General features: G+C 37.8%; 1 protein-coding gene across 1 annotated transcript; it reads left to right on the plus strand.

Annotated features, from left to right (window-relative positions):
- Window positions 1-22,718: 22,718 nt before the first annotated feature.
- LOC129720197 (uncharacterized) lies at window positions 22,719-29,671 on the plus strand. Its single transcript, XM_055671643.1, has 5 exons — window positions 22,719-22,968; window positions 23,045-23,192; window positions 23,251-23,676; window positions 23,814-24,858; window positions 29,558-29,671. The coding sequence occupies exons 1-5, from the start codon at window positions 22,719-22,721 to the stop codon at window positions 29,669-29,671; spliced, it is 1,983 nt and encodes a 660-aa protein (XP_055527618.1).
- The last annotated feature ends 42,418 nt before the right edge of the window (window positions 29,672-72,089 follow it).

Here is a 72,089-nt window from a genome sequence, read left to right on the forward strand (position 1 = left end):
ATAGACCTTAAAACCTTTCAGATATTACAGACCTTACTTAAAACCTTTCAGATATTTGACAATGAACCAGATTTTTGCCTGATTTCGTCCGCGTTTTCTCGCTGAAGGGTTATCTTTTTATCATCCAATTTTGTTACAAAAAAACCTAAATTAATCCACCTAGCGGTCAGACCCAGCCTTTCTCATTCAAACTTATTATTTGAAAAAATAGATTTACATGAACGCTTCAATCCAATAAATGTGTATTCACTTTTTGGGTTCTAAAAAATGATGTTGTAATAGAAGTATAAAATATGAAATTTGACGTAATGTAAATGCTCAAGAAATAGTGAAATAGCGAACAATTCAATCACGAGCGATACCGGGAACATTCAAATGGTACGATACCACATTTAATTTATATTGTGGCCACATATATTGATCAAAGCAGGTATAGTTTTAAATAGCCTTTGAATTTCTTTTCTTTCCATAACTTTTGAACCACATATCAAATTGTTATGAAGTTCGTTATGTTCAAATAACAAACTTTTCATTTGACACTAAGATTGTTGAATTTAGTCCAGCCGTTTTTGGGAAAACGAGTGAATTTGAAAAGTCACCGGAACATGTTTCTTTACACAATTTTTGAACCACGTGTTTTATCACTATAAAATTCATCAATTAAACTTTAACTAGCCCGTTCATTTGATACTAATATTGTTCAAATCGGTTGTGTACTTTCTGAGATAGTGAAGTTCCGTGATTTTCATATTTTGATACATTACAGACAAAGTAAGAGACCGATTACATTGAAATTCAATAGGGTGTTATGAGGCAGCTAGACCTTTCATTTGACACTAATTTCGTGGAAATCGGGTCAGCCATCTCTGAGAAAAGTGAGTGAGTCCAAGTAGTCTTCGGAATATGTTTCTTTTCAAAGCTGGATTTCACATTTTTAAACACAACAGGCAAAGTAATAGTCCGATTGCAAAATAAATCAATATGGTCTTATGGGGTGATTAGACCTTCCAAATGGCACTGACTTAGTGGGAATCGGTTTAGCCATCTCTGAGAAACATGAGAGAGATTAAACACTCTCCAGAACACGTTTCTTTAAACAACTTCTGAACCACACGATCAATCTTCATGAAAGTTAAGGGTTTTTTAAGTAGCTCATTCATTTGAAACCAACTTTGTTAAAATCGTTTGAGTAGTTTCTGAGATAATGATGTTTCGTAATTTTCACATTTTTAAACATAACCTCTAAACTAAAAATTCGATTGCAATGAAATTCAATAGGGTCTTATGGGGCAACTGACCTCTCATATGCAATTAATTTCATGAAGATCGGTCCAGCCATCTCTGAGAAAATCGAGTGAGATTCGGAGAGCGTTGCACACACATACACACACACATACAGAAACTGCTCAGCTCGTCAAACTAAGTCGATTGATATACGAGATTCGACCCTTTGGAGCACTTTTATACCTTTGGTTTTTCCAGTGATTGCTATACCTTTCTAGGAGAAAGGCAACATGTTGCATTCCTTAAGAATTAAATCTGAAATCTTTTGTCAAATTATTATCAGATAGGGTATCGGCTCTATTATCGTCAGGTTTTACCTATTATCGTCCGGGGGGTAAATGATGTCCAAGATCGTTAATTTCTTGCATGATGGTTCTTTATAATGCAGAGCATCTCTTTGCAAAATATAAGTTATCTATGACATCATTAACCCCCCGGACGATAATAGGTAAAACCTGATGATACCCTATTTTATTTATTATTTTATGAAGGAAATTTATTTGAGTATTGTAGAACAGTAATTGGACATCAAATGATCCGATTCAAAGTAAACGTATAACGTCAAAGTAAACTAAAATACTCTAGCGATTTGTGAGTAAGTTTGATTTGATATGAGAAAATATTACATTTTAGTGCCGTTTTTTTTAATTTTAATTATATTTTAAGGTAAAATTGTAACTTGATTTTTTAATTAACATTTGCCTTTTTCATTTATATAATTTAATTGTCTTAGTTGGAACGATGGTTACAGTTTCTGGTACACGTTCGCGGCCTAAAACAGCGGTTCTCAACCTGGGGTACGCGTACCCCTAGGGGTACGCAAAAACCTTCGGGGGTACGCGAAAGAAAAATTTGTAATGGCGGACAAAGTAATTTTTCTTTATAATTCTTCATTTGTTGTTGAGACTTGCTCTCAGAACATGACTGTAGCAATCAAACAAATCGTAGTAGAATTTGGAACCTAAACTAGACTACCACAGCATGATCTACCTCTCCCACTCTGCGAGAATATTCTAAGCCAGGCGGTACAATTGATTTGGAAAATTTCGCCAAGCGGTACGCGGACAAAAAAGGTTGAGAATCGCTGGCCTAAAAGATCATATATTTGAACCCATTTGAAGCATTGCGTTCCACAACTTCTGTCTGGACCTGAAACTAGCTCGCTTTTAGAGGCGACATAATAGTTACCGCAGCGTAATCGGTACATAATACCAATATCGCATTGAAAGGATTACGTTAAATCTCATCAACCCCTTCTCAGTGATAAAAAGTGAAGCTCAATCGTATGCAGCAACACAGATTCATTGCAGGTCAGACACCATTTAATCATTTGGTTTGTTACTGTAATTTTTCCACTAACACTAATTCACCCTATTTTCGCGTACAAATATGCGCAGCGATGTTGTTTGATTTCGAAATCACCATACCCCAAGCGAACAAATTGGAACCACGCGGTCAACGCTTCAGTGCACATCTCACACCAGGCGGTCGCTATTGCGAGCCAAACCAAAACCCGGTTGCATTAGTCGTTTATGTGACATGGAAACCGGAAGGAAGGAAATTCGTCCACGTGGCCTTAAGTGACGATTACTGCATAAATTATGCCCATAGACCACATCAATTGCTGCCTGTCGGGAATTTCCAATTGAAAACGGACCGCTTCCACACCCTCTGTTTCTATCTCTGATGCGTTTGGACGACGAAGTTAATTTGTCTCCATGAATAAATAGAATATATCGGTCTCTTCCGTGGCGAACACACGTGCTTTCGTGGCTTGGGTGTTTATGGACGTGGCATGCAAACGAAGATGATGCGATGTGGTCCGCTATTCAATTGCTATCAATTTGGTTGATGCTGCTGCTATGATCGCATTATTGCACAATGAAAGACACCGTTAGTCTCACTAGACAGGTTTAGTCGTCGAAGAAAGTAAATAGTTTTTTTTTTGTATTTCATCAGCGGGATGATTGCTAAAATTCAAGTACATAGATGCTATTATTATCTAGAATCAAGTAGTTTGCACTTTTTGATTAACAGGCATTAATTTATGTATTTTAAAGAATACTTCAGAATTGGATTTTAAAGTTACAGGAACTAAATGTGAATAAATTGAATCAACTGAATTTATTTATTTATTAAATGTGTTCGATAAATCATGAATTACATTATTTTACTTCTGGGGTCATTGAAATCGCACAAAAAATGGATTTTTAACCAAAAACATTGCACACGAATTGCCGACATTGGGAAGCTCTGAAGACATTGAAACAGCAGTCAAGCAATAATGTTCGGAACGTGTCTATCTCTCGATTGTGTACTAGCTTACTGCCTTGTGCCTGCGACGGAAGACGGATGTTGATCATTGAAAATTTATGTCAGAATAATAGATTTCCGGTAATTACCGATGCCGTTGTCTAGGCGACGACGTCGATAGCAACGGCGTATGGTACGTAGGGACGTTTCAGTTGCAATGAAGCTCGTTGCTGATATAAACTATTCATGGCTGTAGCATGGAATTTGAAACTATATTAATAACTTGGGTGCATTTTAAGGATGAATTCAATTGTGAGGATCGCAAGCGACTTGCAGATGGACTATTTCTGCCGATCCGGAAGCCACCTAGACATCAATTAGGGAATATGCAGTGAATTATTCAATGGTCCACAAGCTACAGTTACAGAAAACTAGCCATATTAGTTATTGATTTGATCGAGGTGCAACTGAACCGAATCAAGCGCCAAAAATATTAGTTTGAGTAATTGATATTCATTATTTAAGCATACAGTGTACTTTCTGCAACCTGGTAAAGAAAATTTTTGTTTCAACACTGTTCTAACTATGCTGCTTTGTTATAACTGTTAATATGCTTTCGCTTCTGCATGAAATAAAGTTTATAAATTTCCGCATCGATCGATGCTAATATTTAAATTTAAAAGAATGGTGCTTCGTTAGGTTTTGTTGCATCTCGGCCATATGTGTTTAGTATACCTCTAAGAAGTAAGACGATAATGAAAATCTATGCAAAGTAATTGACACGATCGCAAGGTTAACGTAGAATTACGACAGCCTGTCAGGTGTCAATGTTTTTCTTGCAATTGGTTTGGGAAAACAATCGATATGTTCATATAGGTATACTGCCGGTAACCGCAAGTCAGTCCCATATGTAAAAATGTGAAAACGAGAAAACAGCTTCGAAAGATATTTCATTCACGCATAGTTATCACTTATTTAAGATGAATTATTTTGACAATATTCATGCTGAAATATAGTTTGCATAGCCTGCACTAATTACGTTGTAAAAACCATTGATATAATTGATTTTATGATAAAAACCTTGAGTGTGACTGACTTGCCGTTACATTCTACACCGAAGAGAAAAGTAACCGCAAGTCAGTCACATTGCCATGTTGAAACTATAGTGCGTGTTGACGTGTTGTTATCCGTTGCCGTGGAAAACTGTCAATTCTTCGCTTCGCGCTTAGGAAGTGTATGTCCATGAGAACCTTTTTAGAAATGTCGACGTTGGAAAATCTCATGATGTACGGAACCGATGGAAGCTTATCCGGTGAGGACTCGGATAAAGAAACTGAAGCCGGGACTGCAGTTGGTTCATCCGACAACAAATGTCAAGATGATCCAAATCCATTTGAGGTTCGAGCATCACCTTTGGAGATTTCTTGGAACGATTCCCAGGATTATGATGGAAGTTTTTTCGATACTCAAGATTTTGCGGATAGATCCACGAAGAAGCGAACCAAGAAAAAAAATTGACTTGAATTCGTATTAACAGAAAATTGCTCCACATAAATTCATCACCAATTCAAACTAAAAAATAATCCCAATCTACTATATAAAAATGGAATTCCGTAACGCTTGGTCTTATTGATATTATTCCCTCAGTCTCTGAGGTGTACAGTAATCATTATAATTTTGAATCGTTCTGAGCCAAAAATAATAAGCGGTGACATGTAGGTTTTTAACATGAAAATGTTCGCTGATGTTCAGGAAAGACATTTGAGAAAAATAATAGGTATCTATTTACTAAAACTTGAGATATTATTCACAAAACTACGTAAAACATGCAAAATTTTGACTTTCTGTGCTAAATTTGCCTCTAAATCAAAATTCAAAGCGATGACATATGATTCTTTTCTCACTAAAATGTTTGGTAATGTTCAGGAAAGACATTTGAGGAAAAATAATTAGTATCTGATCACTAAAACTTGAAATATTATTCACAAAACTACGTAAAACATGCAAAATTATGACTTTTTATACTTAATTCGTCTCCAAATCAAAATTCAAAGCGATGACATGTGATTCTTTTTTCATTAAAATGATCGTTGATGTTCAAGAAATACATTTGAGATAAAATAATAGGTATTTTATTACTAAAACTTGAGATTTAAAAACTACGTATGTTTGAAGATGATTTTCTGGATACTGGAAAACACATTAAAATACTCTTTTTGAAATTTACATATATTATACATATAATACCTGCAAAATTTTGACTTTTTGAGCATGAGCTCAATTCGCCTGTAAATTAATTTTTTTCCGTTGTTCCTTAAACATCTGCAAATATTTTCTTGCAGAAGAATTTATGTTTTAATTTGGTGCGAGTCGAGCAGATAAAAATTACATTTCTGATGTTTTCGTAGTTTTGTCAATAGTAACACATTACGGGATTCGAAATACTTTTTTACTTTTACCAAAACTAGATCTTGGGACATTTGGCTGGAGGAAAGGCCGCATTTCATTGGTTTAATCTTTTTTTTTTTAATTTCTTGGTATCCACATAAGTGGATTAAAACGTTAACTTCTTCTCAGACGTGTTCCTTGGACACCAACAAACATTTTTGTTATAAAAATTCACATGTTATCTCTTTAGATATGATTATAGAGGTGAACTAAGCATGAATGGTCCCGCTAAATTCTTCTTACTTTGATTTCTTTCTTCTAAAAGTTACATAACAAGAGATTTTACTGTGAACGATTGACGAATATCCGGTTATCACCCGAGTGTGGTATATTCGGAACTGGGATGACCCCACATAACATTTTTCAAAATAACGACTTCTGGTTTCAGGAAAATAATCTAAAGTGGTATTTGACCAACCATTTCAATACTTCCAAAACTTCCGAACTCCATACGTCATTTTGAAATCCAAAATGGCGACTTCCAGCTTCTGTAAAACATCCCCAAATCACAAAATGCAATCCAATATGGATATTTCCGTTCTGTACGTTCTTAGAATGTTAAGGTGAAACTGGATTGTGGCCTTTTTCTATGCAATTTTGAGGTTAGAGTTCTTTTTACTTCTGTATTTTGACCGTAAAAAATTCGGCTTCCACTAAATAAACAGCACTCAAATTGCTACTTCAAGCATGCAACAGTTGTGAAAACAATTGATCAAAGTTTCATGTACGTAGTCTTCATAAATCAAGAAAAAATTAGATTGCAAAATTCGAGTTGATCGCGACCACGTCCCGTTTCACCTTAAAGTACTTAAAGTGATGATGGACGTATAAAAAGTGAAATATTTTTGAAGTGAGTTGTGCTAATAATGCAATGAGTTATTGAAAATGATTCCTAATTTTTAAACTTTTGATCCCGTGCATCGCCGGGAACGTTCAACTAGTAATTTATAATTATTACTAGATAACTTATTTTCATCTAAACGGTCGTATCGAACTATTTTTTACTCCCCATTTATTTTTCAGTTGTATTATGCATGTTTTTTTGTAAATCGGGACTGACTTTCGATTATTTTTCCTCTGGGACTGACTTGCGGTTACTTTGCCTAATGTGACAATTCGACTTGGTATTGATTTCCACTTTTGTTGAACAAACCACTATTTTTTATCGGTACATCTGAAAATATACTCAAAGCTAGGCCAAAATACGATGCTAACTCAAAATTGACAAAATTACAGATGGGACTGATTTGCGGTTACCGGCAGTATAGACCCTGTTGAAAAAAAAAAGGAATTGTGTTAAAAATTGTGAAATCATTTGGTTTTGAAGTAGTCAAAAAAAATTTTGCACTCGCGCGGATTGTTATATTTTGTTGTCTATTACTAGCTGTAATGTGCAATTTTGTTGCTGAAAAAGTTCTGAACCAAGGTAGCAATAGGACGATAGTCATCCCCAGAGCCGGATTTACGATTGCGTAGGCCCGGGGCCCAGTTTACAGTGGGGGCCCCGAAAAAAAACAACCGTTTTTTATCGTACGATTAAATTGTATTCAAAAGTTACCAAAAATTTGTTAGATTTTTTTTCAAAGAATTTATTAATTAAATAATCAACATTCAACTCTTCCAGAATAACGAACTCTCAACTCAACAATGCTAAGTTCATAGTCGTACGCAACCTATTTTCAATCATCTTCATCTTCGAAAAAGACCTTTCTCCAGTTACGCCTTGTTTAGACTGCGCCGCATATTACCTGATATCGCCAGATGATATCGGATATCACTTCGGGTGTTCACTCTACAGTCAGATGATATGGTTTGACATTTACTTTAGTAATTGAAAAGAGAAGAAAACAAAAACAGATCAAGACAAAAACTAGACAACAAGAGCAATGTAATTACGATAGAGATTTCAGCTAGTTGGCTCGCACCAACGCGAACTCTCATAAGCAATTGTCAAAATGTGCGGGATGACAAGAGTAAAAATGTTTCCTTCTATCTATTTCGCATGCAACGCGAATTTCGAAATTTGTAGGGTTGCGTCAAATGTCTTTTGGCCGTGTTGCCAACTGCGGCAAATCTGGTTTTTATTGGTTTTCGAACATGATATCCGCGATACTAGTTGCCGAGGTGATTTCCAATGACAGCTCGATTGTATGGAATATCAGGTGATATGGATATGACATGGTGCTATGGCCTCGACAGCACGAATGGCCCGATATCAGGTAATATGCAGTGTAGTTTGAACGGGGTATTAGGCTCAAATAAAATGATTTTTGAACGCACTAACGAGTTTATGATTTTTTTCTTCGTGTAATCTTTTTTTTTTTTTTGAGCTTCACTTTGATATACACGCGTGGTTTTGTGGCGATCGCACATTTTGAACAAATGTAATAATAAATGTGGTGCTTGCTTACTGTTTACAGCCAGATCTGAAATCTGAAAATTTTTTCTTGATATCAAAAAAAATTCTACCGCAATTTGAAAAATTGTGATCCACAGGTAAAAATTTGCACACGATTTGAAAAAGACTGCTCAAATATAAGGCGACCCTGGCAATAATCTACAGAAACTAGGAAAAAACTATCTGCGCACGGACAAGTAAACTTATTTTTATTTGGAATCAACAGCAATGCATTAAAAAAACTTCTAGATTATGTTCTTTCTCCGCTTAACCTCCCATGCGCGCTGGCTCGATTCAAACGATGTGTTAATGTGTGTCATTCCAAGAGAATCGAAGGTGAACTCTTATGGATGTAGGGTAGGGAACATATTCTAAGCAGCTTTAGGAACCACCTGTGTATTCAGACGAAATACTCGAAATGTATTGGGTGAAACTCGAACAGTAGTATATCAATCTGTTCTCTATCGTTTTCTCTGTCAGAACTTGTTTTCAGATTGTAAAACTAAGTTAGCAAACTTTAACAATCATCAATCAGAGTTACCAATCCCCCGAACCTATTTTAAGCAGTTTCCATCTGTTTTCCAGGCGTTTTTTTTTTCAGCACACGAAGTGGCTCCTGAATGGCTTCAATATAGGTCGATTTATTTCAATTGCAATTGTTCAGAGATGGCTTTGTGATTAACGGTATTTCTTTTATTCGTAAGACAGCTAGACAATCAAAGTTTTCGTTTCCATCATTGAAATTGTCGATATTGATCAAAATGCAGGAGTTTGAGGCCTGTTTTCTTCGACTGATTAAAATAGGCACTACTGCTTAAGCCGGTCCCTACCCTAATTGTGATATTGGCGCTCGCGAAAAAATAACATTGAAGCAAAGTTTCAGATTGGAATGATCTGTTTAAATTTTCTTGCTGTAAATTGAACTTTTGATTGAATCTCATTTTTGATAGCGAAAAGAACTTTTTCTCGTTTTGTGGGGGCCCCAAAAATGTGGGGCCCGGGCCCCCTGGGCCCCCCCTTAAATCCGGCTCTGGTCATCCCAAACGTCATGCAAATGGCAATCTGCAATGAAGAGAAATTAGTTTCTAGGCGCCCCAAAATCATTTCATTGTGTGTGCAGCAGATAAAATTTGTCTTCCACTCTCTAAGTAGTAGTAAAATTCAATTCTATCCACAGTACTACAGAAAGTGTGGTTCCCGTGGCTCTGTGGTTAGCGATGTCGATCGGCTCGCTCTCCCACACGGTTGTGATATCGATTCGATTCTCTATCAGATCGAGGATCTTTCCGAACTGGAAATTTTCTTGACTCAGCGCTTGGGCACGGTGTACCGTACTTATCCTACACATGCAAAATGTGCCACAAACAATATCGACAACGAAAACACAACACACGCTAGCGTGCGATATTGTTTAGTAGGGGAACTGCTCCATTATTCATCGCAGCCCATATATTCATCTCATACAACATGAAAACACGATTTAAAACAGAAAAAACGCATATTTTCTAACTAAATCGATCTGCTAATCCATGGAATGGATTCTTCTTAGTTCACTTTAGATTCCTCATAAAGTATATTCCTCAAAAACTCACTTAACAGCTATAAATTTGATATAATAGTCAGGCATCTGCACTCGAAAACACATTTAATTCAATTACGTACCTCAGAAAACCAAATCCGCGCATTGTTCTGTACGGCTACAACGGGACTCGTTCAGCAGCCAACCAATATTTTTCTCATCACAACCGACCATTTTTTTTTTCAATCATTAAACAAAATCACTCACTACACTAAGAATACTTTAATCTTTGAAATGTTCACCTCAAATTTCCAAAAACCAACTTGAATTATATATATTATATTATAACAGAAATATATGAGATGAATTTCTACAATTCCTAAATTTCAACTGTATGTATTTTCATCTGTTTTCACTGCATTGAAGAAAATCAAAAGTTGCCAAATCGGTTTCAGTTAATACGAACAAATCATACTGAAAATGTTGAATTATTCCGATATAATAGACATAAATGGACAGCACTTCAGTGGTTACCTAGGTTACCATATTTGCACGTAAACAACTACAGCGGATATCTAGGTAACCTACTACGGCGGGCTGCGGCTACGTTCATTCATGATAATGTGATTCATTCATGATTAACAGAGCACTGTAGTGTGATGAATATGGGGGCGTCGTGAGATGAATAATTGAGCAGTGATTTAAGTTTTGAGATGGATATGGAAGCGTTGTGAAAAATTGTTTGTTTTAGAAAATTTAGGATAAATCTAGCTAAGTTTACTAAATATACAACGCTGAACGATTCCATAAGAGTACGTAAGCGTATTTTGTTTATTTGTTTAATGATTTCGTGAAAATTTGGTGTTTAATTCGTGCATTCTTCGTGAATATCGGCTTATGAGATGAATAATGGAGCAGTTCCCCTATGCCAATTTTATGACAGTTTGTTTGTTATTCGTTTTGCAAAGTTACAGCGAACCAATCACCGGTGCTGTATTATCTTACTAAGATGGTTACAGTTCCTATTAGTAAATAGCACTTCGCTTTTTGATAGTAAACTCATGATTACTGCAGTACTCTGTAGGAAGGTTGTGTTTAGTTTTAGTTTAGTGATATTCGCAATCGCCGCCTGTTCCAGCTATGCTTGCTAATGGTCAACCCAGCTCGCAGTGAATCAATCTCTTGCAACAGTGATCGCTGTCGCTACTGGTGCTACCCACTGCTTCTTAGTTAGGACCGTACTAGTGGCCATCCACTAGTAAACTGATTGGTTTGAGCAAAAGCTGGCTCTTATATAGTCCAAAGAGTGCATTCCCGGTAACTAGGTGTAACATTCTGTCGACCGTGTTAGGGGAAAGTATAAGGCTTGACCATTTTGAAGGTTTGATAATGCGTTCTAGTGTGGTATGGGGGCAGACAACAGAGAATTTTCCAACATTTTATTAAGCTGTTGTTGGACGTTGCATATTGCAGAAGGAAAAGAAAAGTTTATGCTGAGACATGGAGATGAAATCGAATTTACAACTACATGTCTTCTAACATTTTGGATGAAGTGTAATGAATGAACGAGAATATATTGACTCTTTAATTAGGTACCGTTTTGACTCAAACTTCCCAAGTAACACACAAAACATGTTAGAAAATAAGTAACAACGAAAGTAGTCATATAAGTGTACTACAAGCGCAATTGAAAACTTGTGTTATTATATTGTGTTTGAAGTTGTTTTTCATCAGTAATACAACCGCATTTCGAAAACAAGCTCTTTTTTCTGGTTTTGGAGATGTTTTTAATAACATGAGTTCAAGACTGACAATCACTATCACTTGGTCTTTTCGTAAGACATTACACAATCTAATAACAACACTACGTACCTGTAAAATGCATATCCTTAGTACAGTAGTCGTAGCATTTAACACCTAACTTAAAATTACTTGATCAAATTATTATTGAAATTATATGAACGATTTCTATATTTATTCGGAGCGGTTTTGACGCGCCATCAAAAGATAAACAAAACCCTTGCAGTGTAACCAATATCACTTTAGATTTTTGTTATTGTATATCTAACAACGTTTTCTAGTTTTGTTAGATTTTATATTCAGATAACGTTGAAACTATGCGAATACAATTTCAATATTCAAGCGAAAGAAACAACTCTTTTTGAATGGTTGAATATTATTTCTTGTCATCATTTTATAATCAATTAAAACTGCCACTGAAAAAAGAAATTGCCGATCTAGTTGCACTGCGCAGACATAACACATTTGCGCATGCGCTGGTTAACAGTTGTCATAGCAACAGATTTGCGCATTGCCGTATTAGTACTCGAGATGAATTTTGCCACTTAATTATATCAAGTTGGCTTGCTTTCATGCAGTTATCGGTACTTGTTCTACTAGCCTTCATGTTTTGCGCTTTTCTGGTGATATTGATGTCATGGAATAGGTAACGTCAACTATTCAATACCAACGTGTGTTACTGGGGTTCGAACAGTCTCAAACTTCGAACAATTCAGAATAAAAACCACATTATTATAGATTCTTCGGAATGTCCTTCACCCGGTGACGTATAGCTTTTTATTGCAGAACCACTTCCAGGGAACTATATACTATATACAGGGAGCTTTATACTGGGCTGGAATTCACCTCATTGCAGACAGAACCACACAAATTTATACACAACACATTTGCCATCAAACCGTGCGTGCCACTCCCGATTTTTCGTTTGTGTTCTCTTCTCCCCTTTCGCTCTTTTCCTCTTTCTTTCGCACCGAAAAAATGCGACTGAGTACACTTTGTGCATTTGCCAAAATGTGCGACACCACACATTGTGTCTTATTTTCTGTGTTGCTTGGGGCAATGATCGGATTTGACAAACGAACGATTATAGCATTAAATTTTTAATTGGTTTTTGCACTTCATTTGACTCCTACTGAAATAATTAAGAAGCTAATTTTCAGTGCTGCAAAATGCGTTTTGTTTCAAAACTAAAAATAGTTTCTTCCCGGAGGTAGCCGCAATATGTCTCGTACATGAACAGTAGGGTGGCAATAGAAATCGACTTTTCGAATTTCGTTTAGAAATAGGGCTCAATAGTTTCGTCTTCGAAAAAAGTTCCCATACTAAACTTCAGCTTAATCTGACTTCCGAAACATGAAAGCATAATTTTGTGACCAATGGAAAAAATGCACAGGTAGTTCATGAATTTTTGAATATCAAAAAATTTTGATACCAAATGTTTTAAAAATACATGAAAGATCGAGATCTGGTGTTATCAGAAAAAAAAAATCGATCGGTTAAAGTTTCACTTTTCGGTTGAACGAACTTCTAAATGCGACGAAGGACATTTTTTTCCATACCAGTCATTACCACCTCAATGAACGGTATCAGTAGTGAATGCATGTAGTGATTGTATATGAATACCGAGACAGAAACATGTCTGGACGTGCGCATTATGTCCTAAGAAATACGTACACGCCATTAAGAATCGTGTTTAAATGAATTCTCCAAAATGTATATGGTCCTTTCTTGGTTACTTTTCTCTGCTTTTTTTTCTACCCGCAACGCAAGGCAAACTGCTCAAACTGAAGCTCTTTGTTCTCACGCAATGTGTCACAAAAAGCAGCACAAAGTGTTGTTCCGTTCTCTCTTTCTTGAAATATTTCCCACTTGGTGAAATCTTTCATAGTCATTTCGTTTTCGCTCTTTCTCTTTGTGCCTGTTTGTTGTCAAAATGTGTAGGTACCGTTCTCGTTGTGCCTTGACGTAAAATTAACACACTGAGCGCAAAGAGTGTGCGAATGACAGCCCTGCCTATATATGTTGCCGCAAGACGTAATTCTTAGTCAAAAAAAGAATTGCATGATTTCATTGTATTAATGTTTCCGAACCGCTGTATCTCTAGTCAATTAAGCCAATTTTCATGGAGCTGGTCTCAATACCACCGGATAAGTTCAATGAAAAAAAAAAGGTTGAAAATATTAAAATCTGGTTAATTTTTCAGAAATACGTCGAATCACAGTAAAGTCATACAACAACAAAATTTGTGTAAATTTACTTCATTCCACTGCTAATAAATTTAAACGACTCAAATTCACTGTAAACAAAATTAAAATATTTAGTGTGAGAGGTCACATAAATTCTCAAAAAATGCCATAAACCTACGAATGCTTCAAAGAGTATTGCAGGCGACAAGTCATACATTGCATTCAGAATTTATTAAGGAATTTCTAAAAAAACCTATGAATAGGTATGTTCTAAATTTGCAATTTACGTTCAACTTACGTCAAAGTGTCGCATCGTAATTGCTCGCCGGGTTCATCGCTTCACCGTTATGTTTACCTGAAAACTCATTCAAGTCTCTGGTGTCGAAGTTAGAAAACCTGGGATTTTTAGACTCGTGACGAGTTGCTGTTGTTGTAAATATCATCTGCAAAATAAGGGGCAGTGAAAGATCAATTAATTATTCCGGCGGTAGAGGAAATGCTTCGCCAACCCAAGCGTCTGTTCTCCAAGATGGTGCGGCTCAAAACATCGTCTGATCTCCATGTTAGGAGCAGCTGATCAACGTCCTGATGGCAGCGTGGGACTCTGAACAGAGCTGACACGATGGTCCCCCGGCGAGACAAGGGGTTGGGGAAGGCCCAACGAGCCGCCCCGGAAAACAACATGTAACAAACAACGTAGGAGATAATACGGATCGGAACAATCGGCATGGACCTAGGCAACGAAATAAGGACTACGGACTAAGGAAACTTGGGACATGGAACTGCAAATCGCTCTGCTTTCAAGGATGCGACAGGATAATATATGACGAGCTACATCCACGCAACTTCGAAATCGTAGCGCTACAGGATCTTTGTTGGACAGGACAGAAGGTATGGAAAAGCGGGCACCGGGCGGCTACTTTCTACCTGAGTTGTGGTACCACCAGCGACCTGGGAACCGGCTTCATAGTACTGGGTAAGATGCACCAACGCGTGATAGGGTGGCAGCCGATTAACGCGAGGATGTGCAAGTTGAGGATAAAGGGCCGGTTCTTCAACTACAGCATCATCAACGTGTACTGCCCACATGAAGGAAGACCCGACGACGAGGAGGGAACGTTCTACGCGCAGCTGGAGCAGGTCTACGATAGCTGCCCACGACGGGTCGTGAAGATCGTTATTGGGGACTTGAATGCTAAGGTAGGACGGGAGGTAATGTACAGACCGGTAATCGGACCAGATAGCCTGCACTGCCCCTGTTTACATAGTTGACGTAACAACCAACACCATCATTGCGAGAAAAACGCGTTTTTGTTATTTCAACCCAAATAATTATATTGAGATACAATTTCAACAAAATAGTCTGTCAATTTTATGAAGATTGGTGTTTGAATAGAGGCCCCATGGATTATACGAGTCCGCCCATGGTAATGAATACAGAAAAACCGCTACGCCAGTTTATGCGAATAAAGATGCATTTTTCTCACAGATTGTTCGCATAGCTTGGCGTAAAAACTCGACTACTTCCCACTCTGCCTCGCAGTTGAATTAGTTTCATCAATCGTGTTTCGGTCAAACGTCAGTTATTGTCCATCGGCAGTTTCAATTAGACAAATACGCACAAACACACATACAAACCCACACACATACACACACAAACACATGCACAAAAACTTACATTTACGCTAAGGTGGGTAATCGTTACAAGGAAAAATGCAAACTTGACAGCACAGAGCCAGAAAAAAACTTTTTTTTATTCAAATGCTAAACCTGCCGAATATGGATTACTCGTGCCTCTGATTGGTGCATTACATATGCATGTACATGAATTTATATGAAAATTAGTATAGGAAAACTTTTTCGCATGTTTCTTTCTAGAGAGCTATCGATCAATCCACTTCCGGTAGTGTCAGGATTGTTTGGGCCCCACATAGAACCATAAAAAAGTTCTGGCAACTCGATTGAATTTACCCACCGTAATATACACACACGTTTTATTTATTTCATCTAATGCAAATATCCATTAGTAGGGGGAAAGGACACGGTGACTTTAGACCTTTCTGAGGCTGAGTGTTTGTAAAAATATTAATATACAATACAAGAATTCAATCCCCCTTTCCCCTTTTTCCCTTTCCTCGGAATATTTGTCGAACTAAACGACTTAACTTAGACAAACAGACAATAGTTAGACAGTCGAGTAAAACGACGTAACATAGACAATTGCACCTTGTATGGAGTGACGCCAGTTTTTGCAACCAATTGGCAGTTACGCCAAAACGTTTTTCCAATATTTCTCAAAAGTTTCAGAACAAAATAGTTTTCTTTTCATTTGTAGTGTATGTATCTTAGCGAAAGGAAGCCGAATCAACGAAAAAGTGCATTTTGGTCATTTTGGCTCTTACGTCAACCATGTAAATAGGGACAGTGCATGCCGTGTCTAATGATAACGGCCATCGGGGGTCTCCTACGAAAGGCAGAAAATCAAAAGGCAGAATCACGAAAGGCAGAATCACGAAAGGCAGAATCACGAAAAGCAGAATTACGAAAGGCAGAATATTTCATAAGGCAGAATAACGAATGACAGAATCACAGAGAGCACGAATGGCAGAATCAAGAAATGGTCTATTTTCTTTTCAACAACACACACTCGCGGCCTTTGGCCGACTCTATTGTTCAAGTGTATGCTGTCCTTACTCGCTATCGCTCGTTCGGACTTAACTAAGGGAAAGAAAACCTGTTTGAACAATCCTAGAAAACTAGTAGATCAGTTGTTTGTATGCGAGAGGCCACCGCTTCCGACGGCGGGTCGGCGGCCGGCTCGGACCGCGGAAACCACAGCGGCTTTGTGCCTTCGATTATGCGTCGTGCTTTGCTTGCCTTCGATTATGCGTCTTCGCCGCATGAATTGTTTTATGTTCATTATAACCAACAAGCCGTTGAGACTAGTGTAAGTTATACCTAACATCGAAAAATTACTCTCCGCGATGCCGTGAGAGTCTTTAGGACCTGAGCCAAACCAGTTTGCGCGTTTCGGATCTAATTATTAGGCTTGATTTGTACATCCCATCAAAACGGGTGACCAGTTATTATGTCTGGTTACCAAATAATATTAAATAATTAATGTAAAGTAGCATACTTGATACCGTGACCAGGATTCGCACCAATTTGTCATCACGCACTTGGCTATCGTGAGTAAGGTTCTGCTATCAGTGATTCTGCCTTTCGTTCTCTTCGAAATTCTGCCTTTTGAAATATTCTGCCTTGTGTGTACGGTCATAGAGTTCTGCCTTTCATGATTCTGCCTTTCGTGCTTCTGCCTTTCGTGATTCTGCCTTCTGTTGCGAACCCGCCATCGGTGCGTAAACTTTGCGGCCTCCCATGGTATGGTAGTCCGAAGTACCTTCTTCCCGCGCAAAGGTATCCAAAAATCCACCTGGAGATCACCCGACCAACAGACAGAGAACCAAATCGACCACGTTTTAATCGACGGCAGGTTTTTCTCCGACATTCGTTGATTTCGCACCTACCGCAGTGCGAATATAGATTCGGACCACTACCTAGTAGCTGTGTGCATGCGCTCAAAACTATTGACGGTGTATAACACCAGCCGAAGTCGAACGCCGCGACCAAATATTGAGCAACTGCGGGACGACGAGGCTGCACAGGAATACGCGCAGCAGCTGGAGGCAGTGCTACCTACGGAAGAGCAGCTTGACGCAGCTACCCTTGGATATGGCTGGAGAAGCATCCGATCCGCCATAGGTAGCACTGCAGTAGCGCTAATAGGTACAAGGGCCCCGAATCATAGAAATGACTGGTTTGACGGCGAATGCAAACGGTTAGTCGAGGAGAAGAATGCAGCACGGGCGAGAATGCTGCAACACCGCACGAGAGCGAACGTAAAACGATACCGACAAGCACGGAACAGCCAAAACTCAGTCCTCCGAAGGAAGAAGCGCCAGCAAGAGTACCAAGATCGCGTAGCGATGGAAGAGCTGTACCAAGCTAACGACACTCGGAAGTTCTACGAGAAGCTGAACAGCTCCCGCAAAGGCTTTGTGCCGCAAGCCGATAGGTGCAGGAGCTTGGACGGCAACCTCCTTACAGACGAGTGTGAGGTGATCGAAAGGTGGAGGCAGCACTTCGACGAGCATCTAAACGGCGATGCAGTAGAGCGCGAGGATGGTATGGCAACTGATCTTGGTGCACGAGCAGAAGACATCAGAATTCCAGCCCCCGATCTTCTGGAGGTGGAGGAGGAGATTGGTCGGCTGAAAAACAATAAAGCTGCTGGAGTGGACCAACTTCCCAGCGAGCTATTGAAACACGGTGGAGAAACACTGGCTAGAGCCGTGCATTGGGTCATTGTCAAGGTTTGGGAGTAGGAACGAGTACCGGAAGAGTGGATGGAGGGTATTGTGTGTCCCATCTACGAAAAGGGCGACAAACTGGAGTGCTGCAATTACCGGGCAATCACTCTGTTGAAAGCCGCCTACAAGGTACACTCCCAAATACAAATACAAAAATACAAATACATAATTTGTTCATCGATTTTAAATCGGCGTACGACACAATCGATCGGGACAAGCTATGGCAAATTATGCACGACTACGAATTTCCGGACAAACTGACGCGGTTGGTCAAAGCGACGATGGCTCGAGTGATGTGTGTAGATCGAGTTTCGAGGGCACTCTTGAGCCCCTTCGAAACCCGAAGAGGTCTAAGGCAAGGTGATGGTCTCTCGTGCCTATTGTTTAACATTAGTGTTTTATCGTGGTTATCGCCGTATCTATTTGATTGCTTCTTGTGATCGACGGTTTTCGGTGGAGTAAATAAATTAAACTACATTTGCCAGTTTGTCCGTACGTTTCGAGTTACTACTGGCTTTCACTCATCATCAGCGGACTCTAAAATTAATTTTATTTAATATACATTCAGAACAAAAATACAAAATTCAAACATTGTCTCATACATGGACTATGCTTGTGGAGAACCAACGCGCCCTTGCGGTTTTCGAGCGGAAGGTGTTGCGTACCATCTTCGGTGGACTGCAGATGGAAAACGGAGTGTGGAGAAGGCGAATGAACCACGAACTGCAGGAGCTGCTTGGAGAGCCATCTATCGTCCACACCGCTAAGATAGGCAGGTTGCGGTGGGCTGGACATGTTGTAAGGATGTCAGACGACAGCCCGGTAAAGATGGTTCCTGAAACCAATCCGTCAGGGACGAGACGGAGAGGTGCACGGCGGGCAAGGTGGATCGATCAGGTAGAAGACGACCTGCGGACCCTATGCAGACTGCAGAGCTGGCGAACTGCAGCCATGGACCGAGTGTAATGGAGACGACTCTCACGGCCACACCACGGCTTGGGACTGTTTGGTAAGGTAAGTAAAAGATCAAGTATTTTTTACAGTATACTTCTGCAAGCCATGTGAAACATAGACCAAAAATGAGAGAATTTATACTGTTTAGATGCGCGTATAAAGTCATTCAGTCCAAATTGCTACATTATTTTTATAAACAGAAATGTTTTGACGCATTGAATATTTATATTCTTAATACATTTTGCATTCAATTAATTTTAATACATCAATACATTTGCATTCAATGACAAATAAGCAATCGGTAGCATTCCAGAAAATTAATTAGCATTTTTCTGTTAAAAAAAGAGTTGTTTATATTATATTATTTATTTATATAATAATGTTTTTAATCATGAACGGGATTTTTTTTCAGTATCATCATAGCTGCCTACACTTCTACAACAAATATATAATTTTTTAAACAGTTGAGTACCTATTGTATGTTTTGTAGTAAGCATTTGAAAGATAGAGCCATCAGAAGCCAATAACACGTTTCTTTCTAACAATCCAAAAATCTAACAGCGTTTATCAATGTTTAACGACGTTACGGAACAAACCGAATTTAGTCAACAATCTGTGTTGAAACTTACGTTTAACACAGACCTATAAATGAACTTTATGTATATTTATTGACGTTGATATAATTATATGACAAAAATTTTCAAAGTGGATAGAAGAAGTAATTTTCATAAACAATAGAGCAAATCATTATTTACCATCAAGCATCGACTGATCGATCCTATATCCTTCAATTATTCTCAACTGTCCTACCTTGAGGGGTGCATAAATTCTAGCAAATCAAATATTTTCCATATCGGAAATCGGTCGAAGCCATCATCATCGTCGATAGCTAGACGGCCACACTGAACGCGCAGGGTTTGGGTATTCGTGTGCCTTAATAATACGACTAAACAAGAGAGCACGTTATGAAAGGACTGGCAGTCTAGTAAAGGAGAACTTTCCTCCCGATGAAATGGGAGAGAACTCAACCTGGCAGGTAGTGCATAAATTGGACACAAGAAACAGCCGCCTCACTTTCCGCCACTAGAACAAAGAAAAGCAGCACAGGTGGTCCAGATATTGGATGTGGACTGGCGCCGCTGTCGTATCTTTTCGCTGCTGTTGTTGCCATCGTAGGTTGATGCTGTTACCGATACTGCTGCTTGCTGTGTTCCCACCCGCATTCGGCAGCATAGTGAAACAATGGTGTCTGTTTCGTGGTCATTTTACTAGCATTGAATTAATATTAATTCCATTGTTAATTCTCAAAAGCGTAAGTAAGTCACAGAGAACCGCTAAGTACCTATATTCGAAATATGAAAACATGTATATAAACGATGTTTGAAGTATCTGTGCTTCGATTGCAGGAAAAGGCAAACGAGTATAAACGATGTGCAGACTGTGTGCAATGTATTGATGAGAAAGGTAGATGCGCTGATTACTGCGGTGGCAGATTTCGAAATTAAAGCTGAAAATAACGCTAAAAAACAAATCGATGCTTTTGAATTAAACTTTTTCCCACGTATTAAATCGTGTGTTGAGAATGCGATTGCTGCTGAATTGGCAAACCTTACCGAATGTAATGCAACTGATACCACTAATGTTGCGTCTGGTGTTACTTATGCTAGTGTCACAAGTTCTGTGCGCGCGAGTACGACAAGCAGTACGAAGCGGAAAGTGAATGATGTACCCACCGAAGACGAAGGTGGTATGTTAAGATCGGGCAAAAGGCGCAAATTGGTAACCGAAAAAAAATCTAATAACCCAGAAAATTCAAAGACCGCTCGGGTGTCGAGCACGTGTAGCAATCCGTTGAACTCATTCGAACATCTCAAACCTACTAATGACGCACTCAGCAGAATCGTGAAAACTGTACTGATAAAGCCAAAAACTGCACAGCCTATAGAGACAACAGAAAGAGACATTAGCACTTACTTTGACCCGGTTAAATTTGAAGTGAATGGCGTACACTTCCGTAAAAACGGCGACGTAGAAATCGTTTGCGGCTCGACTGCGCTTGCACAAACGCTATTAGATGATTCCAAAAAACTACCTGGAAACTATACAGCTGAAATTCTCAAACCACTTTTGCCTAGAATAAAAATCGTGGTAATTTCCAACGATATTAATAAGGACGAGTTAATCGATAAAATTAAACTGCAGAATACACTACCGGCTACTGTCAATTTAAAATTGCTACGAGAGCAGACTAGTACCAAAAATGGTGTCCAAACTAAGACTGTCATGATAGAGACTGATGCTTTAACCTTTAAGTATTTAATGAAATCGAAACGTATAAACATCGGCTGGGAATGTCATAACATTTACGAAAATATTGACGTCTTGAGGTGTTTCCACTGCTCGCAATTTGGACACAAGGCTGAAAAATGCAACAACCCTATGTGCTGCCCTAAATGTACTGGCGATCATCTAATTGGTCAATGCGAAGGAAACATTGAAAAATGTGTGAATTGCAACAACTTGAATGAGCAGCAGAAACAACCTTCTACCGATCGGCTGGATATCAATCATGCCTCATGGAGTACAAGGTGCCCTTTGTATCAGCAATGAGTGAAAAAATCGAAATCCAAGATTGACTACGCCATATAGCAACCAATAAACAGCACACAATCTTTGTGGGCTTGCTCTGGACCAGATAATTTGGACGCAATTGAAGTAAACGGACCTCTGACGTCATTCGCTATATATGACTATCTGTTCTGTCAGGTAATTATACAATGGGTATATGTCTGCCCGAAGCTACTGTAAATACTACACACACTCAAAGTAATTTTTTCCTGCATGAACCGCATTGGGACTCACTACCTGCCACACACGCAACTGGAGGAGGAGAATCCATCACCGTGACGACGACACCGGTTACTGGTTCTAACCATTGTCCCACCAAGAGCTCATTTACTTTCTACTACCAAAATGTGAGAGGGCTTTGCACGAAGATCGAAGACTTGTTTTTAGTTACCACAAGCGCGGATTACGATATAATCGTGCTTACTGAAACCTGGTTAAACGATGAAATTAACTCCGTTCAACTGTTTGGTGACACCTATGCTGTCTATCGAAATGATCGTGATGCCGTTGCCACAAGGAGAAAGCGAGGTGGTGGCGTGCTAATAGCAGTATCTACGAAACTTTGCTCCTCTAGGTCCTCTTCTCGAGTCGACAATAAAATTGAACATCTCTGGGTGAATGTTTACGGTTCCGATAACACGATTGCTGTTGGAGTGGTGTATATTGCTCCTGACTTTGCAACTGATGCCACACTTATTGAAAAACACATAGAATCTGCTACCAACATTTCGAACTCGTTAAGGCCATGTGATTATCATCTGCTTTTTGGGGATTACAATCAGCCAAACCTAGTGTGAACGAGCTCTCCTTCAGATTTTTTATATGCTGACCCTTCTGAATCGAGATTTTCGGTGTCAGGTTCTGCTCTTGTCGATGGCATGGCTTTGCTGAACATGAAACAGATCAACGATCTCAGAAACATCAGAGGTCGCACATTGGATCTTATTTTTATCAACGCTGAAATCGCCTCGGAGTGTGTCGTGTCAGAGGCAGTCGAGCCCCTGCTCCAGACTGATGCGTTTCATCCAGCTCTTGTTTGCAATTTGAACTGCCCTCACACTATTAACTACAATGATATTACTAATGACATGAAGTTCGACTTCCGCAAAGCTGATTTTGTCTCACTTGGTAGCGCTATTGCAAGCCTTAACTGGTCCCGATTATTAGATAGTGATATCGATATAGCCGTTGAAACCTACACTAGCCAGCTGTCTCAACTTTTCCGCCAATTGTGCCTCTGTCACGCCCTCGGAGGAAACCACCTCGGTCAAATGGTCAACTTCGCGAACTGAAACGCCTACGAGCAGCTCCATTGAGAAGATATACCAACTGTCGCAGTTTTTTCGAGAAGCGTGAGTTCAACATCGCAAGCAGCAATTACCGGACTTTGAATCGTTATCTTTACAACAGATATGTACAAAGGAAAGAAAACGATATGAAGCGCAACCCCAAAAGCTTTTGGAGTTTTATGAATGAAAAACGCAAAACAAATGGACTCCCATCAACTGTTTTCCTTGGTACGAAAGTTGCCGAATCTCATGAGGAAATTTGCAATTTTTTTGCAGCCCACTTTTCCGGTGTGTTCAGTGCTGAGCCCGCTAACGAACAGTTCATCAACCTGGCGTTAGGATCAGTACCTCGCGATGTTATTGACATAACAACCTTCTTGTTCACCGAAGATGAAGTTCGCACAGCAATTCGAAAATTAAAATCGTCTGTTGCAGCTGTGCCCGATGGTATACCATCCATTGTACTGAAGCTCTGTGCTGAATCTATTGCAACTCCGCTGACTATCATTTTCAACGTGTCACTATCACAGGCGAAATTCCCGGAGATGTAGGAACAATCATTTATGTTCCCTATTCAAAAAAAAGGAGACAAGCGTGATGTCGGCAATTACCGAGGGATAACATCATTATGCACTGGGTCTAAGCTTTTTGAAATTTTAGTTGAAGATGTTCTATTTGCTGCAGTCGTTCATATATTTCACCTGCTCAACATGGTTTCTTCAAGGGACGGTCAATTGACACTAACCTCGCAGAATCCTCATCACTTTGCATCGAGGCAATGGAAGACGGAAATCAAATTGATACAATCTACACAGATCTTAAGGCTGCCTTCGATCGTGTTGACCATCAATTGTTGCTAACTAAAATTGAACGTTTAGGTGCCTCTCCGCACTTCGTTAAATGGTTGGGATCCTACTTGATCAACCGTAAGCTGAACATCAAACTTGGATCGACTTTCTCTTACAGCTTCACAAACAGCTCCGGAGTGCCTCAGGGAAGCAACTTGGGGCCTTCACTGTACTCGATTTTCTTCAACGATGTCTTGCTATACCTACCTCCTGGCTGTAAGCTAGCGTATGATGATGATCTTAAAATCTTCGTCATTGTCGAATCAGTAGAAGATTGCATTGAACTACAGCGACTGATTAAAATGTTCGAGAAATGGTGCATGTGGAACCAGCTTATGATCAGCGTACAGAAATGCTGTGTCATATCCTTCACGAGAAAGAAATCTGCAATTGAGTGGGCTTACGAAATCAACGGACGTCCGGTCGTCAGAGTTAGTGTTGTGCGAGACCTTGGAGTTTTATTGGACTCACAGCTTTCGTTCAGAGATCATCACTCGAATATTATTGCTAAAGCAAACAGAAACTTAGGATTCATCATTAGAGCTGCCAAAAATTTCCGTGACCCCTACTGCCTGCGATTACTGTTCTACGCCCTTGTTCGCTCAGTACTGGAAACAGCTTCAATCATTTGGAGCCCCTACATAAACTGTTGGGCCACTAGAATCGAAGCTATACAGTCGCGATTCTTAAAATTTGCACTAAGGTTGCTTCCTTGGAGTAACCCAACGAACTTACCACCCTACGAGGATCGATGCCGTCTCCTTAACATGGAAACTCTGCAGTGTCAGCGGAATTCAGCTACAGCACTGTTTGCTGCCAAGTTGTTGCTTGGTAATATTGACTCTCCCAACCTTCTGGAGCAAATCAACCTAAATGTGCCGGTAGTATCTATAAAATCTAGTTACTGTTTAAGACTTAACTTCAGACGAACTAACTACGGGAAAAATGAACCTGTTTTAGCGATTTGTAAAGAATTTAACGTAGTGTACCATCTATTCGATTTTTGTCAATCCTGTGAAATTTTTAAAAACCGTCTGAAACTATTCAACTGGGCCGCTTAAGTGTATTTGTAATAGTTAATAGTTTAAGTTTTATTCATGTAGACAAATGTAGTCAGATGAATTAATAATAATAATAATAATGTTTTTATCGATGGAAATTCCTGTCAAACAAGAGTAAGCACATATACGGAATATATTAGGGTGGTTTACCGGTAAAACGAAAACCGGTAAAACCGATATTTTTTTCAATACCGAAATACCGGAAAAACTGGTATTTTTGGTATTTTTCTTAAAATGGAAAAAAAAACTTCCCACAATATTCATAAATCTTTGTTAGGCTAATGAATGCTTCTCACTTAGGTAGTCATTACAAATCACATGACGATTTAACAGGGTGTAAGGTAGCTCACTTTTAATCAAATCCTTTAAGGGATAGAGGACCCTATTTGATGAAAAAAATTCTGCGCATATGGTCAAAATTTAACTACTGCAGAGTTATTCTCTTTTTCTAGTTTTCGGTTATGTTTACCTTTAACGAGGTATATCACAAGAAGTATGATAGCTAGCTCAATTCTGTTGGTTTTCTTAAAAAGCTGAGAAAATTTCGTAATCAATGGTGTCTCAAAAATGTCGAATTAGGAAGAACAAGAAGCCTTCAAAAAGGAACAAATATGAAATCAAATGTTTTTGAGAACTTAACAGCAATTTTCTCTCTGAAATGTGAAACATGGAGTTTGTTGTTAACCAAATTAAACATTGGAGTCTACTCTACTAGTTGTTCTCTGACACCAAGCACCTAATTCTTTTAGTTTAGATACTATTTCACTTTAAAAGCAATCAGCCGCGCCTTCGTTTAGTGTGGTAGAATTCACAATTTTCTGCTCGTTTAAGGCAAACATAACCAAAAACTGAAATTAGTGAATAACTCTGCAGTAGTTGACTTTTGATCATATGTGTGGAAGGATTTTTTTCATCAAACATGGTCCTCTATCGCCCCTTGAAGGATTTTAAGTGAGCTCCCTAACACCCTGTATAATAAATACATTTTGACAGAAGCAACATTATATATATTAATTTTCCCTCTCCTATTTACCAATTTTTGTTATCTTTTTGTTTGTTCTGCTCGGATTCAGACAATGTGTTTGTGTGTATCGATAATATGTCAAAAAACTTCATATCAATAAAGCATTTATTTTTTAAGAAGAACAGCTTATCTCTTCACACACTCATACTCACAGAGGCAACGCGTGGGAAGGTTCAAAACCTACCTGTTTAACTACAAATTATGAGGCAGTAATTACAATTATGTCAGCGAAAAAACGCAAGACATTATTAATTTTTTTTTTATTCTCGCTTATTTTCCGTCGGTCTAGTTCCGCCACTGTTGTGGCCAATCACCGACGCCCAGGGAGGCGACTCTACACCCAGGACCCTAACTCACGACCCGTTTATTAACGGACCGGCGCCAACGGCTTTACTTCCTCATGCGATGGAAGGCGTGATCCCAGAGATTTTTCGCCTCAGAAAATCTCCCGGTGTCGGCTAGAATTGAATCTAGACCAGTTGGGTTGGTTGTGAGTGGATCACGCCACCTCACAACCATCGACACCTATGTCGGCGGTGGGATTCGAACCCAGGCGTCGAGCGTGGTTGGCGGAGACGTTACCAACCACACTAGGCCCCCGCTATTATTCATTTTGTGCTATTTATAAGTAAAACTAAAAAAATTATAAATACATATAAATTTGGATTAGGAATTTATTTTTTGTTGAGACAAAGTGTTTACAGGATGAAATAACCAACCAATAAAGATTTCATCCTAAAAATGACTGCTCCTTGAAAAAGTGAACTTTAAATAGCTGTAGCATGGTCAAAGCTTCGTCGCCCGTACCGCAGCGGGCTTTTATTAGCAACTAGCTGAATGTACCCGCCCTCACTCGTGTACAAGTTTCTGCTTTTTCTATAATTTTCTATATTTTTCTATATTTTTTATCAACCTCTCATTTCAAATATTTATTTCTATTTCAGTTACAAACCTGTCCATATGCCACATTTTTCGTTTCTCCATTAGAAGCAAAAGTTAATAAAATAATAATAATAATAATAAATAATTTGGACGAATTGCTTAAAAAGCATCGAACAGAATAAAGAAGTATTTACCTTCGATTCATTCGGATTCGTAAAAAGTAAATTCTGATCTGATCGTGATTTCTTTTTTTTTATTTCATTCATATACTCTTCTCAACAGTTTCAAATATTGTTTTTCTACGAAATTCAATGTTGTTCACTAATTTGAAACTAAGTTTTGCGATGTGAAAGAAAATTTAAATAAAAATCTGCATGTTTTTTCGTTATTACATTAGTTTCGAAACTATGTTCTTCGTAATCATATCACTAGATTCATTCATTGGAGTTTTTCAAACACTGTTATCCAGTGTTGTATCTGGATCGTATATCACAAGAGATCAAAATAATGGTCGCAGAAGCCCTAATCTTAGAAAAAAATCTTGATCGTAATGAAGCAGAGGTACTCATAAATGCAAAAACATAATCATGCAGCGACACGTCCATACATAGATGCAACCTGAGACGCTAAGCAAAAAATAAATTTCAAATCCAAATTTATGTTGGTAACGTTTTCGGCAGTGGCTTACTTGCTTACTATGAATACCGAAATACCGCTTTTTCGAAAAGTCGGTAATACCGACCACCCTAGAATATATCTATTGCGTATAAATTAGGTCCTAAGTGTTTTATAAAAACCTGCTGTTTTTACTCTTACACGAAACAGCAAGTCTGATTTGTTCATCATGTCTGAAAAATTACAAACTCCACTAACTTATATTCAATGTTTCATTATACAGGGGGCTCACTTGAAATTCTTTAAGGGGTGATAGAGGACCCTATTTGATGAAAAAAATCCTTCTACGCATATGGTCAGAATTCAACTACTGCAGAGTTATTCACTTTTTTAGTTTTCGGTTATGTTTGCCTTTAACGAGGTCTATCACAAGGAGTGTGATAGCTAGCTGATATCTGTTGCTTTCGTTGGAAAGCTGAGAAAATTTCGTAATCAATAGTGTCTTAAAAACGTCCAACTAGAGAAAATAAGAAGCACTTAGAAAGGAACAAACGTGAAAACAAATGTTTTTGAGAACTAACTGTAATTTTCTCTCTGAAATATGTGATAAAGATGGATTTTGTTGTCAACTAAACTAAACATTGAAATCCACTCTACAAGTTGTTCTTTGACATCAAGCATCTAGCTCTATTAGTTTAGCTGCTATTTCACTCTAAAGCAATAAGTCGCGCCTTCATTCAGTGTTGTAAAGATCACAACTTTCTGCATCACTGTGTTTACTTAGATGCGTCGTTGCATGAAGGCGCAACTTATTGCTTTTAAAGTGAAATAGCAGCCAAACTAAAAGAGTTAGGTGCTTGGTGTCAAAGAACAACTTGTAGAGTAGACTTCAATGTTTAATTTGGTTAACAACAAAACCCATGTTTATCACACATTTCAATTGACGTTTTTAAGACACTACCGATTACGAAATTTTCTCAGCTTCCCAAAGAAGTCAACAGAATTGAGCTAGCTATCATACTTCTTGTGCTAGATCTCGTTGAAGGCAAACATAACCGAAAACTAGAAAAAGTGAATAACTCTGCAGTATTTGAATTTTTACCATATGCGTAGAAGGAATTTTTTCCTCAAATAGGGTCCTCTATCACCCTTTAAAGGATTTTATTGTTATATTATATTTGAAGATTAAAGTCAACATAAATCTGATTTTAACTGGTTTGTGATACATTTGTACGGCATTGAACCTTTATGCATTGCATTTTTTTTTTTCGAATAATTAAATACCTAACCATTTTTTGCCTTTCTTCTAGTTATTTCAGTTCAATAAATTAAATGTCAAGTCCTGACCATGAAATGTCAGCAACTACGCGTAGGTCTTAAACATATAAACCTTTATTTTACCTATTTTGGTCGAACTTTATATGAATAGAATTCTTGAATACTAACAGTAACATAAATATTAAACGGGACACAAACACTTATGGTTCTTACAATGTAAACAATTTTACCTTTTTTTACCGACCGGTTTCGGGTAAGCTGTTACCCATCTACGGGGCGATGTCCAACTTGGTAAAATTTTTTACATTGTAAGAACCATAAGTGTTTGTGTCCCGTTTAATATTTATTGCACTAAAATTTAAAATTTAAAGTTACTAACAGTAACAGTTTACTCCTATTTACTCCTTTACTTCTTCCTCTATAATAGCATACCAAAACTCATACTTGTCATTCTTTATTGCGACAATAGTACAGCCGAATCTCTCTCTAACGACATTCTCAACGGTCAACCTTCTGTTCTACATATACAAGATTCTTCGTTTTATTGCGACATTTCGCTATAACTACAGTCCCTTGCGATGTCGCTATAAAGGGATTCGACTGTATATCTTTTGATTGTACAATATTCAGAAGTATATTAATCAAACGTCGCGGAGCATGAATGAAAAATCCCTCTTGACACTTTAATAATATACATAAATTTTTCGTTTTATCCCACAGTGCACCGATACTCAGAAGCCGCGTGCGCGTCTGCCGACTAAGAACAGTGGACCACAACGCCCAACTCAATATACCTGCCCACCACATCTGCGTACTTTGGAGAATCAATGCTAGGACAGTTCACCGCTGCCCGCCTCAATCCAAATTGAAATTTATGTAAATCCAGGAAAATTGATCACATTCAAATGACTTTGTGCCGTTCTTCGAAGCGAGGGTCCTCCTGGCTGAAGAAGCACTCAGTCACTACGCTTCTATGTGGGTATGAACCGAATGAACGGAGGTAGTTTGTTACGTGAGCAATGTCGAACATACCATTCTGCTCGTGCACATTCGAGAACAAAGCGGGATAGACAGAGAGAAGAATGACGGAACAGAAAAGTACAACATAATTGATTATTATTATTATTATTATGTATAACATAACAATTTTGTCTTGTTATTCCACACTAAATATTGAGCCTGTGATAGCAGAGCTTTGAGCAGTGAACGACAAAATTGCATAGCTATGAAATTTCTCCAATTATTATTCCTAGGTCATGCTCATGGGTGGGTGGCATATCGGAGCAAGATGCTTCTGAGAACGTTGACGATAGGAGGGACGTCGGTTTTCCAAGACAGTCTATTTTATGGATAGGTTCTCCAAGATAGTGCACTATATAAATGCGAAACAATCAGTTCGATCAATTAGATTTGCTTACATGTTGTGTCAATATTACTAGAGAAAGTTCTCGTCAATTTAACAGCAAATATCAGGTATTTAAACTTACCGATATCCGATTGTTTCTTTTGGTGTATGAGGAAACTTTGAGCTTACGTATTTATTTTAACGAAAAGGATGGAGAGCGATTCCAATAGTTTGTTTAAATTGTCTTTATTGTTCATTAAAGGGAGACTGTGTGTGCAGCTGGGGAAGCGAACTGAAAAATATGATAAAGACCTGAAAAAAAAAACCGCATTCAGGTGGGACTTGAACCTGCAATCTCCCTGTGATTTCTGATTTCGCTGAAACTTCACTTAGATGTTCCTATGAGCTAAAAATGTCATTTTGTGCTATTAGTAATTTCATTGAATTACAACCTCTTTTTGGGAAGGGTTTGTATAAAAATGTTATTGATTAGTTGTTCTCACAAAAACAAAAAAGAATTATTCAGCTTATTCGGTCGAATATTAGAACAATTTTTCGGCCAGCCGAATATTCGGCCAACTTATAATTTGGCCAATATTTGGTAACCCGACTATTCGGTACAGGTTTACCTTCAACTTCCTTCATTGTATGTGGAATAAAGAAGTTAATAGTAACCATGTTTTGTGTATTTCCGGTTGAATAAAAACATTAAAAAAGCATATCTTGGCAGATTTATAGACGATTTTCCGAAATGATTTTTTTTATCTTGTTCCTTTTCTGTTGGATTAAACCTGCAACTTGTTTGTGCCAATTGCCTTCGAAAATCGCTCGGCCTCAGCCTGGATTCAACCTCATTTAATCTGATTGTGAGGAGATCACTTTACCCGACAACCACCAGAACCTAAACCGAAATCTGAACTTTTTATGCTAGTTGCCACTCTAATATTTTAACCTCCATTACATTTTTTTGATTACTATGCGACATTCATAATTTTCAGCATATTTGACATTTTTAACATTTTCTAAAATCCTTGGTAAAGCTAACGAAGTAATTTTTATGCGCTGTGGTATAATTATTGAATAGGTAAATATACCATCATCTTTTAGGATGCAATACTCATGCTTACTGATCTCTATCATACAAACTTTTGGTTTAAAAAAATTGGATTGGCGCCTTAACTTCCGAGTCGGCTCCAGTCTTATCTAACAAATAGCAAACAAATAGTACGCTTCCAAAACAAATTCACAAAACCCCTTTTCATCCTGTATGTAAATGACATGTCCCTTAGGTATACTTAGAAAAAAAAAAAACATATTAATTTACGCAGACGACATGAAACTCTTCATGAAAATCAGCAACTCTAGCGACGCAAACGAACTCCTGAAAGAAGTCAACCTATACCACACTTGGTGCAATAAAAGCCTACTCCAACTCAATGTCAAGAAATGTAACGCGTCAAACATTTAGACGAAAAATTGAAATACCACTTATTGTAACATCTCTAGGAAATCGAACTGTACAAAAATGCAAGATTGTTAGGGACTTAGGAGTAGCCCTGGACATCAAGCTAACCTTCAGAGAACATCATAACTCCATCATAAGTAAAGCAAATAGTATGCTGGGCTTTATTAAGCGGTTCAGACACATTTTTCAAGACCCGTGCACTATCAAACTATTGTATATTGCATATGTTAGACCTTTTGTGGAATATTGTAATTTCATATGGAATCCTTATACTGCCGCACACGAAGAACGTGTAGAATTCGTCCAAAAGGAATTCCTTCTATACGCGCTTCGCAACTTGAATTGGACTGCATCTGCCATCGTATGAGGCACGTTGCATGCTCATTAATCTGCAAACACTCAAACAACGCCGCGAATTTGCAATGCTATTCTTCGTCAATAACAATATTTTAAATCGTTTAGACTCGTCTGCATTACTATCACAACTCAGCTTTTATACACCTTCACGATATCTTAAAACAAGAAAACTTTTTTCAGAAAAACAGTGCAGAACAAATACGGCAAAAAATGGTCCCATAATTCGAATGATGCGTTAGTATAATCTACATTGTGATATCATTGACATAACAATGCCAAAAGAACAAATTAAAAACTGTCTGAAATACACTAGAAATACTAGAAATGATGCTTAGCACGTAAAAAGAACATTTTAAACGCTATAAGTAACAACTGTAATGAAATATTGTATGTTGTCTACATTTGCTTGACTAAATAAATTAATATATATAAATACAGATTTATTTTTAAGGTATTTTTTAAAACAACCTTGTAGTAAAACTTCCATAAAAATCAGGTTGCTAATTGTACGATTAAAGTTTAGTTGATTGATGTTTAGTTGACTGTAAAAGTGGTTCAACTTCTCAGCATGCTTGTGGTCATGGGTGCTTATTTGTCATCGAGCACAGCATTTCGAGCTGTCGGGTCGCATTGTCATCCACATTGATGACAATATTACATGCACTGTGCAGGTAAAGATAGGTATTTTCTAACAGCAGTTGAAACGAAATGAAAGCTCCGGATATTTTTGCAACACAAGGCAATTCCAATTTGTAAAGAAAAGATTATCTTCGGTCCGTGTAGTGCTTAAAACTCAATGTGTCACAACTCATCCGTAAAAGGATTTGTTTCTGTTCGATGCCGATGGCCACCGACCCAAATCGATCACCAGCCGGCAGTAAGCAATCCTGTTTCTGTATATTATGTCGTTAAGTACCAGCAATTATCATTCATTTAATTCAATTACTACGACAAATAGGACTACCTTTAAAACGCTTCAAGGGCTTTATACACGACAAATGCTGCGTGCACGAAAATCCAGAAATCGAAATATTCCGGAATGGGAGTATTTGGAATGCACAGTGAGCAGTGTTATGAAACGAGAGGAAGAAGGTTACATCTTTTGCCAAAAAGTGGATCAGCCTCTGAGAAGAGGTATGTAATGTAAAAAGTTGATACTGCAAGCGGCATTGTAGCAGAGCGAATTTCGGAGAAAAGTCCTCAAATTAACTTCTCAAGTGCTCTCCTATCACACTACAGGCGGCTTTGGCCGGTACGGTAACAAGGGACGCTTGTTCCGGATGAAGAATGCTCTGTATATTAGACGACGAGAGTAACTGGCTTCACTGGCGCAACACGATTGCAGTAAAAGAGAATACGGTCATGGGAAGTTGTTTTTAAATGAGATTCACAATGGTAATGTAAACATTCTACAATGTTTATCACATTATCAGTAAGATTAGGTAGGGTCAAAAATATATTTAAAACATAAAGAATGAACAAAATAGATAAATGAACTCATGATCGTATAGATGAATATACTAATTAACGTATGTACGAATAAACAGTACAACTGATGAACGAAAGTTATATTTTCGTTATTTGATGTATAAAAATACTGAAAATGAATCAATCGGAATCAGAAATACCACCGAGATAACAATGAATGCAATATCTCAATGTTCAATGTTCCAGTTCAATGTAAGTTTAGAATGTATTGAAATAAGTAACTAGTCCGTAACGCTGAAAGACTACTGATTCCAAGCTTTTCTTATGTATAATACACGCAGTAACTATATAATCCAGTTTAGCGTCGCTTGAGATCAAAGAAATAGTAATTCAATGTGGCAAACGCGATTACATAGCATATTGAAAATCTGATTGTGTCTGATAGTAATCACCAATAATACCATTCAGTTACATAGATGCAGTACGCAATTTACGGATGGATTGTAAACTAATTAATAATCTCTGTACAATGCATACGCAACTAAACGCAGTCCTGTTTTGAAACCACAATATGAAAAAAGCATAGAAAACGCACTTTTTGCCTTACCTAATAGCAGATTAATAAGACAATGTTGTGACGATACATTGTAGTAGATTCAGTGCGTTCACTCGGAAATTGGATGAATCAGAATAAGGTTTCCTATTTTTATGAAAGTCTATACAGTTTTTTTAGTATAGGCCGAATCCAGTGTTTTGCGTAAACATAATGTGGAAGAACTTTGGTACCATAGGTGTAAATATTGTTAAGTGAGTAATTAGTATATTTGTTCATACTTTCTTAGTTTAGAGCTCCTCTTATTCTCTATACCAACAATTCATTTCCCGTACAGTTACATAACATTGAGAAACTTTTTGTTTCATGTCCTGCTTCTAACGTCATAACAACTAAACGTTCTAGACTAATTTCCGCTATCTGGTCGTCGAAATATCAAACATGTTTCGGCAAATGAATGACAAAAATAATTACGTAGTTCACTTAGTATAGCTGCTTATACGCGATCATGATGAATGGATCGCAGTTTCCCCAAAACCGTCTACCGCCCTGAACTTCTACAGTTGAATGAGTGTCAGACTCTGACTACCACAGTCGCGAATGCGAAAGCCTTCATTCGTCCGTAGACATTAATGTATGAATTACTAATAAGCTGAGATAAGGCTGAATATATTTTCGCCTTTGAAGATAATCATCGTCTGCGTGTTTAATAGTGTGCCAAATGCTGCCGAGATGAAGTGTTTTGCAGTGATTTTATGTTATGATAAGTAATGTATAGCGCAATATTTCTTTCACTTCATGATACACATCACTGATGGAGTGGACTATTTTATTTGAAACTAAATATAAGCTTATTACGCTTTACATCCTTAATTAGATAAGGCTGTTGATAGAGATTGTAAATTTACTTTATACTCTAGCTTCGTTTCTAAAAGTGTTCTATGAGCATTTGAAATGACGCTATTTTTTATTTTGCACTGGGGTCTTTTTTACGCGGGTTATTTTTATGCGTGTTTTAAACGCGAGTGTCTTACATTAACGCGGATTAATTTTACGCGATTTGGAAAATTATTCGTACGCGGCATCGAATAAGTTTAGTATAAGTATTTGAAACGCGGTACAATCAATCGCGTAAAAAAGGCCCCAGTGTATTGTAACTTGAATTTTTTTGTGATTTTATTATTGATAGTTATATATCCATTTAGTATTCCCTTACTGTAACGCAGGGAACTTTATTTAAGCAGGTAGGCAGCCTCCTGCTTAATGAAACGATTTATTCGAATTATGTAAAATGACATATAAACATAAGAGCATCAGTTGTTTTACTATCTTTCTCTTTTTCACCTCTTGTTTTTAGATGATAAAACTGATTAGGCAACAATAGTCAAGTAAAGTTTCCAATCGAGGGACATTATTTCTATCAGCACGAACCTACTTTACACAGTTTACATCTGTTTTTCAGGTTTTTCGTCAGCCACCGAATGGCGCCTGAATGACTGCAATTTCGGTTGTTTTTTTTTTTTTTCAATTGAACGATTAAATCCGAAGAGTTTCGTCTCATTAATATGTAACACACATTAGAAAATATATCAGAACTAGTTGTTGAAGGCCAGCTGCTAGAATATTTGAATAGTCACTCGTTGCTAATTCCGGAATAATCTGGCTACCGGGAAGGCCACTCGTGTGGAAATGCGTTGTGAACTTAGTACTAGAAAAATGAAAAAATAACTTAGAGAATAGAGACACAATATTTGCTGCTTTTTGGATCTAAAACGCGCTTTTGAGACAATTTCTAGGTCTTTATTGTTGAACATAATTGTGCGCTTTGAAATTTCGAGTACTGCATTCAGATGGTTTGAAAGCTATTTATCTGACAAAACTCAACGGACTGTTTTTATTGATTCTGTATCTAGTTCCGTGGAGAATCATCTTGGAGTTTCACAGGGAAGTGCATTAGGGCCTCTTTTGTTCATTATGTATATAAATAACATGCGATGAGTTTACGTGTTATTCATTGTAGCTAGTTCTTCAACCGCTGTTGTGTTACTACTCTACTGAGAATTAAATTAAAGAGTTTCGCAATAACATCTGAGACTTAAGGCGGATTCATTTTCATAACACTCATTGGAAAATTATCTGAACTGCTCCTTTTGTTCATACTATTCACATCTTTGATTACACTGGTAAACGCAGGTTTTGCTGTAGAGCTCAAGCTAAAAAAACGAAAGATTATTATCCTATGAATGGTGCCCCAACAGAGATAACTTTTTCGGAGAAGGAAAACTCATTTATTTACCGTAAGCAAACGTAGAAGCGACGAACCTGATGAGCATGTACTCTACGGTCTTTCGACGTACTTCTGCATTCACTGGAGGCACCAAGATTCTCAGATTCTCATATTGATTGAACATATTTTTTCGTATTTGTCGACCAGTGTTATATTAGTTATCTTATTCACATGTTCTGGTCGAAGAAAAATGGATTGTTTTATGCGGATGATGTTAGCAAAGCAAAGCCTTGGTGTTACATTCCAATTTGGAACTCGACCTTCTGTTGATTTATACACAGTCTTCGCAGTCAACTGTTTAGTATACAAGACAATTGCTGGGGTAGCGCTACGATCCTATTGACCTGGGATGTTACGGATGTGATTTTTAGACATCCGCAGATGAGGATGCGGATATGTAACTGCGGATGCAGATGTTCCGCATTTACGGATGCGGAAATCCGTAGTATCCCTTGTGTTTTATTTTGCTTATTTCGCATGACCATGTCCCTCCCCAGTGCAAAAGTTATTTAGGCGAGCAGTAAATACACCAATGAAATGTTTTTTACAAAGTGATTTTTTCACTCAACATCCGCATGGTATGATGAGGATGCGGATGCGAGTGTGGATGTCAATTTTCATGCGGATGTTCCGCATTTACGGATGTGGATGCGGATATCTGTAACCTATCTACTTCGGAACCCGAAGAGGTCCTCGAAACCCGAAGAGGTCTAAGGCAAGGTGATGGTCTCTCGTACCTAATGTTTAACATTGCCCTGGAAGGTGTCATTAGAAGAGCGGGGATTAACACGAGTGGCACGATATTCCAAAAGTCGGTTCAACTGTTTGGTTTCGCCGACGATATCGACATTGTGGCTCGGACCTTTGTGAAGATGGCGGACTAAAGGCCGAAGCCAAACGGATTGGACTGGTCATCATTACATCGAAGACGAAGTACATGAAAGGAAGGGGTTCACGAGAAGACAGTGCCAATTTCCCACCTCAAGTTCAAGTTGGTGGTGATGAAATCGAGGTGGTCGATGAGTTCGTGTATCTGGGTTCACTGACGACAACTATACCTGCAGAGAAATTCAACGGCGCATTATGACAGGTAATCGTGCATACTTTGGTCTTCGGAGGACTCGAGTAGAACTCGTCGCCGCACCAAGTTAACCATTTACAATACGTTGATCAGACCGGTAGTCCTCTACGGGCATGAGACATGCTTGTTGAAGACCAACGCGCCCTTGCGGTCTTCGAGCGGAAGGTGTTGCGTACCATCTTCGGTGGACTGCAGATGGAAAACGGAGTGTGGAGAAGGCGAATGAACCACGAACTGCAGGAGCTGCTCGGGGAGCCATTTATCGTTCACACCGCTAAGATAGGCTGGTTGCGGTGGGCTGAGCATGTTGTAAGGATGTCGGACGATAGCCCGGTAAAGATGGTTCTTGAAACCAATCCATCAGGGACGAGACGGAGAGGTGCACGGCGGGCAAGGTGGATCGATCAGTTGGTAGACGACCTACGGACCCTAAGCAGACTGCAGCAATGACGAACAGCAGCCATGGACCGAGTGGAATGGAGACGACTCTAACGCAAAGCAAAGGCCACACCACGGCTTGGGACTGTTTGGTAATTAGTACTCACTTTAGAAAAGAAAAGATTGATATTTCACTATTTTTTGCATTATTCGTTGTTTTATTTCTATTTACAGGGTTGTAACGTGAAAGTGATACACTTTATTCACGTCATAAAATTCAAACCAGTTATATTTTTCTTCGAAATCTACTTCAATAACATCTATAAGTAGTAAAATTACAATGTACTTAGTTGAGTTCAAATCTTTCAACTTTGTGTTTGATAACGGCCCGTAAACACTTTTCTAAGACATTGCAAGCCGCACGCACAACTTCGTGCGGCATTTCGTCTCAAATCTTCATCAAACGTTTTTTGAATGTGTCTAAACTCAAATGCCTAACTTCGTCCAACTTTCCTAGCATGTATCCTCAGATACTGAAGTCTAGCGGGTTCAAATCAAGTGACGATGCAGGCCAACAAGGCAAATTTTACTTACATCGTTTTTGAACGATCAATACCTCATGCGCTGGTGCTAAATATTGTTGAAAGCAAATACTGTCTTTCTCAAAAGCATTTTAGTGCAAGGATGCAAATGGCCTTTGATAACGTGTTGCAAATAGCAATCCTTGTTTATTTTCACGTCCCTGTCGATGAATAGCAATGATAATTTTCCTTTGGTCGATATGCCTCCCGAAATCATCACAGCTGACGCATTTTGATATCGTTCGACTGCACTTTTATTTGCTGGTATATCACGGAAACATGCTCCATAAACACGGTCATTTTGCTTGTTCAAAGTTGCCTTCAGATTAAACAACTTTTTGTTCGAATAAAAAATTCTATGACCTGCGTGCGTCTTCAGAGGCAACCGAGATCTAGAAACGCTGTCAGCAATATTTTTACGAGTTTATCCGTGAATTTTCTGCTTCTTAAAAGCAAAGCATCCAAGGTTCTTTTTGATGACATTCTGCATGTAAGTGTGCCTCATGTACATTTCACACGCCATTTTTTGCCGAACGGGCTGGGTTTCGCCGGAAACGTTCATTCACTGCTTTAGTGGCCGGTGGAGTCCGAACACACTGTTTTTTCACCAGGTTTCTTCTTGGGAACAACCGTACCTGTATTCTTGAGACGCTTGATGGTCCTGTAGAAGAATAATCTGCCTAAATTCAGATGTGACAGCTTCCTTCTGACTTTGATGTTAGTTAATCTTTGCAGGTATAAGATTCTTATTTGTTCTCTTTTTGAATCCATTGCAGTTTTCTTGAGAGCGGAACTGAAAACCGACTGTATTCATTCCGAATAAACAGTAAACACGTCACTCTTTCAAAACATGCTCAGATGTTTGTCATGCTGTGACAGAAAATACAACGAGAGGCACTCGGATGTACTTTAGGCTTGAAACGACTCACTACCCCTATACGACCCATGATCTCATTTAGGTTTCTTCACCTTTTGACAAGATAGGTTGTTTCTAGGTGTGTATAGTAGGTAACAAATATTACTTTTTTCTTAGCGTCATCAGTTTTTTTTAGATACATGTTTTAACAGATTTGTTAGTCAATAATTAGTAGGGTCATTTCTCTTTTTTAAATATTTATGCTTCAGTTCTACCCATTGCCATACATAGTAATTTATCCATGAGAAGTGTTTGAATTTAATGTTTACATTTATATTTTTTGGTGTTATTCGTTGCACCAGTAATCTATTGTAGTTGTTTGAAACAGTAGTTAGTAAATCATTCACATCACCAGTATACTCGAAATCACTTCAAAGAAATTGAAAATAGATCATTTAGTTTCGTTTTATTCAAAATTCTTTTAATCAATATTGAACGTTCTTTTTTTATCACCAATTTCTAGCGAAAAAACAATTAGCAAATGATCACTCAGGGAGGAATCAAAGTAAACGCTAAAAATTTTCATGTTCCCCAAATTATCGTTAATGCGCACAAAGTGGTCCGGAATGTAATTAACGGTTAGCCTTGTTGCAAAAATATTTGAACGAGCACAAGTTGATAATATATTTCATGTCCCGTAGGGAAACTATTGCAATCAAAAGAGGGCGGTTTATACAAACCAACCACATTATATAGAACTTCATTTCTATTGATTTCAACATGTATTAAATGAAAACCGTCAATTGTAATGTTGTGGGATACATTGCTGGTCATTTCAGTTTTGACATATATAGCGGTAACACCTGACGACGTTTCACGACAAGCAAAGACTGAATTATAATCTGATAGTTTTTTAAATCACTGTTATCTGACTTCAGTCACGTTTTCCCTACAACAAATACCTTAATTGACGCTTTCATATTATCTGACACCGAAACGATAGTGTCGAATTTATACAGCTCACTCATTCCTCTTATATTTCATTGGGAAATTCTAAATGACGATCATCGTTTGCACTATAATCCAAGTTACAGTTACCAATACAATTATGATAAATATTCATAAGGCCAACTGTTTTACAAAACAAAACAAACACGAAAAAATATTTAAAGTTTTGTTTTTATATTATTTTCACACTTTATTTTGGGAGATAGAGTTTTAAGACAAAGTCATTATTTACAACTTTGCCGAATACGTCACACCGACCAACCAAACCGTTTAGGCTCTAAAAATATTTGTAATCATCAGTACCTTTCCAGCATAGCATTTTTAAATAGCTTCTCAAAAATGAATTGTGTTTCAAAAAATAAAACCAATAGCACAAAAAGGCATCTCTTGTTCATAGATACGTCTATGCAAAGTTTCAGTCTAATAAAAAATGACAATTAAAAAAAATGTTGAAACTGGGACATTTTTTGTGCAACTGCCCAACATTGGAGTTAATTATAAATAAAATTCTATGATATTTTCATACCAAACACCAAAGAGTTGGACAGGATTTTCTCGGTTTTTTAATTTGCTTTGGATATCATTGCAAGAGTTATTACTATTGATGATTTTGATTTTTGATGTACATATAATGTGTTGGGGATTTTCGGCCCTTCAGTCTACAAGAGTTGGAATCACGAATTGTCTTTTGTTGTTTTTAATGGTTTGCTCAAATATTACTTCCGTTGATGTTTATTATTTTGTGATAAAAGCAAAGCTTGGCGATAGATAATAAATTTTGTTTTTCAACATAGTTCGTTGTTTACTCCTTTCCATTTTTGTACTTGTCCTAGGCATTGATAGCTTAAAAAAATATTACTCAAAATGTTTTATAGGATTCTGAGAGAGCGTTCTTTACAATGCGAGAAGAATATAAAGGCGTGAGTAGAAAACGAATGTGGTTTTCACCATAGTTTCGAGACGTAATTAAATTACGTGCCTCTGGCTCGTAATCTGGATGTCTTACCGGGCCACAACTCATAAAATTTTTCATAAATTTACGCAAAAGATGTTTGAAGAATGAGAGTAAAATGAGATCTTCTTTACGTAATGTGAATCGAAGAAGGATGATTCCATAATTAATATTTTTTGTCGTTATTGGCGATAGTAAAGATCGGTGTGACATTGTTTTCAAATAACCGACGAAAAAACTGTACAAGAAAATACCGTCACTGGCTTCTAGGCGCCAAAAGTCGATTTTTGGCGGTGCATCATTCCTTTATATTACATCTTATCCCAGTCCACCCACCCGCGTGATGTTTTTTGACGTGGCTAATGGACCGTTAGCGGAACGATACTTGACGCTTCACGCTTCATGTAGAGTGTCAATGATCTATATCTTAAAAATATTCAACTAATTGAAGATTCCGCGTATCCTGGAGCAGTTACACTCTGTAGCGTTAAGAGAGGTTGAATGCCAGAGTGTTTATAATGAAAACTCAGATGGATCTGCTGGTGATTTGCAATGGTGAATCACGTACACAGTTCATTGCATTCCGCTCCATAAAAACTCTTCAGCTTGATCCAGTATGTGTCTCCGGGCCGCACTCATCTGTAATGTGTTCATTAGCTTGCACTGTAGAATGGATCAGCCACCAAAATGCTGGTCAAGTATGACAACCCAAAGCTATGTCGTACCGCGAGTTGAAAATTTTCTCTCTTCACCTTTTTAGGATGTAACGACTTATTGGAAAACGTGTTCCGTGAAACTGTTTTCGCTGACATGCACGCTAGCGGTGAAAAACAAGTTCCATTGCAAACAAGTTCATCAATTTATTCGCCCAACGCGGTCAGAGAAATTCTTCCTTTCTTCTGTGAGCTGTACTGTGTACACCGTCAATGTAAGTTCTGATTGTGCGAAGGGACGAATCCAGTAGGTTAACCATGGATATTAAACAGTTTTGTCAATTAGAACTTGGAGCATCCAAAAATCTTGTAAAGTATGTTAACAATCGTTGGACCATGGGCTCGACCCTGTGTATCGATCCTTATCATCGAAGAGCAACGCCGCGTTTGGCACGATGTCACCGCAGTGCATAAAACATTGCTTCAAGTGCAGCTCCAAACACATCATGTGTGAATATATATTTTTTCTGGTTTAATCTGCAGATCTTCATCGGAGATGTGGAGCTTGCAAGCAAACCTTGTTGTGTTGTATTTACACTGAATCAATGATGCACAGTACGGTGATTGCTCATTTCATAATCGGCCATCAGTGTGGGGCCATAAAATGATCAGCGACAACGTGTCCGTTCAGCCCACTGGGCCAAAACAAACCAAACCGAAAACCATGGCGGACAGCTGCCGCCTTCCGTTCCGTCTACTGCGAGTGCGTTAATTTAATTGTGAAGAAGTGAAAAATTTTATTTAATATTTGCTTTGTCACTTTTTTCGGTGTAATTTAATTAAATAAATTTTTATGGCAGCCGACCATACAGCAGGGGATAATTTCTCCATGTTTTTGTGCCCCTGATTGAGACCATGGTGTTATGGTTTTCGCAATTGTTTTTGAAATGGGTAATGTTTATATTATTATTGCCTTTTGATTCCACGAGGTGCTTCCATTTTTAGCGGTTCGCTGTGTATTATAGGTGACACCATGATACTGGTTTTTCAGTCAAACGATTCAATGATTGGTTTACTCATTTTGTAGTTAAAGAAATAAATATTTTTTTACTATGTACCAGTATATGAAGTTTATGATTATTAATTGAACCACTGTAGGTTAAATTTATGAAATTCAAATGTCAAAAAATGCTTGCTGGTAGCGCACAACACGCAAGTTAGCCTAACATCATCTTGAAAAAAAGTGTTTGGACCGATACTCGATAAAATGGACATTTGCTAACGTGCAAAGGAAAAGACCTTATTGTTGTAAGATTATTCATATCGCAATTATATGACAAAATTATATAAATTTCTAAAATTTTTAATTTTGATATTATATTCATAAAACCTGGTCCTTAAGCTATAGTTAACAGTTTAATTGGAACAACTTTGAGCGTGATTCACCATTTGGTAATATATGACAAAGCATTTCCGAAACAGTAACTATGTAGGTACCTACCGTGAAATTCGTAGATAGAGGTAATAAAAATATAGCAAAACTTATCAAAAAAATCGACATCTGTAGCGTAAGAATTATAATTGAATTCGTGCAAGGCTGATAGACAAATGGTTCATAGAAGGTCTTTAAACAAATTTATCGAATCCGATGAATGATTGCATTATGCTTGAAAATTTACAGATGTGTTCTAATCAAATCGATTCGGGAAACTATGTTTACGGCCTCTAATGGAGAATACCAGAATGAGATTTCGCAGCACACCAAGTTAAGATTTTTTTAATAGCAGATGTTGAACGCTGTTTGCACAGATTATGAGATCTCAGCATTCATCCGCAAATGGAGCGTGGAACGTAGGGAAACATGAACTGCGCTCACTTTCGTACCGGTAGAGAGATTTATCATTTCTACATTTCACTCACTTGGGAAGACCAACTGATTGCTTGTTTGCAACATCCATTAATGAAATGCAATGTGCCAGGTAGGTACTATTTTCGAATCGTAGCTCAACTGAATGCTCCTCATAACCCGCCTGTCAAAGATTGTTAGTTCCATTTACGGTTGTACCGGATTTGGAATCGGAAGGCTGTTTCCTGTGTTGGCCAATATCATTGAATGAAACGCGATAGCGAGGACTTTCGTCGTTCTCATCGACATCTTCGTCTTGCATCCTTCCTTTGGTATAAAAGGTTTGATGCTGCTGGGTTCCTGTCGAATGATCATCTATGCAACTAACCGTGCCGCATATCGTTGTTACAGTGCAAAAAGCAACGATTTTCCTATTGGATATGAATCCATAGGCTAACACATTCCGGAGCAGAAAATGTAAGCAGTTTTCCATATACGCCGGCGGGAAATTAGTGCGGGAAAATTTCACATGCATAGCTACTTCGAATCGGAATTCGTTTCACGATGCAGCATTTACAGAGAACAAGATAGAAAAGTTAGGAAGACAGGACGGCGACGACGTTTCTCTTGCTTCCTTCGGAGCTGTTGCCTCCATCGGTCCCGGTAGCCGGTAGCAGCAATTTCCGCACGGGGTCATCACATCTGAGACTGAAAGGTCACCCCAATGAGACTCTTATCTAGTGATATTCTCAAAAGGAAGAAGAGGGTGTTGCTAGGCAACAACAGCATCCTAGTCAGCGGTATTTGGAAATTCAGCTTGGTTTCGTCCCTTGGCCCTCAGCAGCCACGTCTTGTAGTGGCGCTCTTGTCACTGTCACGAATCGGCTGGTTTTCGAAAGTACGCTAGAAACACACTTTGAATGGACCTAATCATTGATACAGAAGAAAGGAACCGAAAGTCATTGAGATCTGTGTGTCTGCGTGCTTATGTTCGAATGGACAACGTTATGGGAGTGTGGGAAATATCCTTCGGCAGCCGGAAGGAAATGTTGAACGAAACGAAATTCGGTACGTGTGCGGTCTAAAACCATACTGTATGCTAGCATTAGATTTCGTTCATCCAGAGCTGTTGACTGTTTTGAAAGGACTGCTTCTGTGGTAGAAGCAAACCATAGGTGAATGGATACCAGGATGACAATAAATTTATAATCAGTTCAGAGGAAGACGAGAAAATCTTTCCATATCTACAACATCCTCTGAAACTATGGCACAATCTGTGCCGTTATTTCGAATCGTTTTTCAGTTTAACTGGTGTTTAATAAAAAATTTTAAACAAATAATTGAAATCTAAGAACAATGTTACTCTAATAAGCAATTGTTACTCCTACGAAGTGATTTGTAGAAAAATACCAAGATTATTAATAGACATTAACAATGATAAACTTTGATCAAATAATTGTGATTATTTTATCAAGCAAATAAAAAAATAACGATTTTATTAAACATTTCACGTCTTATTTATTTAGTTATTTATTCAGAAATAAATTAGACGCCTTTCAAAACTTCTCAAATCAACTTAATTCGAATATCAAATCATAGGGTAACGGAAGTATTTCAGCCAGCTTTAGTAAGTGATTGCTCGGTAAATTGAAAAAAATCACAAGAGTTGTATGCAAAGCCACGACCGCAAGCTTGACGTATAACTACAAAATGTTGTTTGTTACATCACTTATAAGAATTTGAAATTGTACATATTTTTTACTTTTTTCGGTTCTTGTTTTTAATTTAACATCCCTATGTTGCCAAACTTCCTGAGAGACGTAGTTCTACGTCAAAAACAAGATTTTTTCAACATAAATACCTGCTCTATTGCAATATCAATAGAGCAGAGGTTAGGCAAATATCTACCGCCGTATTGGTGGAAATGTTGCATGCTTCCTATATGTACACGCCTAACATGAAATTCGATCAAAGCGCTCGGGGATATTACGTCACAAAGTTTGTTTTGAAAATTGCAGTGCGTTCATTTATGTGAAGTTGACGGAGTGTATAGTTCTTGAAATGCCGTTTTGCTCAATAAAATCATGTGAAATTTCTTCATAGAAGATGCAAAGTTGGTGTATTCCCAGCACTTCGAACCGGAAGGCTTCGAATGCCGGCATCTTGTCGGTCAAGGTATGGCAATAATCATTTAAAATATTTACTCTGGTCTTACTATCAAAAACATTACAGCCGTTCCAAATATTCTTACGCCTCCTGAAAGAGATCCGTCTGTAAGAAGTCGGCGATTTAAACGTAAGGCAGAGGCGGAATTAATAGATAATAATTGATAGTTGGTTGAGAAATCCAGAGACAATTATAAGGAAGATCTCTCAAGAAGTGAGCAGGTGAAACCGTCGCAAGAATGGTTCGATTCATCGAACTGCATGAACGCATCTTGTGACTGGATTTACAATGGTGCAGAGATACCTGTGTTTAGTCATGTTGAACATATTAAAAAAATCTGTTTCAAATTTTAAAAAGCAATTTCACGAAGTGTTCCAAGAAAGGATCGAAAAAATATGTTGCTACACGTATCAACATTGGATTAAAACACATGAAAAAAATATTCTAGAGGGAAACATTAACAAGTACCAAATAGTTAAGATGAGAGACCACGGTAATTTTCGAAATCGTTGTACTATTACAGGAAAAAATAAATTACAGGAAAAAATATTCAAGACTCCATCCGAAATCATTTCGAGAAAATAGCAAGAAAACAAGGCACTTTGTAGAATAAAAATTGATTTTGATTCTTGATTTATTTATGTTATTTATTTTTATGGTGTATTTTTAGGAAATCTTACCCAATTAAAATCTATGTTGGATTTCGGCTGGAAATTTAAAATTAAATTTCTTGGTGTTGTGAATAACCCGAATAATCCGCTAACCGTACTATTTTCGCTTATAACTGTTCCTCTTCAACACATATTTAAAAATTGATTTCCAATATAACAAAAGAAAATCATTTCTCAAAAGTTGTATTTATTGCTTAAAATCCTGTTTTATCAATATCTACCAGTGCGTTGTGATGGAACCTTCGACGTTGTGACGTAGAAGCTTTTAACATCAGGTTTGTTTACTATGTTTTCGTTACCAAGGCAATCAAACTCCTTCTTTCTCCTAACCTGTCAATGTATTATCGTTGGCTCTATTGTACCATTGTTGAAAGCTAAGTGTCTACTTTGGTATACATCGTTCAACAATATCAAAAGAAAGAAAAAATATCGAAATTTGTATACATTTTGGCCCACCTCTATCTTTTGAACCGCGTGTTGAAATATTTTGAACCTAATTATATTTAAGATTATCATCGATCTTTTCATTAATATTTTGTTACGAACTTTTTGTATAAACTTGTGTTCTATACTTGGTCTCGTTAATAGTTAAAATATCAAATTTCCTATCAAAATAACTTACTGATGATTACAAATTATAGCAAGTTTTGTAAGATTTTTGGCAGAATCAGATCAGAATTAGTTAGAATGTACAATATTTTGTAATTAACAATAACAAATTTTGTTATAAATGTGCTTTAAAAACACACTTTTGAACATTTAAGTGTATGATAACAGAATTTGATATATTTCTGTACTTTTTATCATTCTGGCTTATCAAGAATATTACAGGCTTTGTTATTTCTATCAAGTTCAGATATATTAGCACGAACGGCCGAATGGTAAGCAAAGAGCTGTCAAAATTTGGCATGGCCCAAATATGTTCGCTTTAGACAGAGAACATGTTTCGACCATGCCTGCCAACTACTATTTAAACTTTTATCCACTTGTTAGAGTATAAAAACTGTTTTTATGGTATTTTATTGATGTAACTACAACAATGATTTGTTTCAAATGGATACATATTTGCTACAATAGTTTTCGGAAGTTCAGTTGAATATTATCACTTCCACTTGACTTTAGGTTAACACAGGCATGGTTTTGAATATGTGTGAACTAAATCCAAAATAATGCTACCTAGAGTCTATAGTGTAGTATGGTTCTTAGGTAGGGCAATTGTGGGAAAAATGAACAGGGGTGGTAAAATGGACACCCGTTCAAATCTCGACTATTACGTTGAAAAATAGTACAAACTTCTTTGGCACCTTATTTTAGAGGCACTAGAAGCTATTTGAGACAAAGTATGCGTCATGAAACGGTCAAACAGTCAAAATAATAAACAAAAACAAAAAACACGTGTTCATTCGTGGTGGTGATGTTATTTTTGGCCTACAAAAAATAAGGTTTTTTTCTAGTGTAAAACAGTATTTGATAACGATTTTTCTGCAAATATCTGTACTCAGACTACTAACCAGCAGAAATCGAAAATTTTCTCGATATATTTAGGTATTTTCAATAATATTTATGTGCGGGTAAAATGGACAGCCCATGGTGATGGTGAAAAAATTGTGTTAATTTCTATTGAAAAATCTAGATGCTTCGTGTTTATATCAGAAAAACGCAAAGGTAAACTCGGACCGATGAACAGATGACAGATAAACGTACCGTTGAAAGCGAAATGTCCGTAAAAAAAGCTTCCGCCATTTCTCAGTTTCTTGCGGATAAGGTCATATATTGTTATTAATTCTACGACAAACGGTGAAAATTGAACTGTTGGTGAATGCATAAATGTGTCACGTGCTATGGAACAACATTTTACTATCTGTAAAAGGATAAATTATGTTCACGCCCAAGGTGTTCATATTACCACCTCCATATGTTCATTTTACCCACACGTGTCCGTTTTACCCCCAAAAAACTGCTTTCGAAAATGCTCATGAAAATTACGAAAAATACTATATTTTACCCACATGGGCACTTCTTCTTATTTTTTGTATCAACCATTAGTGACTCAGTTAATGTGCGCTATCGACTCATAGTTGTAGTGTTGAACTGTGGAGGAAATTGGGAAATGGCTTAGGGTGTCCATTTTATCACTCCTTCCCCTATGTTATTTCAATGATGTATACATTGTTTTCTAATAGGGTAAAGGGGGTATTTTGGCCAGCTTTGGGAAGTGTTCGTACAGTTCATTAAAAACAAACACAATTTTTCAACCTTTAAATACCTACTCTTTTATACCATTGTTGAAAGCTAAGTGTCTATTTTAATATAGACCGTTCAACAATTCAATATATTGAAAAATATCCCAGAAATATCAAAATTTCTACGAAGTACTAAAAACATATTTTGGTCCACAAAACTTTTACTTTGGCCCTCCTTTGTATCTACAGACGTGTATGGAAATAGTTCGGACTAATTATATTTATGATCATCATCGGTATTTTTATAGCAAAAATAGTGGGTTTGAGGAGAACATCCTTCTGCTGTGAATTTTTGTAAATTTTAGGCATCTAAAAATGAAATGATTTGGCTTATAGCGGTTTGACAGGCATTCTCATCTAATTTCATATCGTTAAATGTGATAAATTAAGAAGTAATCACCTGTAAATTGTCACAAGATGCTTCTTTGTTCACGTGCAACGGCCGAACGGTAATCAAAGAGATGTCAAAACTTGGCATGGCCAAAATATGTTTGCTTCAGAAAGAGGCAAACATGTTTCGGCCATGCGTTTAACCACTTTTTCAACTTTTTCCAACATGCTAGAGTATACAAACTGTTTCTATGACATTTTATTCATGTTACTACAACAATGAATTGTTTCAAACGCAAACATCTCGGTTACAATAGCTTCCGGACGTTGACTTGTATATTACCATTTCCTCTTGACTTTGGGTTGACTCAGCCATGACTTCGAATATGTATGAACTAATTCCAAGATAACACTACCTAGAGCCAGTTTTTCGCCGAAAATTATAGTGTAGCATGATTCTTAGGTGTGTTATTCATTGTTGCATGCATAGTTTTCTAATATTCATTGAATTTATCAGATAAAATGCGTAAAATATTACCGGGTGGGCCAAAATATGCATGTGGGCCAAAATACCCCCGTTACCCTATTCATTGAATTTATCAAATAAAATGCGTTAAATGTTCACGGGTGTGCCAAAATACACCGTTACCCTATCATTTGTAGTTAATTGTCGAGGTTAAGTATTAAATTTCTTATCATTTTCCGAACATGGCTATAAAGCAAACTATCGCTTCCTTTTGAAAAGAGAGAAAACCAAAGGCGATAATATTAATAATTGTCAATACCCATATTCAAAAACCTGCCTTGAAAACTGCTGAAGTCGCCCAAATAAGGTTAAAATTTGTATTGTTTGAATTAGTAATGTGGTCGAGGTATTATTAAATCACACAAGGATTAGTTTTAAACCTTCATCCTTGCGATGCGGAACAGTTTGGTAATTATTTTGTTCTGAAGTTCAACTCATGAGTCGTACAATTCGAACAATCGTTTATACCTAGCAGACAAGGCTGTGAAAGAGGAAAAATTGCAAACAGTTAGAAATAATTACAAATACTTAGTCAAAATTCGTGAAACGGAAACAAATATTAACAAACTCAAGGTCCGCCAAACAAATCTCCCAATCTCACCATTGCTATTCATTGACATGGGCGTGAGAATAAACAAGAAGTACTACTTGCAACATGTTATCAAAGGCCATTTGCATCCTTGCGCTAAAATGCTTTTCGGGAAAGACAGTGTTTGCTTTCAACAGGATTAAGCAGCAGCGCATAAGGCATTGATCGTTCAGAAATGATGTAAGCAGAATTGCCCTGTTTCATCAGTTCATCTGAATGGCCTGCATCGTCACCGGATTTGAACCCGCTAGATTTCAGTATCTGAGGATACATGCTAGGAAAGTTGGACGACGTTAGGCATTTGAGTTTGGACACATTTAAAGCTTGGTGAAGATTCGTGACGAAATGCCGAACGAAGTTGTGCGTGCGGCTTGCAATGACTTTCGAAAAGTGTTTACGGGCCGTTATCAAACACAAAGGGGAAAGATTTGAGCTCAACTAAGTACATTGTAATTTTACTATTTATAGATGTTATTGAAATCGATTTCGAAGAAAAATAAAAACTGGTTTGAGTTTTATGACATAAATAAAGTGTATCACTTTTACGTTGCCACCCTGTAAATGGAAGAAGTTCACGAGTTAGAGCTCTCGTACCACTAAGGGTCGTTTTGAAACATCTTTAATTTAGGTTTATAATAAACTGCATTATCGACATCATATCAATTTTATTTTGTTTTGGTTTCATAGTTCCAAAAACAACACCGGTGATTCCAAAGCATTACATTATGCATTGGTTTTATTTTATATAAACTCGGGAGGACCGAAATAAATTATAAGCGTGTCTCCTTTGTGGACCTGTGTGCAATACGGCTACAAATGTAAGCAAGTTCTGACCTATTTTCATGAGACGGCTGATGGGCGTGTTATAGTGGTGTTTGCTAGCTTCATGGTAAGAATCCAGTAGAAGACCGACTTCTTTCCGGGTTCTAAATATGCCGCCCAATGTAACGGAACCCTGTTGGAAACTGTGAAGGGATGCGGAGTGCCGTTACACTTTAAAAAGCGGGAACCAAGCGGCTGTACTATGCGTGCCGCAGCAAACTGAGGATTTAAGTGGATGAACAAATGCCGAACGACTGGTGGGAAGGCCCAATCAAAAGAAGGACCATCGACTATATCAGCGGTTCTCAACATTTTTTGTCCGCGTACCAATTGGCGATATTTTCCAATTGATATTGCACCCCCTGGCTTGCAAAGTTCTCGCAGAGTGAGAGAGTAGTGGTAGATCATGTTGTGATAGTCTAGTTAAGGTTCCAAATTGAACTATGGGTGTTTGATTGCTACAGTCAGTTTTAAAAGCAATTTTGAACAACAATTGAAGTATTATAGAGAAAAATTGCTTTGTCCGCCATTACTGATTTTTCCTTCGCGTACCCCCTGAAGACTTTCGCGTACCCCTAAGGGTAGGGGTACGCGTACCCCAGGTTGAGAACCGCTGGACTAGATTGTTGCAACTATCGAGACATTACGTTGCTCAACTCCACATACAAAGTACTCTCTCGTATCCTGTTCTTCAGATTGAGACCGTTAACGGAGTCCTTCGTCGGCGAATACAAGGCTGATTTTTAAATCCTCGATAAGTTCCGGCAGACTCACCATATGTTTGAGGATTTTGAGGCGGCATACTACTCAATGAAAAGAAACAAGCTGTCGCATATTATGCTGGAACATGGTTTCCCGACGAAACTGATTAAGATGAGTCGTATGACACTGGAGGAATCGAAATCATGCTTGCGGATAACTGGCAAAACATTAGTCGCCTTCGTAGCGTTAAAAAGCACTAAAGCAGGAGGATGCGCACTCCAACTTACTGTTCAACATTGTCCTTGAAGGTGCAGTACGAGTAGCAAACGTGCACGATCATCACGAAATCTCACATGCTCCGTGGTTTTGCGGATGACATTGATATTATAGTGATCAGCAGTATGGCCGTGGAGGAGGCCTTCAGACCTTTAAGAGGCCTGACGAGAGAACCGCCAAAACTATCTTCAGTAGAAAACCAGGAAGAGGCTGTCGCACTTGGTGGTTGTGTGCGGTGGAACAAGATGCACGATCTGCTGGTGTACGAGGTGATTGAAGTACTGAAGTTGTGAAAACAGACAGCAACAAAAGTAATTCTACTTATATGTAAAATAAATGCTTTTAGGAATGTTTTTATGAAAACTCAATTATTACTGCAATCGAAAAAGTATAACCGAAGATGGCATAATTTCAAGCGCAGTGCTTTTTACAGAAGTTTTTGGTGTGCCAAAAACTAATTCTAGGACACCTTGAGCTTGTTCTTGAGAATGGTCCTGTGGCTTGTACGATAACTGGAACCCCATTCTAGGGTAAAAAGACTGACTAGCATTTGTGTCGTATATTATCGTTATTATCATTTTTGAGGAACGGCGTCGACATCGAGTGAAGTTGGATGTTTTGTGAACTTATAACTGCGACCAGAGATATTTGGTCTATTGTGATATAGCCCAGGTGTTTTCTGTACTCCGCTCATCATATTGTTGGCAGTGTCACTACTGACGTAAGCGATAACCTTACCCTTTATATTCGTGCTTGTGTGTGAGATTTTACCCTTCCGTTTCAAGCTTACGCTCTACTATACCGAGCCGCTTTTCATCCTACCAATATCACCAAATTACAATTTCCTGGAGAAACACTCAACCTAACGTTCCTCTCTGGTCAGGTTTATTCTAAGAGGGACTGATTATGTCAGGAGGAAGGAGTCTTATCGAAACCTCATTCCCCGTGCCAATATTCGCCAATTACAATTCTCTCAAGAGGATTAATATTCCACTGGTCAGTTTTACTATAAGGGAAACTTATTTTATTAAGAGGAAGGAGTCCTATCGAAACCAATATCGCACCACAATTACGAACCCCTGAAGAGAGGGTTACTTAGACCAGTTTGATTATGAGAGGGACTTATTTCTGTTAGGAGGGACGTCAACAGAAATCTCGTAGAATTCAGCTTTAAAGAAGGGCTTGAGGTGAAGAGCCTGAGATTAACGTTTGCGGTAGAAAAATGAAATTTTTTTGGATGGTACTACATCGATATTCAGCCGCTCCACCTCCTCCAACGATCGCTTCGAGTAATGGGCCAACACCAAATCCGGTCAAAACACCTCATCTCATCACCGACCTTAAGGTCGACGCAACTTTCGGCAGGCATTTTGTACTATAAATTTTCCCGTTCACGGCCAGTCTGGAGCGATAGAAGAGCGGCTTTGACATCCCCATCTCGTTGATTGTCAGCTACAGCAGCAACCTTCATGGGAAACTTGGTGTGTGAAATGAACTTCACCTAGGTGCTCATTTCCTTCGATGGGGGGTAAAATAAAAAGTGCCGTTGTCATCCAGAGTGAGACAGGTCTTGTCGGCCATCATAACCGTACCGCCGCGATTTGCCGGAAAAATCGACTAGACTGTCTTATCCAGGTGCGCCACTGCGTCATTGCCTGCAGCTTCGAAACCAGTGGACGGGACTGCCGCTTCCTGATTTATATGTCCATGTTCGCTAGGTATTTTTTCACTGGCCGGTGCACCGACCTCCCGTCAAGCGCAGCCATTTTTCTTTCGGCTTTCCACTTCAGCACCTTTCGGAGCTTCTTGTCGCTCAGGGTCGTCGGCCGTCCGCAACCGAGATTTAATTCGATGCTCTGATTGTTGTCCAATAGTGGCAAGATGTTGTAGATGCCGGAACGGGCGCATCTGGTGTCCACGAGCTACCGCACGACTTCCGTTTTTGACGCGACGGGGTACCGTTCTTTGAACGCGCACATTTCTGAACGGAGTAGCTTCATTGTTTTTGCCATCACGGTTAGAGTTCGACTGAAAGAGCTGTCATATTTGTTCTGCTGGGTGATTTCGTCAGTACGTGTGAAGGTAAACCCATGAAAAATCGGCAATTTTTGTCCATTTTTGACTGTAAACGTTAAACCCATGTAAAACCCGTCAAATGGATTGATTCTACCAAGATTCGAACCCCTGACCACCCGCTCCGTCAAAGCGGACCTTGCGGCTACGAAGCTTTCCTCATGGTCATACTTGTCGTAACAATTGATCATGAAGTGAGTATTTTTAAATAGGGTACAAACACGAGTAGGTGGTCAAATGATAGCAAAGTCTTATAGCGAACAAGATTTTTTCAAAGACTTGCTAGTTTTAGTAATATGTTGAATCACAGTTCCTGGCAACACTTCCAAAAGATGCCGAAATTATTTGACCATAGTTTATCGCATCAAAGAGTCTCTGCAGGCTGGTTGTTGCACTTTCGCCAAACGTGATTAAATTAACTCGAGCGAAAATTGCTCGTTACGTAATACATTCCATCGGTATTTTGAAGGATCATGTGCTTTCCCAGGTGTAGACCAACCTCCTAAGGATCTACAATGGAGTGCCATATTGCATGTCAAATCAAACCGATGGCTAATGGAATCCTTGAGGTTCTGACCGAAAAATTTGTGACCTTTCAGTAGGTTAGACTTCAACACGTTGGACTATTTGATTTGGGCGTATGTTGAAGCACAAGCCTACAAAACATCTCAGACCTCAAAGTCTGTCATGACGCGCTCACGGCAGTTGGTGTTGTCGGATTATGTTCGAAAAGCGTGTTTTAGAGACAGTACATGACAAAGCAGGCAAGATACTCTACGTGAGTGTAAATGTCACTTCTTAGCTCCCCGTTTTAGCGTGAAATTAACCAAAGCGTTTCTTGTCGGTTCTGTAGTTCCAGCTTCTGGTGTCATCTTGAAGTTATCAGTGATCTAAATGGAGGACACATCGAGCAAATTTTTTTGGAAGGAAGCTGAACTCTAAAATGTTGCTGTTATTGCTTATAGTAGTTGAAAATACACCCTACCCTTCAAACTGGTCTCGCGGTACGATACTGGCCTAACAAGCCAGTCGTTGTATGTTCAAATCCCGGCTCAGGAAAGACTCTTAGTATCAAAATGATCGAAGCGCTAGCACGGCAATTGTCCTTTATATTAATATTCAGTTGCAAAGTTTGTGTTCAAGTTCAAGAAAGGTGAAGTTTCGATAGCGAAATTTTAGTACCCTCAGCTTTACTTTCTTGCTAGAAGTTGAAAATGAGATTTGAACGCACAACTATACATTTTCACATTTTGTCCTGCCGCACCTGTATATACATATAAATATTCAATCAAATATACAAGTTTTAAATCGCATTCGAAAAATACAAAATTGAATTCATCAAAAAAAAAAAAAAAAAAAGAAAAACCATTGAAGATATATTCCAAACTGTTCTGTAGATGTCGATACAAAGTAAGCGAGTTGCGAGATACAATTCCGGTGTCTGTCTATTTCCATCGTCTATCAAAAATCTAATCCATCATTCGTTCATTTATCCGTCCATTCTTTCATTCTCCAAATGACGGATTCCAAAGAAATGGCGCTACCCTTTTGGTTTATAAATCTCCTGAAAAGCAGAATCACCGGACAAAATCTCGGAACCAGTGCTTACGTTCCTCTACCGTACATGTCCGCATGTCGGCATACCTCTGCACTTCCCCTATCGGAAATCAGAGTGAGGCGGTGAATTACAAACGGACCACTGCCCGCCATATGACAACATTTATGAATAATTTCGCTAAAACTTTTATGATATATGCACATTTAAACAAGAAGTAGCAGCATCAGCAGCGGTAAATATTTTATGCGTAAAACGCGCCGCACTCAGCACTGAGAGCACTGGCGCTCCGAAAATCCTTTGGCTCCTCTCCCTGTCACCTCCATGTACGTACAGATAATCGGACGCCTGGTTTCCATCCATGCTGGGAAAATCTTCTTAAGCAAATCGCTCATCTACTCTCCACACTCGAGCGGATCGGGTGATGATAAAAAAGCATAACAGATGCAGTGCCACATAAAAAAAAATTAATGAAATCAGTGCGCTGCCGCCGCTTTGAAAGACGATGACAGGCTGTGAGAATGGACGTAAAAACGGAAGGAGATTTTCATCTTTCTCTTTGCTTGCGAGTATAAAATTATGAATGATGATTATCCCGCTTCCGAGAGTCACTGCAAGTTGTATGATCACTAAGCGCCGCGACCAGGTTTATAGACGTGCCTTCGAAATTTCTAAGGCAGCAGGCTTTTTCGCTGTTGACTTAAATACATTAGGGATAAAAGTTTTTTTTAAGCTATTATAAAAATAATGTAATTCCAATAGAATACTGAAATAGTGCTTGAATTTTTTTAATAGTCATCGGTGAAATAATCTGTGTTTTGAAATTAATTGTTAAAGCAAAAACTCATATTGATTTCAGTTCCTTAGAGTATCCGTTTATCTGTGGAAAATATATAATATCGTTTGACAAGCCCGTAGTGGATGCTCCTGTCAGCAATATGTTACGAATTAACGAAACATAACGAAGACCGGTGTATATAAAATTAATAACTCTCTTACAACACAAATCGACGGCTGCAGGAATCTCTTTGCACAACCACGCGTAACCGCCAAAGGAAATGCAATACATATGAGACGATTTCGCATCCCGCCACAAATGACGACAAGATAAACCGTAGGAGAAACGCCGCAAAACTGCACATGCATGAGCCCAAAGTCGCTTCGATCCTTCAACCTCATCCCCCAAGCAACCACGTTCCCGTTGAAAAAAATAAAATTGCCGTACTGCCAAGAAGCATTGCAACTTAAGAATGAGACCGAAAAAAATAAACTTGAGCCACGCGGAACGTGAGTATGTGAACACGCCATCAGCCGCCACCAACCGTCTTAACTGTCGTTCGTATACCAGCGCCGCGTTGGAGACGATTGAGGGAACAAGATTAAAAGCGAAACGGTGGGGAAAATGTAGCGCCGGCGCCAGACGCCATCCTTTTTGCCAAATTTCAAAGAGTTCATTATGCATTCATTTTTATAACAGTTCAACCGCCGACAGGGAAGACCATCATCATCGCCATCGGTCCACTACCAAGTGCACCGAAACACCGCCGTTTCCGAATATCGAAATCGTGATCGTGGCGTCAGGCGGCAAATATGGTGGCTTTTCTTTGAAATTGGTCTCGGCATGTGAGTGAAGAAAACTCAGCCGACAAGAGTACACAAAGTGCATTAAATGGGACACATTCCTATTCGATCCAAAACAAGCTGAACAAAACACAATCGGGAACGGCCGAACGGTGATTTTTCCTGGCATGATGGTATTGTTCTAAGGAACAGGTATGTGGAGTTAAATTAAGTTTCGGTTCTCCTAAATTCTGCTACGGCGACATATTGTTCGCGATGATTTGCGTATGTACAATAAGTATTCGAGTTTTGCATGATCTTTTATTTTTTTTTAGCTAGCTGCTTTGTTATTTTCCAGCTGGTCGATATCCTCTTAATTCGGGCCTACACCAAAATCTAGGTACTGCCACGTCGTCGTTGCCCTCTGCTACATCACCGTTAAGGTGATCGTCCTAGCACTGTTTCCATCTCTCAATCACTTCACACTTGTTCGTGAGAAGGTTGCCATCCAAGTCGCTGCACATGTTGCTCATAGGAGTAAATCAAATGAAAACCTGATCAAAGGTCAAAAAAGGAAAAGTTTATTAACCATGTTCTGCATAGTCCCATTTTGGAGTGTGACACCTGCTGAAACTTTTGACAGCTCATGAGCATCCGGAAATATTAGTAACCTTTGTTACAGCTGGTTGGAATCAATGAAATTTTAGCTTTCTGTTGATGCATTCGATGCTTCCGTACCGTTCACTGTTTTTCGGAACAATCAAGTGCAACTTAGTGATTTATCATCAAACCAACTATGGATATTGTCAAAGAAGGTTAGTTTAATCAATCTGTAAACTTAGAAGACTTATCAATAGTCATGATATTGCCAGGGAACATTTTAATAAACACAAAAATGCTGTAAATGAGATTATTTATATTTCATATTATATGAGGTAAGTCAAGCAGGGTTGATATTTGTTGACACTCTTGAGTGAAAGTGAAAAAAAGCATCCATAAACGTTATTTTTTTACAATCCTTTCAGAGTTCTCCCTTCCCGCTTTTTGCATGGAAGTGAACTGTCAAAACACCTCATTATATTTCATGCGATGAAAGCAAGACAACAAAATCAGTTTATCAGTTAACGAAGATTGTCAAGGCATCGGTCAGTGTCAGTGAAAAAGTGTATCGGTGAGGTTTATTTTGGTTGAGTGGACTGTTTGTGTTTCTTTTTCGCTTTGAAGTGAAGATCATTTGGATGGATTTGTCGTCAAATTTTATTCCGTAACCGTGAACGATGCGCGCGATCTATTTCATCTGAGTATAACAGCACGTTACTAGGACGAAAATCTAGTGTATGTGAAAGAGTGCTGCGATCATTGGAAGTGAAAATTGAAAATGATTGGCTGTAATTTTCGAAGAATTTTGCTAAGGAAAATGACTTTTATCAGCACTGAAGTCAAGTATCAATGAGTTTCAATGTAAACAGTCAATTGCAAATGAAAGCCTGTTTGTTTCTGGTCAAACTGGTGGTATTAGATCATCCGTACCAATCCGAACTCATGAGTTACATCATTGTGAAAATCATCGAAAAATTTCAACTTTCCAGTTTCGGTAGTTGCCTTAATTCCAAGACATAGATTCACCAAAATTCGCAGATTACGCTCTTGAAACTGCTCAGTTCTAAATTCGGCTTTGTCCTTGGCATCCAATGACTCCTACTTTGCATAAAGTATCAATTCTTGGAGCCGTTGTAATTTAGAACGCCCTTGTTCCTATTGGACTTTCCTCTGAAGAAGCTGCAGAGGCGAGAAATAAACAAATAGAAATAAACATTTCGTCTGTACCGATCAAATTTTTCACGAAAACTTTGTAGGATAGCCTGTAACCTCTCAACAGGTTGCTATTGAATTCGGATCTTTGGATTACGAGTTTTCGGCCAAAATCCAAGCAAACGGTCAAACTTTTTCGTCCGAAGCAATGCAAATGTTGCAAAAAAAAAAAAAATTCGTACACGGACAATGGTGATAATACTCTTCACTCTTCAGATTGTTCTGAGAGCTCAGATTGATTAATTAACAAAACAGTGTAAACTCCGGACCCCACTGATCTAAAAAAAGTTATGTTTTATTCATAAAGACTTGGCCATTCATTATAGAAAAGAAACTACCATTAAATCCAAACTACATCATCAGAAAAGTAACGAATCACTGAAAGGTGGGTTATGCCATGAAAATTTTTAGTCACAACTATTCGTTATACTATTTTTTCGATCCATCATACGTTTCTGGTCCAAAAATCCTTCGAAATAATTTTGGTCAGGTTTGATGTTCTAAGTGCTCTACTGTGTGTCGGCGGCTTGTGGCACGTAGCTTTTGCGGGGCTGTTCAGCTTCTCGTAGAACTTTCGTGTGTCATTTGTACGGTACAGTTCCTCCATCGCCTCGTGATCTCGATATCCTACTAGTGTTGATAACCGAGTTTTGTCTGTACCGTGCGTGTCAGTTTTTTTTTAGGGGGGGGGGGGGGGTTGTTAGTAGCTTAAGTATTTCTGATAAACATTAGTAAGTAATGAGTATGTGTGTCCAATCACAAATGGTGACTTCTCAACACTGTTGAAAATTTGTAATTTTAATTGTTAGGATTTGTTTGCTTTCACAATTAGGATTTATCGTTCGTAGGGATTTAAACCTACTTGTCAGAAAAGGGGAAGTAAACTTATAACTAACTTAATTGCTAACTTATTGGCTAACTTATTGGAGAGCTTATCGGGACAATCCAAGGAGGACGCTTCAAAATCATTTTCAGAATTTTATTCTGAATCCTTTGGAGCGTTATCTTCCTTGTAGAGCAGCAACTTGACCAGATCGGTACAGCATAAAGCGTTGCTGGTCTAAACATTTGTTTGTAAATCAAAAGTTTGTTTTTTAAACAAAGTTTCAAATTCCTGTTAATGAGAGGATATAATCATCTCGTATATTTGATGCACTTGGCTTGTATACTCTCAATGTGCTCTTTGAAAATAAGTTTTTTATCGTACATTAGTCCCAAGTACTTAACCTTGTCAGACCAACTTAAAATAACCCCATTCATCTTGACAACGTGATTATTGTTTGGCTTGAGGAAAGAAGCCCTAGGCTTATGCGGAGAATTATCATTTGAGTTTTAGAAGCATTGAGAGAGATTTTCCACTTTTGCAAGTAGGAAGAAAAAATATCTAAACTTTTCTGCAATCGACTGCATATGACACGAAGACTTTTTTCTATTACGGAAATGCTTGTGTCATCGCAGAACAATGTTTTTGTGCATCCTGGAGGCAAATCAGGAAGATCTGAAGTGAATATGTTGTACAGGACTGGACCCAAGACTGAACCTTGAGGTACACCTGCTCTGACAGGAAATCTATTAGATTTTGAATTCTGATAGACAACCTGCAGAGTTCGATCTGTAAGATATTTTTTTAAAATTTTGATTAGGAAAATTGGAAAATTAAAAGTTTATAATTTCGCAATCAAACCTTTATGCCAAACGAATGTTTTTTCTATGTCTAAAAGAGCAGCTCCAGATTTGTTAGCTCGTATCATATTAGTAACTCTGAGCAATTGATGAGTAGTGGAATGCCCATGGCGAAATCCAAACTGTTCATCTGCAAAAATTGAATTTTCGTTGATGTGTGACATCATTCTGTTAAGAATAATTCTCTCAAACAGTTTACTTATTGAAAAAAGCAAACTGATCGGTCGATAACTTGAAACTTCAGCTGGATTCTTATCCGGTTTTAAAATTAGAGTAATTTTTGCATTTTTCCATGATTCGGGAAAATATGCAATACAAATCAAACATCTCCCTGAGAGCACAATGGAATTTTTAGTGAAAATTTTCACTAAAAATTCTCACTAAAAATTCCATTGTGCTCTCAGGGAGATGTTTGATTAGTATATTGAAGATTCCATCGTCAGGTGCTTTCATATTTTTGAAATTTTTAATAATTGATTTAATCTCATTCAAGTTAGTTTCAATTATTTCAGCAGGTAAAAAATTCTGGGAAAAAAATTAAATCAAATTGACGTGTGACTTCATTTTCAATTGGACTCACAAAATTCAAATTTGAGTTATGAACACTCTCAAACTGCTGTGCGTGTCAGTAGTGTTGCATATTCACCAACACCAACAGCTTTACATTAACATGATATGTTTTACACTTTTAATCGTTGACTGAAATTCTTTTCTCCAGTAAATCGGTACTTTATTGACTTTTGGACCTGGATATTTAGTAATCAGCTAGGGCCATACTTGATATTCCGGATGCATTTAAATAACAAAATATTATTCCCTGCTTGATTGCTTTTTAACCCTAAATTAATTGCTCTGTATATATAGCGTCACTTATTTGTTCCAAAACGTAGTTTTAATACAGATTAGGTACAGCAAGCAGAAGCAAAATTTATAGCACTATTTTCTCTATCTTCTAAATTCACTTGACTGTGTTATATATGCGGCTTCACTAAACGTTAAACGTGCCTTTTCTTCTTTTATCTTGAGACTAAGACCCGAGACCGTGAAATACTTGGTACTTCTAAAGCATCGTTTCTTCCACAAAACAGAAAATGTTGGTTGCTGGCGCTGTCGGTGCCAAACACTGTAGCATAGCTTTTGCGGTTGAGCGCGGCGCCTACCAGTATAGAGTGTGGTGACAAAAGATTTTCCCGCTTATCACGCACATAATGAATGGAACCTCTGAAAGCAAAATCCAAACAATCTCCACCGTAAAGCGAGTAGCGTGTGAAGCAACTGGGGGGAGGCAATGCCATTTTCAAGGAAATCATTCTATTCGGCAGCGTGAACCATGAGCAACTTTTCTTAGTCGGATTGACTTGCTTGGCAGTTTCTTATCGAAGCTTCTAGGTAGAAGCTTCAAATAGTTATGAATTTAAACCTTTGGCAATTGGTATGCAACGTAAATTTAGTTACGATTTTATGTAAATTACCAGTAACTGACGTATTAGTACAGTCAATGTGAATGCGAGATGCACGGATTTTAGTAAACGTTTGAAATTAAACGGCAAGTTAGTGAGAAATATTAGGATACGCGGAGTTTAAACGTCTTTACAATTGTATTTTCCTTTTAAAATTATCACTTTAATAACTTTGTTCATACACGTTTGTGAATTTTACAAATCCATCCACTTCACCTTAAATTAGCCAGAATTGCTTGTTCCCTTGACCTGTCAACAGGATACTTGAACCATCAAATATGTTTAAATTGTTAAGTAATTGTCAATCCTGTATCGTTCTATCTAATATTTGAATACTTTATAATATAGAGGCATCACCCTCACGCGTTTGCATTACCCTTACGCAGTTTTCTTCAGTTGCGTGAACAACGTGAATTTATTTTTCTCTCTTTTTAGATTAGCTATTGTATATTCAGGTCGAATATATTATTTTTAAACTGCTTTCTTTGCAAAAACAAATTAGTTAAAATTCTTTATAGCAGTTGAAAAATCTGTCAAATGTCAGATGTTTTTTAGAAAAGTGAGTTCTAATAATTTGTGACATTATAATAAAAAATAATCGAGAACCGATTCACCAAAAGTTTGCCGAGAACACTTTTTACTCAACTTAGCACAACACAACTTTTTCAATTTGGGAGCGTGCGACAACAGAGGATTTCGTAAAGACATGGTGGTCAGTCGGTAAAACAAGAAAGTAAAAAGTTAAAATAACAATAAATGATTCCGAGAAGAGAATCAATCAAGATTCAGAGCTTGGGAAACGGGTCGCACTCACATGAGAACTCCCACTGTGTGTAGGAGATAGTCTGTTGTTAATACGTTGGTTGGTTTGCCTTACCTTCTTATAAGTGACAATATTCAACAAGTGGAGATATGATTAAATAATTAACGGTACTATCGTTAGGGTTACCACTTGGTCGGAGTTAATAATCAGGACAACTTTTTTTCCGGCACAAATTTGATCTAAGCTATTTTTATTTTACACATAAAACACGTAATCTGAGATTTGCATTACACCATACGCCAAAACCCTCATTTATTTATTTGACGTTATTTATCGTATTTCTCGGACGATTCAATTCTGCAACTTTGATCCATCAGGCGTTAGTAGATACCCAAAAATGTAGCACACGAAAACTGTTTGAAATTATACTCAACAGTTGTCAGAACTGTTTCAACGAGTAGACAATTTCTCTTGTCAAGATTCAACCAAAGAAAAAAATCGTTCGAAATGAGTCCGTTTTTTCGGGAGACAAGATAAAAGTGGTAAACAATCTTTAAGTTTTCTGAATATCCGGTATTATTTAAAAAAATCAAGACAAATGCTAAAATATAATAAATAATTCAGGACGCTCCAAACGGGTCTCAAAATCAGGACATGCTCTGCTAAATCAGGACGGATGGTATCCCTAACTATCGTTGTATCCTAAATGCATGACGGAGACTTTTATTCTGATGTGATTTATGTTATTGTTCGATATTTTATCGCTAAAACTACTAGATTGAAAGCCTAAGAACAATTTAAAAGGTTTTTGAGTGATGATAAAACTGGCTGAAAATTGTATAATTCAGAAAATAGCGAAAATTAAAATATTATAACATAAAAACACAAATTATTTTGAATATTTATATTTAGGTTGAATTTAATTTGAATTAACCATGCGCAAAATTGATTTCTTTGAAATCATTCAACAAATAAATCAATATAATTGATATATAAATCATATATAGGCGTGTAGAGGAATGAGTTAAAGTACAAAAGTATATACCGTCGTGCGGGGCTTCTTTTGATGCTTTTTCCAATTTGTTCAACTTTAACCCCCTAGTGCCCAGGCCCGCCGTTTCGGTAAAATCACTATAAATCTTAATAAACATTTTTGAAGTACTTATTAAAGATTTATTATGATTTTACTGAATCCCGTTTAGAGGCAGACTTGGGCACTAGAGGGTTAAAGAATTGTAACTCGTATTATAGTGAATGGAACTCAATAGTTTTTATTTATATCTAATGTGGATATGTGTGTAACAATCAAAAATTATCTCAGTTGAATTCGGGTAGAAATTAACATTTTTTTCATATAGCTATTAAAATGTTTTTTGTTTGTCCCTACTGGGGGCTACTTTAGACAGATTAAGGAATCGATGGAACTCTAAACAAAAATATATTATTTTTAACTAAATTAAATGTCTGTGTAAAAGTTATAAGGACTAATTTCAGGCCAATTTTTTTCTTTGGTTCGAATCAGAGAGCTTGTTGTAGATAGTCTGCCGACTGCATCTAAAGGACCATACTTAAATAACGTAGCATTTATGGGGGGAGGGGGGATATCATCGTTTTGTGACGAGCGGTGACAAGGGGGGGGGGGAGAGGTGTTGGATTAAAATCGACGTAGCATTTATTTTGAAAGATCGATTTTTTACAGGGAAAATGTCTACCAAAAATGCACTAAAACATAGAACAAAGTATTGCAGCGAGAGCTGTCGAAATCTTTTTATCTGTGGCATTTTAAAATCTTCTGAAAGCTCTACTGCATAAACAATCGCTTGGATTTCCAAACACACAATCTGTTTTGAAAACAAAAATCGTTGTTTCTTTGAGGATTTTAATACAGTCAAACTTCCATGAGTCTTTCTAGGAGTCGATATTTTCCTATACTCGATGATATTTTCAGTCCCTTCGATTTCCCATACAAACTCACTCCTAGTAGTCGATATTTCTATTACTCGACGCCTCCTTCGCTCGATGATCCCGTATGGTAACTATGCTGGTTGTTTGGTTTCTATGAGCCGATGTTGTTTTCAAATCCCAAGTTCTTCTGACGTGAAAGATTGAATGGAATTTCAATTCCCGCAGAAGATGGAGGAAACTGAGAAATGAAGGAATAATGTGTTGACTATTGTTAAAAGGTGATAGGCTAGATCGGACTTTAATGATTTTTGTTAGCGGAACTAGATGAAACAACAATCTCTAGGGCAGTAATACTGGAAGCTCTACAGTTAGCAAAAAATCTTGCTTCAATATTATCTATCTAAATTTATGATCCAGCAAGAAATCATTCAATAGCAGAAGCAAATCACCTAAAAGCCTCTCCAATAAAGAAATATTATCAGATGCTCACAACTCTTATTTTTCTCATTTTAACATTTGCAAATTTTGACACTTGCTATCAAAAAATGTTAGATTCATAGCATAAAAAATCAACGGACATATGAAAACGCCCTCACTTCTTATACTTATTTTAACTTTTGCTATCAAAGGAAAAGGTACTTTTACATGGTATATTTTTTCTGCAATTTAACTATCTATAACATTGCCGATTACAGTATTTCAATAAAACATGTCATTTTTTAATATATTATATTTTACACATTGACATTTTTGAAGAATTTTTTTTCAGAATTGTGATTTCAAATGATCAATCAATATCACAGAATAAAATTTCTATCAATATCAAACAAATTCGCAGTTATATCGGAAACAATCGGTCCAGATCGATTCGCGAAGCAACATGTATTGACCCTAGACACCTGTTGGTACTAAAATTGAATAATATCTTGAGCTTAAAATAATAAAAAATAGTGTACACAGTTCTATGCAATCTATTGTATGAATAATTGACGTCTTCAAAATTTAATTTTATGAGTCGATATTTCCTTGAGTCGATGGTCCCTCCGATATCGACTCCTGGAGGTTTCACTGTAGTGAAAATTACAAGATATTTGTTTCTTTTCATTGCTGATAAGTGCAGGGATTAGTTTTTGTTGTGTTTTCTACAGATATATAGATCACGTGAAGTTGTATAAAAATCTTTCCTTCTCGTGACAAAACACAAACCCTTCGAAGCAGAAGACATTAATCCAGAGCGAAGTTAACATCATATTAAATGCTGTCACAAGTGTATGAGTGATAAATAAATTGAATTAGACATGGTGATTTATTTTCAAGTAATTTGTTTTGTATTTAGTTATCACTTGTATTTTTGTACGCTTTCTTCAAAACCTGAAGCGGGGGGGAGGGGGATTTAATCGAATGCTGCGTTTTTCTTCAGAGGGGAGCTGAGGTTTTGTGACCAAATGCTATGAGGGGGGAGGGGGGGATTGTAAATCATAAAAAAATGCTACGTCATTCAAGTATGTTCCCTAAGTGGTCTTGCAGCGTCCGCGTCGGATATGTCTCCGGCTTTAGCTTTGTTGAAAGATTTACTTGAATGAATGCCTAAAATTGTTTAATATTTGGTGTAACTACTGGTATTTCGGTAAGTTTGTAACATTTGAGAACCTAAAGAGAAAGAAGACAAACATAACCCTACAATACGGCTTTTTTTTATTCTCGCTTATTTTCCGTCGGTCTAGTTCCGCCACTGTTGTGGCGACTCCACACCCAGGACCCTAACTCACGACCCGTTTATTAACGGACCGGCGCCAACGGCTTTACTTCCTCATACGATTGAAGGCGTGATCCCAGAGATTTTTCGCCTCAGAAAATCTCCCGGTATCGGCTAGGATTGAATCTAGACCAGTTGGGTTGGTTGTGAGTGGATCACGCCACCTCACAACCATCGACACCTATGTCGGCGGTGGGATTCGAACCCAGGCGTCAAGCGTGGTTGGCGGAGACGTTACCAACCACACTAGGCCCCCGCTATCTACAATACGGCTGACAACAAAATAAAACGCTTTCAATATTTTTGCAAAAACAACAATCTTCATCTCAAAACTAATAAAACAGATGGCCAAATCTGAAAAAGGGATAGTTTTTTGATAAAAATATCGACTTACTAAAATTAACGAAATTAAAACGACGATTTTGGAACAAAAATTTCAGTAATTGCAATTTACTACCGCACGGCTATTCAAGCTTAAGAGCCAGTTCGCGAGAACTGCAACCACCTTTATAAGGGAGGTTGTATCGAGGTTCTCCGATCGGACTGAATCTTTCAGGGTGAATGAAAAGCGGCTTTGACATCCCCTTCTCGCTGATTGTCAGCCACAGCAGTAACTTCTTGGGGAACTTGGTGTGTCAAATGAACTTCACCTCGGAGCTCACTGCCATTCGTTGCCATCCATGTTTGCAGTGGAATTTTCACAGTTTGGCCTGTGGCACCAACCTCCCGACTTAGCACACGCGGTGATGTAGCCACTTTTCTCTCGGTCCTCCGTTTCAGCATCTTTTGGAGAATCGGGTTTTCTTTGATGCTTTGATTCTTGTCCAATATAGCCAAGATATTGTAGCTGCCGAAACGGTCATATCTGGCGTCCACAAAGTGTCGCACGATATCCGTTTTTGACGCGGCGGGGTACCGTTTTTGAACACGTACACTTCTGAATGAAGTAGTTTCACTGTTTTCGTCATCACGATTATAGTTCAAGTTAATTTTTTTCTGCTGACTCATGGATTACTATGCGTTGTTTCGTTAGTGCGTGTAAAGGTAAACCTATGAAAAATCGACAATTTTGTGCACTTTACTAATGCAAACGTTAAGGCTTAACAGTTTTGTCTCCTCGAAAAAAGTCTCCATCCCAAATTTAAACTTTAGCGCACTCCTGGTAAGGCTTCATTTACTGTAGAGAAAGTCTCACTCTTGACCAATGAAAAAATGCACAAGAGTAGCTCTTGACGTTTTCGAAATCGAAATTTTGTTTGATAGCAAATCGCTTAGAAATACATAAAATCTGTAACTTTATAAACTCTTGCTCAACGATATCTATTAAAAAATGGTTGCTCGCACATGTGCGCGGCAATTTTAAGTCTCGAATATAGAAAACATTACATTTTTTGGTTTTGTCTGATAATTCCTTGAGTGGGTTTTTTCCGAGTGAGTACTACTACCCATACTACCTACATCAACCGCCGGCCCTGCCTAAAACTAATATGTACATCTATCTGTATGACTAATGACCTTGAGGAATGATTAGTCCTTGTATCTTGGAAATCGAAGCCTGAGGTGGAAAATAGAAAAAGAAAAACAAAGATTAGTATTGTTCATGAAGATTGCAAGAAAGGGACAGCGAGAAAGATAGAGAGTTCAGATATGGTAATTTATTTCACTAATGAATTCGTATATGTATAGGGATAAGGAAATGACATTATGGCTGGCAAGTGCATCACGAATATGGTATGCAAAAATGATGCAAATCGCATTGCATTGTCAAAATGTAGGAGATAATGTACAAGTTTAAAATGTATTTTTGCTACAAAATATGTCAAAAAAGCAGTCAGTATATACAAAAAAATACCCGTCACTTGCCACGGTGACAAAAGTACCTTCCTTTCCGCAACAGTCGTCAGAGATGCAAAGACAAATTCTGTCTCTGGCAACAACGATTGTAACACTTCCTTCTTTCCACTTCCATATAACCAAGTGATAAATATTTCAAGAGAGGGTGAACGGAACAACACTTTGTGCTGCTTTTTGTGACACATTGCATGAGAATAAAGAGCTTCAGTTTGAGTAGTTTGCGATGAGTTGCGGGTAGAAAAAATAGCAGAGAGAAGGAATCAAGAAAGGACCATATACATTTTTGAGAATTTATTTAAACACGATTCTCGTGTATAATAATGCTTTCGTGTTCCCGAAGTCAGATTAAGCTGAAGTATTGGAACTTTTTTCGAAGATGAAACTATTGAGCCCTACTTCTAAACGAAATACGAAAAGTCGATTTCTATTGCCACCCTACTGTTCATGCACGAGACACATTGGCTCCGGGAAGAAATCATTTTTAGTTTTAAAACAAAACCCATTGAGCAGCACTGAAAATTAGCTCCTAAATTATTTCAGTAGGAGTCAAATGAAGTGCAAAAACCAAAAAAAAAAAAATTAATACTATAATCGTTCGTTTGTCAAATCCGATAATCATTGCCCCAAGCAACACACAAAGTAATGTCGTTTTTGTTTTCGCGGTGTAGCTACACTCAAACGACACTTTTGACACCGAAAATGTTTTATTTGACTTTTCGTACTACCCTTTTTCTGTCTCTCCCTACACTTTTTCTATCCCTGACGACACTCGAAAAAAGCAGAGTGTACTGTAGGAAGTTACCAACACATTTACACGTATGTGTTAAAACTGGTTTGTTTTGGTTTTCGTTCCACGTGGTAAAGTGTCAGGTAAATTTTTTTTCTGCACATTTGCGAGATGGACATATGAAATGGAAACGAGACAGAATGACGAATGCGATAATGACCAAAACAAAACGAATTGACAGCTATCCCATTATTACGCATACCAATGCAATGACACTGAAAATGTTTTATTTGAAGCTGCAAAGTATAGCACGGAAAAAGTGTAGCCACACCGCGAAAACGAAAACGAAATAAGACACAATGTGTGGTGTCGCACATTTTGGCAAATGCACAAAGAGTACTCAGTCGCATTTTTTCGGTGCGAAAGAAATACAAAAGAGCGAATAGGGAGAAGAGAACACAAACGAAATATCGGGAGTGGCACGCAAATTTGTGTGGTTCTGTCTGCACTGAGGTGAATTCCAGCTCTGCATGTATGTTGCATATACAGGATATCAAGTCACGATACTTAGTGTTGATATGTCACCCTTTGTGGCAGAACATACAATAAAAATTCTGAATAAATATTAGTAAATAAATAATTCATCACAAAACATCCCCCCTAATAAAAAAAGTCTCTATACTTTGATCTAAATAATGTACCATGGAACGGGGTGAAATTGATCGATTTTATAACAATTTCCAATTAACTAGCTCAATGTATATTTTTCCCGAAATAGTATAATTTTCAAACAAGTACTGGTATGTGCTCCAGTAAAGCTCTATGGCTATTGGTGAAATTTCTATCGTCAACTTCATGAAATAAATTCGATAATTCTATGAGGTACTATGAGGGAAATTGGGGTGAAATTGATCACCATTGAAATCCATACATTTTTTTGGCAATGTGTTTTATTTCGATATGCTAAAGATAAATGATGATTTCTGTGCTGAAAAATATCATTTACAGCTAGTTTGGAAACGAGAATAACGATATTTCAGGTTAGAATTTGTTTATTTTGGTTCACGAGCTGCTTGTTGCTAAATTTGCTCTTATTTGATCGTCGTTAGACCGATTTCAATTCGGTTTGTTGCAAAAGCTCAAAAACTAGCTCTGAAATTAGAATCTTTGTGGTTTCCCGCGAATTCATCAGCATTTCTTTAATGGTATGGAATCGTTCACTTCCATCAATAGTGATCTGCCACGAGTACCTAGACTAATGAAGAGGTATACCACAAAAGATCAAAATAATGGTCGCAGTGGTCCAAATCTTACAAAAAAATGGTATGGAATGATCATTGTTGGAAATTACATTTTTTGAGCTTTTATCAATTTTTACTCACTTCTCCAAATTTAACGTAATTAACCCTCAACTAAGATTACTTTAAGTAAGTTCAATACTTTTTTTTTGTTATTCGGAAACTTGTTTGATCAAATTTGATTGAGTTTTGACTGAGTTAGAAGAATTTTTCGAAAATATGAAAAATTGCACCGGGCAGTAAGGGTTAACTTTGACAGGTACGTAAATCATGCAAAAGTTGCGTTTAAAGACACGTTAACATTGCCTAGTGTTGTAAGATCTTTTGATTAGTATTTTTTATCACGAATTTTTAGGTGATCAATTTCACCCTACTGAACAAATTCACCCCATTCCACGGTATGTTAGATTCATGAGAATTTAAACCTTGAGAGCATTAAGCATGTAGATTCAAATATTAAGTATCATCTTGGTATACTTATGAACATATAAAACATGTTAAAAAAGTGTAAATATAGTGGACGAGTTTGTGTGGTGCTAAAATTATGGTGTCTATTTCGAAATTTTGGAATATGACAAAATATGAAGTGAATTGTTCACTTATCCATCTAAGCAAGTGTAGTATGGAAAAGTTTTCACTTTATTGATCACGCCAAATAATTGATAAGAATTCGCAGAGTATACACAAAGTCTAACTATAATAAAAAATGGAGGATTGATTTTGCTCTACTCAATACTTTTATTGCAGCACTCGAAATATTTTCGTGTGCTGTTGGGGAATTGTTTAAACGATAATTCCATTTTTATCGTCCGAAGTCTCAAGTCAAGATGACAAATCAAAAATTAAAGTTGTACATCTATCGTAAGAATAATTGTTCTGTAATGAAAAATTTTGTTTTTGAAACCAAGAAAAAAGGGCCGAATGAAGTAATACATCCTCTCAGCCTCACAAGGAAACCAACATACAATCTGCGTGTAGCCGCACTCTCGGTTTGATGAAGTGCCATGATCTAATTAGCAAACTCTGAAGAACCGGATAACATCAATCCACGCATGTATAACAATAACCATGCAGCTCGCAATCTTCAAGGTCGGATCAGTTTGCCAAACTCGTAGTTAGTTTTAAACTTTTGATGGTAACTAACGTGCATGGAGGCGAGGTCGATCAGATTCGCGACACAAAAAAAAAAACTGTGGAACGGAACTGGGAACCGCCACTCGAACAATAAGTTTTGCTTAATCTAATAAGAGAACGGCAATTAAGGATATAATAATTTAATTTACTACGTCAAGAACAAAAGTTTCGGCTTCCGTCTTCGAAAATGTTCAACAGATGGAAAAAGAGCATGAAAATGAAAATGCTTAAAACAGGGTCGCCGAAAGAACGTGCAGATGGTGAGGTCTGGGGATGGATCTTCTGTTGTTGTTTGTTGACGGCAGTAGCGGCGGCCTTTCTTTGTGTCCAGGCCAGTTCCTGTGTGTTTCAAGTTCGTTTTCCTTGACGATTTTTTCTCAATGCTGACACATGACCAGGCTGGCTGTGCCTATAAACATCTCATCATCTCCGGCCGAGCAAGGCAAACGGTTGGCAGGCGAGAGACAAACAGACGTTAATGAAAAGATTAGCGATTACTGCGAAGAGGAAAAGAGTTTAATAAAAGGATAAATCGAAATCACACACTTTGTAAGAAA

Source organism: Wyeomyia smithii, chromosome 2 (assembly GCF_029784165.1).
Source record: "Wyeomyia smithii strain HCP4-BCI-WySm-NY-G18 chromosome 2, ASM2978416v1, whole genome shotgun sequence".
NCBI classification, from domain to species: domain Eukaryota; kingdom Metazoa; phylum Arthropoda; class Insecta; order Diptera; family Culicidae; genus Wyeomyia; species Wyeomyia smithii.

What these genes read in the sequence shown, in the direction of transcription:
- LOC129720197 (XM_055671643.1), top strand. Translation starts at nt 22,719, where the DNA reads ATGGCTTTGCTGAACATGAAACAGATCAACGATCTCAGAAACATCAGA. An exon ending in AGCTGATTTTGTCTCACTTG is followed by an intron (nt 22,969 to 23,044) that starts GTAGCGCTATTG and finishes AACCTACACTAG; the next exon opens with CCAGCTGTCTCAACTTTTCC. An exon ending in AAATCAACCTAAATGTGCCG is followed by an intron (nt 24,859 to 29,557) that starts GTAGTATCTATA and finishes TTTATCCCACAG; the next exon opens with TGCACCGATACTCAGAAGCC.